Source organism: Hibiscus syriacus, unplaced genomic scaffold, assembly GCF_006381635.1.
Source record: "Hibiscus syriacus cultivar Baekdansim isolate YM2019G1 unplaced genomic scaffold, ASM638163v2 tig00110890_pilon, whole genome shotgun sequence".
In the NCBI taxonomy this organism is placed as follows: domain Eukaryota; kingdom Viridiplantae; phylum Streptophyta; class Magnoliopsida; order Malvales; family Malvaceae; genus Hibiscus; species Hibiscus syriacus.
In genome coordinates this window covers 2,510,008-2,582,096 of record NW_024062900.1, presented here as the reverse complement: position 1 = coordinate 2,582,096, position 72,089 = coordinate 2,510,008, and the positions used below count along the sequence as shown (strand labels likewise).

The following is a 72,089-nucleotide window of genomic DNA, read 5'->3' as shown; positions in this document are numbered from 1 at the left end:
AATCGCAGGCACTATTCGGATCATAGCCATAAGAAAATGGGCTAGTCTTCACCCATAAAGGCCTTGGAGTGAGGTACCGACTCTTGATTAAATGGGCTAGCAAGTTGGAAATGGGCATTTGAAAAACATTGAGGGTCGTATTTTCCCAAGACATCTTTTGCAGCAAGTCCCGGATTACCTGTTACTTCTCGTCATTTCCCACCTCTATCTCTTTTTTTAGTGTTAGAGATATCTCGAGAGTTGAATCCTTTATCTCTGCCTCATATACATCGCTTTCCTTGATTTTTACTCTTTTTCCTTTTACACCCTCTTTCGTATGTACATCACTCGTTTCGACTCCATCTACTCCAATCTGGGGGTTGACTCTCAACTTTTTGAGTGAAACTGACTGATTGTTAAAATCCACCTCTATAACATGAGCCAAAAGATCTCAGACTTGTCGTTTGAAGTTACTACAATTCTCGATGGATCGTCCTTGAGCTTCGGCATTATAATCACAAGAAATTTTCTCATTAAAACAACTCGGATAAGGGGCAGTAAAGGCTTAGCCAGACGTAGAGCAATCAGTTGGGCTTGGAGCAACATGGGATATAACTGGTTGTACGAAAGATCTTTTGACCACACTTTCTCCTTGCCATTATTATGACCATTTTGAAGACCTTGTGACTGATCATTGAGATGTTTGTTTTAAAGGTTTAACTTTTGACTAGAATCTTGGGAGAGACATTGGTTTGCATATCTCCCTTCATCCATAAGTTTTGAGCTTCTGGGAGCTTAGGTTTTCCATTTTCAAAGCATAACAACCCTTCCGTGATGAGGCTTTGAACTTTTAATATCAAGATTGCACAAGTTTTCATAGAGTGGCTAAACTCTCCAGAATGATAGTCGCATGAATTTTTTACACCTTTTCAGTCTGGATGCAGATAAGTATTAGGCCTCGGAGGAATAGGCGTTAGGAGTCTAATTTCAAAGAGAAAGGGTAACAAGTCTGAATATGAGATTGGAATCGTAATGAGATGTATCCTCTTTTTTTTCTTTCTATTCTTTTTGAACTTATTTAGTGACACTTGAACTTCCTTTATGCCTCTCTTCTTTAAGTCAGTCTCAAAATTCGTGTTAGAAGTTTCACCCTTAATTTCTGCTTTTTCTAGTATGAACTCTATCACATTTTCTTGAATCGTACCCAATTTGTTGAGTTAAATTGGATTACCACACTCCCTAATAGGTTCTTGACCACTTGATGTCATCGCATTGGCTGAACCACTAACATTCATATTCTCACTCGAGGTCTTCATTTTTTCTTGCATAATAGGGTCCTTTAATGATTTCTCCCCATATATTAATGTAACCATCATGCTCATCAACTTGGACATATGTTCCCTGGATTTAACTTGGAACTTTCTTTCTTCATCTATTATTTCTTATTGGGTCATTACGAGTTGCTCCTGGATTCTCTCGATCCTACTAACACATGCTAATATTTCATTCAATGCTTTCAATCTCTCCAAAAACACGCCCCAAGAACTTTAATTGGCTCTAAAAAAATCTGATATAGTATCCTTTTATTAATATTTTACTTTATTAATGAATATGAAAAAAGATGATTATTAATAAATAAAATCTAATGCAAAAAGTAAATGCGCTGTAGATGCAATGCAATGCAAGGTATTGATTCTGGAATGATTCCTCAGAACAACTTTTTTATTAGAAACGAATTTCAGTTACAAGGCTTTAACATATTACATATAAATCTGAGTTATCTCTCCTAATTGCTAGCCCAGTAAATCTAAAATTCTATGAGTTTCTTTAGTCTCGGGCTCTAATCCTTCGCTCACAACATCATCTTCAAGTGATAGATCAACCAAATACTGAGCCACTGTTTGAGCATATTGTAGGTAGCTCGCGATGAGGTCATCCCTTTGCTTAACTCTCCACTGAGCCTATTCCCAATGATGGCTCCATTTTATAACTCCTTCGTAGGGGACTAATGGAAGTTCACTTGAACAAGTCCTCGAGTTCATCACACGTTTCTTCAAGTTTTCAACTTCAACACGGTTTAAACTGTTTTCGCAACTTCAGTATCATTGCCAAACTGTCTCTAAGCTCAGGACTGTACCCTTCAATTTCTCATTCTGGGCTTGACTTGCTTGCAGCTGTTGTTCCAGAGTACTATTTTCTCTCGAGAGTAGCTTTGTCTGATATTTTCTCTATTTAAGTTCTTCACAGCTGTCCCCAACTTCTCTTTTTAATCCTGCCACTTTCTACCTCCATTCAACATGAGACTTACTTGAGCTAGTGGCCACCTGATCCCTGACCATTCGTTGGTAATATAACTGGAGATCGTTGAAGTCCAATCTGAGTTGTTTCTCTACTTTTTCGATCAGGTCAACTCAACTCTTTTGGATATCGATTTTTAAGCTCCTCTGGTATAAATCATCCTCAAATCTCTGTAACGTCTCCTTCCATTGTTTCCTCTAGACCTCAAAATCAAGTCTGGCTTGCTCTAACGGAGAAGGGACCACTCTAATATGTTATTCCATAGGCTGAGTATTTTTCGAGTTGACCGCCGGGATATTATCATTGACTCTATTTATTCTCCACTCCTCGTACTCTCGTGACAACCTTAATTCGAAAGTAAAGAGATTTACCCTATGGGTGTGCTTCCAAGCATTGACGACCCTTTTAACTTTATTCTTGTATTGTTCTTCTCGAAATGCAAACTCAGACCCGGATAAATCCCAAGTTGTCGAAATTAACTGCCTCGATCCAAACTATCGGGAAACCAATAATATAGCATACCCTATATAACCCCAAATACTTGGCAACTAGACCCAATCTCTGTCTCCATACCTATACAATATGTTTGAGGAGACGTTTCATGAAGCACGCCACATAATATCACTGTCTCGGATGTCTTTGAAGATAACCATTCACTTCTCCTCGGTGAAACCTCTAGGCCACTCTAGATAAATAAAATCTTTCAATAGTGAAAAACCTTCTAAGAAGACTCAATCGGGTGCCATCTCGACGTGTTTGAAGTGACTGAGGATCTAGACTAGCAACAGCGGTGCACATCCTATAAAGCGTTATTCTCCTTATCATCTGCAAGAGTTTAGGTAATGGAAGGTTTCTATCAAGATGCCAGAAAGGGATCCACATGTCTATCCAGTCTCTCGAACAAGTCAACCACTAATACATCAATATGCCTCAGAACCCTCGGGAAAAGGACCAGCCTGTAAATAACTAGAGTAAACAAATCAATTTTGTTTCTTCTGTTGGGATTACGGTCAATCACTTCCCTTAGAGCGGTCCAAGTAATGCACTTGTTGTCTCCCTTCTTTTTTATGCCGCTCGCAATCCACTCTTCGCTCATGCTAGTTATTAGAAGTAGTTTCTTCTTAAAGGAATGAGTATTTGATGGCTTAGTGTATACAGTGTCTACTTAGAACCTCAAACAACGAATTAAGGCGTGGTACTCCTCTATGGTAGGCGTTAGGTCCACTCAGCCAAAGGTAAAACAGCTATAAGTGGGGTTCCAGAACTGCGCCACATCTCTAAACAAATTTTGGTCAATCGAAACATCTAGGAGATATAAGATATCACCATAGAGTTGATAAAACAACTTCTTATCAGACACTCCCCACTTTCCCCAAATCTCTTTTAACTCGCTCAGGTCATTCTGGCGAATATTGATGTGAGTATACCTAATCATATCAGACACGTACCCTGGCTGCAAACTATCTCCATTCATTAGTTGGGACTACTCGGACCGCCTCAATATGTATGCATTGTTTTCAACCTATTTTTGAATCCTTTGTTCCATATTACTAGCCTTCTATATGGACATCATTCAAGGATTAACACCATGGAATGAATAGTGCAATGTAATATGAGAACAAAATGACAAGAGAAAATTGGTCTGTAATTATAAATTAATCAAACATAATACAATTTATTGATAAAACCTACCCCACATGTTGGCTACCCAATCATGCTTTAATAGATCTTACCCAAACAGGATTTCTACCCACATGCTTTGTTTAAAGATAAACTTATTTTCATGCCATCTAGTTCGCATTCTTATTCGAAAAATTAAACATAATCTCATGATCTCTAATTCACATACATTTATTCAGGAATTAAAATTATGCTACAAAAATTAAAAGATTCAATCAAGCTTTTCCTTGTGTATTCTCCTCACGGGATCCTATGATATGGGTAAGGCTCTATATGGGTTCTAAGTTTACTATATGTTTGGTTCTAAAGATAGTGGTCCTTGAATTGTCGTTGCTGATGCCTTTTAGGTTATTGAACCCTCAATCTTGGCCCGTCATAGGCTTTTGGATCGGACACACCTCCTTATGTTCGTACCGAGGTGAAAACCATCATGAGGACAATAAGGCGTGAGCCCCAGGAGCAATTCACTATCTCGTACGGAGGTGAAAACCACACGAAGGAGTAGCTTCTCACTCCTACTTAAATATGACGGAGTAGGGTTTTAGCTTATATTATGCAAATGCAGTTGTGCAGTGTATGAGGAAAAGCGAAAATAAAACAAACAACACCAAACAGAAAATTCAAAACTCTGAGTAATTATTTACTTTGAAAACATTAGCAAACATATCAGAACAACTACTTAGTGGTTAATTAAATTATAAGCACTCAATTAAACTAGACAGGGGATCAAAAACCAAATTAGAACGGACGTGTAATTTTTATTGCGAAGAATTAGTTGACTAATGGCCTGACTCTCTAAAAATCTCCCCAGCGGAGTCGCCAACCTGTCAAAACAGTATTTTTTCTCGAATGGGGGAAAAAAGGGGCCTCGTTTCGAAAATAATTTTTGGATAATCGGTTAGTGACAAAACGTGGTTCGATTAGTCACCACCAATCTTTGATTAGGCTGTCATTGAGCACCCAAAAACATATTTGTCATTTTAATAAAATATTAACTTTAATTAAAATGATAAACTTACAGTCTACGTTACAAAAATTTGAGTTCGGGAGTCAGTTATATGTGGGGAAGGATTAGCACCCCTACAACGCCCTAAATTGGTACCTAGTCGATTAATTGATTGTCTTTGCAATAAAATTTACAAGTTTGATTCTATTTTAATTTAAGATCTCCTAAAAATGATATTCTTTGAATTTTTTTGATGAAACATAATAATATTTAATTATTTCCTATCGAGAAGAATCGATCTCTCATACATTGAAGAAATCGATTATTACTCCAATCGAAATAAAGAAATATTAAAATTCATTATAAAGTTCACTATTAATTCAAAATAACAACACTCAAAATAATAATTTTAAGGGTGAAAATGATAATATCTAATATTTCCAATCAAGAATAAATGATCTTTTGCGCATTAAAACAATCCTTTATTACCCCAATCGAAATAAAGAAATATTACTATTTCGTCTTAAAATTACATAGCGGTTCGAATGAAAACGGTAATATCTAATGATTTCCAATCAAGAATGAATGACATGTCATACCTTAAAGCAATCATTTATCACTCACACCAAAAGGAAAAGATATTAGTATTCTCGATGACGATTCTAGTGTTATTATTTGGAAAATTTATCGGAAAACACATGCAAAATAAAACAAATAAAAAACATAAAAAACAAGTAATTAATTGCTTACTTTACCGATATTTAATGAGAACAAGGATGTTCAATTATTTAAATATCTGGAGATGAGACCTTAGATTCGATCTAATAGTCTTTATCGATGAATTTAATTAAAAGAACATTGCATTTTCCCAATTCCTGAATTTTAAAAATGAAATCGATTTAATTCTTGTTACTAAATGGGATAAACTTTCATTTTAAAATTATCGAAAGTAAATTTCTTATACGTTAAGGAAGTCACCTTATAACAATAATAAAATGATCGTATATTTCCCTTAGTCAATTTATTTCGAAACGAGTCAATGGATGCTTATGAGGCTATCATACAAAATTAATTAGGACTAAAATGAACTAATATGCAAACAACAAGCAAAAAGAAAAAGAAAAATAAAAGTATGATTAAAACATAAATAATCGAACTATCATGCAAGAATTAAAAAAAATATAGAAGGGATTAAAATGAACATTTGCAATACTAAGTGCTAAAATAAAAATAAATAAAACATGAGGTTAAATCGAAATAAATTAAAATTACATGACCGAATTAAAATAAATGAAAACATGTATTCAGGTTCGAAATACAAACGTGTAGAAATATAGGGGGCTATACATGGAATATCTCTAAATATAAATATCATGCATAAAAGGGTAAATTACATAAACAATCCCTATAGGGACTATCATGCAAAAAAAACTAAAATTATAGGGACTAAATTGAGATTATACCAAATATTTCAAAGTCTGAATATAAAAATGGGGAAATCACAAAAATGGTCCCCCATAGACTATTATGCAAAAATACTGTAAACATTGGGGACTTATGCGGATTTACCCCAAAACTTCTCCTATAAATACAACCTTTTGTATTTTTTTATTTGCAACTGTGTTTTTTAAAAGGGAGAGAGTTCTCTTAAATGCCTTCAGCCGACCCATTATCGGCCGTCCTAAATCAACACCGGTCGTCACTCCGGCCACCACACACGGTGGTCGGACCTCCAAATCTCACCCAAAACAACCTTCTCACCTCGATCTAACACCCTAGCACTAGATCTGGACCTAAAAACCCACCCAAACGTCCAAAACAAGGCTCGACCACTCAACTATTCACTCACTCTGACAACCTCTGATAAGAAAGAACATGCCCCAATTCGACCCCCCTCTCTCAGGTAACCACTCAACCCTCACGACTCTCGATTTTGGTTTCACATGCAATACAATTTATATTTTTTTACTAATTTTTTCTAATTTCAATCACAAAAAGGAAAACCAAAATATACCTCAAAAAGTTTATTTTTTATTACTTTTTTTTATCTATAGTCCCCTACCATTACATTTTCGTTCGTATTTATATAGCCCGCATTTTACATATATTACTTGTCTTTTTCTTTTTTTTACTACTTGCTTTTTCTTGAAACAACATGAGTAAAGTAAAAATAATTGATATCATTGAGTTTACCTTGTGGATTGAGCTAGAATCCAGTTGAAGACAGTTGTGGTGGCGGTAGGCTTGATCTAGACCGTGGATGGGTCCAGATCGAACAGTTCTCCAAAGAGACGGTGGCTGAGAGTTTTGTAAACCATAATGGTGACTAATCAGGGTCGTTGGATCTCTCCCAGATCTAACGGCTGGGATGATGTGGTGTTGGGCAAATAGGGTAAAACCCTAAATTATCTTAGGCTTCAAAACATGTCTCAGGTCGGGTCGAACCGGGGATTGATCTGTCTCTGGGCTCCTAGTTTTGGGTCTTGATGGGCTCTGAATTTTAAGTTGTTGTTGGGCATCGGGTTTGGGTCAGATGACCTTTTGTAATTGGGCCCAACTTGGACTATTTTAATTGGATCAGAAAAATAAAAATATTAATTAATTAATAATTAATAATAATAATAATATCGATAGAACGAAAAACGAGTGTCGACAATTGGATTTGATGGGTAGTCTCGACCTATTTTATCATTGCACACTTCCTTCATTAATACTTCATCTACATAAAAATATCACAGTTTCAACACCAAATTTGTATCATGTTAGATACAAAATTATTTATTTTTGGTTAAATAATTTTGAACATTATGTCAGTTAAAAAAGTTTTTCCCAACCTTGGTAGAGACAACACTATTCGATTTAGTCAATAGAAATGTTTTGGGTTAGTACTCGCATAAAGCTTCTCTGATTTTTGTCCAATAAAGGAGGAAACTTGATGACCTCAAAACCACATTCATTTTAATAGACAAAGGCATCTTTGTCTTGGTAAGAATAATGGAAGGGATTTTATCCCACCATACGAAAAAGAAAATAAAAAATTTGTTAACTAAGTAGAGGTATCTTATACTCTTTGGAAGTTTGTCGAACTATGAGGTAACTCTTATCCGGTACGATATAAAATCTTTTAAAATTAGACAAGTGTGAGTTCTCAATGGAACTAGGGACATTGGAAATAACCCTATAATATTCAAAGTAATTTGAGTACCAAAATCAAAATGAATGTCTCTTGTGGGTGTGTTGGAGCAATAATGATAAAGGTAAACAAATACGAATGCTATAATCACACAAATGAAAAATGGTTAACATGTTTATTAATTTTGTATCTTGGTTGTCTATGTTGATTTTTTATAAGTATGAGATTTTAAGCATAATTGTTTTGTATGTACTTTTTAATCTCATATATATTGAAAATGCATTATGATGAATATGATTTTTAAACTTAAATGCTATCATCAAATGTTTAGTTCATCATAATGATTTTTGGTAAAGTTATATTTTTATGCTTTAAATGATTGTTTTTAAAATATCTTGAACTTAATTTGAATGTTTATGCATGTACTTTCACTTACAAATGTATCTCTCTAACAATTAATATTCATTTCAAAATGCATAACATTTGTAGTGCTTTATGCATATGAGTTGTAATGTTTTCATTTCTAAATATCTTGACTAGAATTTATTGAATTTCATGTGTTTTAACACATTTGTTAATCCTTGTCGAAATTCAATATCTTTTAAAGTGTTAAGTTTTGCGTCAAGATTTTTCATGGAATGTTTTTATTCAAGGGAGCTTTAATTTTTAAAATGATTTTATGTTAAAATTTTAACTTACTCTCAATCCTTATTTTGAACCAATAAAGTGAATTATTTTTATATAAAAAAAGGGAATAAGTATAGGTTTGAAAATTTTAATTTCTCAATGAAAAGGGGGAGCTTAAAATATTTTCAAATATTTTCTCTTTCTTAAGAAATGCTTTACTAAGGGGGAGTTTTGGCAAAAAGATATTTTTTTAAAGTTTTGTTATATCAAAAAGGGAAGATTGTCTAACCTATATTTTGGTATAACAAATAAGGGCAAAATGTTTTTGAGCTTGATGATTTTTTCAAAATATTTAAAAAATAATTCAAAATCATTAAACAAGAATTTGAACAGAAAACATTTTTTGGGTAAGTAGTATCGATATTATTCTTACAATATCGATACTATATGAACAAAACCAATATCGTTCATGTGGTATTGATATCGAAGGTAATATAAATATCAATACTCTCATGGTAGTTTTGATACTACGTATTGTGTTTAGAATTGTTCAAATTCTAGTATGCAAAATTGGAATCGATACTTTAAGGTGTATTAATACTACTTTGCATAGTAGTATATATATCGCAAACCCTAGAATTAATATTGGTTAAGTCCAATCATCATTAATGACTAGTTTATTTAAATATTATAAAAGAATAACTAATACTCCAAACTAAATTATTGATACTCCTTGTGCTAGGATGTTTTGTTTTGTAGAAATTGATTCTTTAATGGATCCAAATCATCCCCAACTGCTAGAAACGATTACAAGTTCATTCAAACTTATAAAAACAACACAATGCTACAACACCTATCCAAGAAAAAGAGATCAAGAGAAATGTAAAATCTCGAATCCCAGGTTGGGAAATTGAATAGTTTAAGGACTTAAATGGAAAATTGTTTGTGTAGGACTGTTTAGCAAAGAAATTAAAGATGGAAGGGGGGAAAAGGTCTTTTAACAAGTAAATGAATTTAAAATTCATTTTGAGTGTTTTATACACACGTGAAAAGGAATTTTTAGAGAATACATATCCAGAGACTTCTCTTGTTCTTCATCATTCCTTTCTTCTTCTTCCCCGTGAGCTTCTTTGTTAAGGTGAGAATTCTTTAGTAGGTTAATCTTTGCATTTTAGCTATGGTTTTGATTCTTGATGGTTTAGGACAACTTAAGGAAAGTTTAAAGTGGTTTAAAACTCAAAGATGGATGAGTTAGGAGAGATTGAATATAAGAGGTTTCTAAGTGATTTTGGGAATAAGATGAAATAAATGTATTCTAAAGATGGAATTGACTTGCCATCAGTTAGAATAAGAAGTATTAATAGTTAGAAATGAGTTTAGAGCATATTTAAAATTTAGTAAGAATCTTAGTTTAAAGAATTATGGTAAGATATTGAAGATAATGATGTGTTAGAGGGATTAAAGATGGTTAATGTGAATATAGTTGATTTTAATGGTGTGAAAGAAGTTATAAAAGTGAAGTTTAGGTGAAGTGTTGGAAATTTTTGGGTTAAAGGATTGATTTACGGGCAAGGAGTATTGGTATTGTTCTATCCAGTACTGATACTTCAAAGAGAAATGGGTGATATGGTAGGGTATCGATACTGTATGAATAGTATCAATATCATAATCCAAAAGATGATAAATTATTCAAGGAGTATCAATACCTAAGTGGTAGTATCGATACCAAGGGTACCAATACCATTAAGCAGGTATCGAAACCATTTTATGAATAGAATTCTAGAACCAGAAAAGGGTATCGATACTCAAGCACAATATCGATACCATAGTAAAGGAAGTATTCGTACTATACCTTTGGCACTGAAACTACTCAAAGTGAAAAATGAGAATTAAGCACCTCCTTTGGTTTAGGATATTGATGATCGATTCTTAATGTTTAGAATTATGATATTAGCATCGAATTTATATTTGTGTAGTATCGAACATAAGCAAATTTCAGAACCATCGAAGGGTTAAGATTGATGGAAAGATAAATAAAGAATTGTAGGAGTTGATTGGACTAAGTGAGGCTAAGGTGAGTGCATATTACTATGAAATATAATTATAAGGAAATAAGACTTGCGATGAGTCTATTTCCAATGTTTAATTGCATAATTTCAGGAATACAAACATCTTATTGATATGGTTTCTATGTGTACATGATGTACAATCATATATTTATATGTTACATGCATTGACATAAATGAATTATGTATTATATGTTAACTATATGTTTCATGATTTATGTGGACATGTGAGAAATTGATATAAGCTAAGTGAAAATGATATATGTGAATACATGCTTATGGGATAAGCTATGGGAAAGGGTATATATGGTAAAGGCCATGTTATGTAATATGATAGCTGAGGGTATAATTGGCATGCCAAGAGTTAAGGGTTTTATGTTGCCCTTCGGGACATATATGTGATCCTTTTTAACATATATGAGGTCCTTCGAGACATATATTTGGTTCTTTGGAACATATATGTGGTTCTTAAGAACAATTATATTTGGTCCTGAGGGACAATTCTATGTGGTTATTCGGGATATATATGTAGTCCTTCAGGATATTCTATGTTATTATTGGTTAAATGCATGATAAAGTATGTTTTTGTTTAATTGATATATTATAATTCCTATACATGATGAAGTTGTGTGAATGAATGTTTGATTATCTTGTTATGCATATATGCCTCACTAAGTCTCTGACTTAGCGTGTGAGTGTTTCACACGTAGGATCAATGCAGTTAAAAGGGCATGAGTAGGCAGCTGTGATGGCATAACTCCTTTAGATATCATATTAGGAACAATTTAAACAGTAGGTTCTTTTTTTTATATTAAACACTGTTTGCGTGTAAATAAAGGTTTAAGTTGTATATGCTTTTATCATTTTGTAAACCTTTTTTATTGGATTTCTGTAAATTATTCAGTATATTTAATATAAGTTAAAGTTTCCACTATTTTTTATAAGTATACAGTAGGTTCTTTTTTTTTATATTAAACACTGTGCGTGTAAATAAAGGTTTAAGTTGTATATGCTTTTATCATTTTGTAAACCTTTTTTATTGGATTTCTGTAAATTATTCAGTATATTTAATATAAGTTAAAGTTTCCACTATTTTTTATAAGTATATTGATTTGAAAAGTCAATGTGACATCTTGGACTCATATCTGAGTTGAGTACGAGTTGGGGTATTACATTTAATGGTATCAGAGCTATGGTTTAGCTAATTCTAGGCATAAACCAAGGCCAAAAGTGTTTTAAAAAGTTTACATGCCAATAGAATAGTGAACATCTCTGATATGATATAGTAATGAGTATGATGTCTTTCTAATAGAGTTATATGATTACATCTTATTAGATGTCTAATCGTGAAAGCTCCCAAAGTGAAGCGAGAGATGATAGGCATGAGGGTAGTAGCAATTCACCAGTACTGGCCAGGCAGGGTGAAGAGTAGACAACTCATGGAGTGTCTGTACAAGATCAAGATATGTTCTTCAGCAGGTTGGACGTTATTATGATGCATTTCCAACCTCCTACTCCATCAACTCATTGAATGAATGTGGCAAAAAAGTTGAAAGGATTGGGAGCTCCCAAATTTAAAGGTGAAGCCGAGGAAGGTCATGTGGCGGTGGATCTCTGGCTTAATAATGTGAAGATCATGTTAGATAGTCTCCACTGCTCAGAAGTGGAGAAGTTAGACGGAGCGGTTTTTTTTGCTAAGGGGCAAGCTAGAATATGGTGGACGAATGTCACCATGAGGAATGACAAGTGACCAAGTGACATGGTCCTTCTTCTTGGAAGAGTTCAAGCACAAGTATATTGGAGATGAATTTATCAGGCAAATGAAGCAAGAGTTTATGAGCCTGAAGTAGTTAAATCGCACCGTATATGAATATGAGTGCAAGTTTAATAAATTGAGTTTTTTTGTTGTTGAACTTATTCCAATAGAAAAATATGCATGTGAATGGTTTGTGGAGGGCTTGCACCCTAGATTGAAGGAGATGTTAATTGTATTGAATATGTCCTCATTCCAAGAGGGGTTAATCATGCTAAAGCTCTTGAGAGAGCTCAGAATGAAATATTTGGAGAATAAAAAGTTCAGACATCCAATAGAGTTGGTGTTTCTTTAAGCTCGACACCATCAAAAAGGGGCAGAGATTCTGAGTTCAGATCTCAGGCCAGGTCTGACTTAGTTGCGTCCTCTACTAGATGATCAAGTCAGATGAGAACCAGACAGACTCAATCAGTAAGATATGGTGCTGGGAGATCAAATCAGGGTCAATCCAGAGAGTGTCAACATTGTGGAAAGAATCATTCTGGAGTGTGTTGAATTATCTCCGGAGTCTGTTTCGATGTGAGGACACCAGACATTTCATCCGTGAATGTCTAATGATGGTCGGTGAATTGATACAGTCTGAACTATCTGCTTTGGCATCTCAAAGAGGACGAGGAAGTGGTATAGGGATAAATTAAACTGAGTCTTCTACTCAACAGAAAGTGCGTTCGACTACTCGGGTATATAATCTAAAGACCAATGAAGACCGTGATGATTCTGAGATTATTATAGGTACTTTCCAATTATATGATAAACATGTTTTGGTATTGATTGATCTGGGTTCTACTTATTCATATATTACTAGTAAATTGGTGAGAGAGTTGAGAATTCAGCTAGAGGCCACTAGTAGTGATGTGATAGTGAAAAATCCATTAGGGAACAGTGCTAGGGTAAATTGAATATGTCGAGGGTGTCCAATAAGGATCCAGAGAATTGAATTCCCTGCTAATCTGATGGAATTACTCTTTGAGGAATTTGAAGTGATACTGGGAAAGAAATGGTTATATCATTATCATGCCAATGTGGATTGTAGACTAAAGAGAGTAACATTGATCAGTTCAGAAGGATTAGAAGTTATAATGTTCAGTGAAAGATGGAATCCGTTTGTAAATGTAATATCAGTTATGTCGGCAAAGAAGTTATTGTTACATGGATGTCAGGGTTTCATTGCTAATGTGATAGATACTAGAGCCAAAGAGAAAGGTTTAGAATAGATTCCCATAGTCAGAGAGTTCCCCCAATGACTTTCCTGTGGAATTGCCATGATTAACTCCAAACAAAGAGGTATAATTTCAAATTGAAGTAATGCCAATAACAACGTCTATTACAATGCAGCTTACAGAATGGCTCCGAAATAGTTGTAGGAGTTAAAGATTCAGTTAAAATAATTGTTGGATAAAGGATTTATAAGAACAAGTGTCTCACCTTGGGGATCTCCAGTGTTCTTCATTAAGAAGAAGAATGATGGTTCAATGTGTCTTTGCATTGATTATCGACAGCTCAACAAGGTGACCATAAAAAATAAGTATCCCCTCCCCAGAATTGATGATTTGTTTGATCAGTTAAAGGGAGCTTTGGTATTTTTTAATATTGATTTGCGTTATGGTTATCATCAACTGAAGATTCAGGAGAAATATAATCTGAAAATAGCTTTTAGAACAATATATGGTCACTATGAATTCATTGTTATGCCGTTTGGGGTAACGAATGCACCTGCTGCTTTTATGATTCTTATGAATAGAATATTCCAACCTTATCTAGATCAGTTTTTAGTTGTATTTATTGATGATATACTAATGTACTCAAAATCTAATGAGGAGTATAGTGCATATCTGAGAGTAGTTTTGCAAACTCTACGAGATAAGAAACTATATGAAAAACTGTCTAAATTCAAATTTTAGTTGAATGAAGTGGAATTCCTTGGGCATGTGATTCCTACAGAGGGGATTCGGGTTTATTCTTAAAAGATAAAAGCCATTTTAGAATGGAAAATTCCCAAGTGTATGAAGTGCGAAATTTTTTTGGGCTTGCGGGCTATTATCGAAGGTTCGTAAAGAACTTTTCGATGATAGCTTTGACTTTGACCAAGTTAATGAGGAAAAATGAACCATTTGTTTGGACTCTTCAATGTTAAGGAAGTTTTGAAGCGTTAAAAAGAATGTTGACAGAAGCTCCAGTATTTGTCCAACTTGAATCTGGACAGAACTACGTGGTTTACAGTGACATGTCCCAAAATGGATTAAGATTTGTATTGATGCAAGAGGGTAAAGTGGCAGCATATGCATCTAGATAATTGAAACCACATGAGAAGAACTATCCAATGCAAGATTTTGAGTTGGTTGTAGTAGTGTTCGCGCTCAAGATTTGGTGTCACTACTTATATGGGGAACGTTACTATCTCTATACAAATCATAAGAGCTTGAAGTATCTGATTACTCAAAAAGAATTAAACTTGAGGCAGAGAAGATGGGTTGAATTCCTAAAGGACTCTGAAAGTGATAATTGATTTCCATCATGGAAAAGCGAATGTGGTAGCTGATGCCTTAAGTCGAAAGACTTTTGCAACCTTACGAGCTCTAAATGCAAGGTTGTCATTGGATAGAGATGTTGCAGTATGTGCAGAATTGAATATTAAGACAACATGGTTGGATTGAATTAAGGAATTGCAAAACAAAGATGAAAAATGTTTAAAGAGGTTGGAACAAGTAAAGAATGAAGAAATTAAAGATTATGAGATTAAGTCTGATGGGAATCTGTATTACCGAGAGAGATTGGTAATTCTATATGATGAGGAATTGAAGAATGATTTGTTAATAGAAACTCATTATAGTCGATTGATGATCCACCCGGGTGGAAACAAGATATACATGGATCTCAAGAGTAAGTATTGGTGGCCAGGAATAAAAAGAAGTGTCACCAAATTTATGTCTAAATGTTTGACATGTCAACAATTCAAAGCTGAGCATCAGGTTCTTTCAGGATTATTACAAACACTTTCCATTCCTCAGTGGAAGTGGGAGAATATGACGATGGAATTTTCTATGGGGTTACCTCTGACCCCAAAAAAAAGAGATTTGATCTAGATAATAGTTTATCGATTGACCAAGTCAGCACACTTTATTCCAGTCCTAACTAATTTCTCTATGGAAAAGTATGTTGAACTGTACATTAAAGAAATTATTAAATTGCATGGAGTATCGATTTCAATAGTTTCTGATTGAGATTCTCGATTCACATCGAGATTTTGGAAATCTTTACATGGAGCATTGGGAACTTGAATGAGCTTCAGTACAACCTTTCACCCTCAGACGGATGGACAGTCTGAGAGGACTATTCAAATATTGGAAGACATGTTGAGAGCATGTGTAATCGAGTTCAAATGGTCGTGGGAGAAGTATTTACCACTTACTGAATTTGCTTAGAATAATAGTTATCAGTCAAGCATTAAAATTGCACCCTATGAGGCTTTATATGGAAAACAATGGCGTACGCCACTAAACTGGTATGAACTTAAAGATCAAAGTGTTCTTGGTCCAAATTTGATTCAGAATGTGGAAGATAAAGTTCGGGAAATTCAACATAATCTCAAAGTAGCATTCGACAAACAGAAATCATATTATGATCATAAAAAGAAAGAAATTGAATTCAAAGTTGGAGATAAAGTTTTCCTAAAAGTATCTCCCTGAAGAAAGTATTAAGGTTTGGATGGAAAGGAAAGTTCAGTCCTAGATTCACTGGGTCATACGAGATTATTAAGAGAGTAGGACCAGTGGCTTATCAGTTAGCTTTACCATCGGAAATGGAGAAGGTTCATAACGTTTTCCATGTTTCCATGCTTCGGAGATATAGATATGATCCCTCTCATATTGTTACAGCGGAAGAAATAGAAGTCCAACCAAATTTGACCTATGAGGAAGAACTTGTGCAAATATTGTCATATGAAGTCAAGCACTTAAGAAATAAAATAGTTACATTGGTCAAGGTTTTATGGATGAATCACAAGGTAGAGAAAGCAACATGGGAACGTGAATAATATATACGTAATTAATACCCCTATCTCTTTGTGCAATGAAAATTTGATGATGATTTTTTTAGGGGGAGATTTGTAACATTCCAAACACTGGGTTAGTGACCAAATTATAAGATTTTAAGATTTAGTGACCAAATTAGATAAATTAAAAAGTTTAAGGACTTAATTAGAAAATTGTTTGTGCAAAACTATTTAGCAAAGAAATGAAAGATAGAAGGCTAAAAATGTCTTTTAGTTAGTAATTGAATTTAAAAATAATTGAGTGTTTTATATACACGTCAGAAAGAATTATTAAAGAAAACATATCCAGAGACTTCTCTTGGTCTTTATCCTTCCTTTTTTATCCTTCCCCGTGAGCTCCTTTGTTAAGGTGAGAATTCTTTAGTTGGTTAATCTTTGCATTTTAGCTATGGTATTGATTCTTGATGGGTTAGGAAAGTTTAAAGTGGTTTAAAACTCAAAGATGGATGAGTTAGGAAAGATTGAATATAAGAGGTTTCTAAGTGATATTGGAAATAAGAGGAAATAAATGCATTCTAAAGTTGGAATTGACTTTTCATCAGTTAGAATAAGAAGTTTTAAATGTTAAAAATGAGTTTAGAGCATGTTGAAAATTTAGTAAGATTCTTATTTTAAAGAATTATGGTGAGATATTAAAGATAAAGATGTGTTAGAGGGATTAAAGATGGTTAAAGTGAATATAGTTGAGCTTAATGGTATGAAAGAAGTTCTAAAAGTGAAGTTTAGGTGAAGTGTTGGAAATTTTTGGGTTAAAAGAGTGATTTATAGGCAAGGAGAATCAGTACTAATTCATCCAGTACTGATACTTCAAAGAGAAATGGGCGATATTTAGGGTAAGGTATCGATATTGTATGAACATTATCGATACCATAAGCCAAAAGATGATAAGTTATTCAAGGAGTATCGACACCTAAGTGGTTGTATCAATACCAAGGGTACCGATACCATTAAGCAGGTATCGATACCATTTTAGGAATAGAATTCCAGAACTGGGAAAGGGTATTGATACACAACCACAATATTGATACCACAGTAAAGGAAGTATCGGTATTGTACCTTCGGTGCATATTCTACAAAGCGCTTTAGTGCATTTTATACGAGCTGTGGTGACAGCATTTGTGCAACACCTCAATGCACTCACATACCTTAAGTTCTCAATAATGTAACATGGGCTATTAAAAGATATAATATGAATTAATATTGTATAACATGAAATGTTATTATCAATTAAATACATAATAATGTATGTTTTTGTTTAATTGATATATGATAATTCCTATACATGATGAAGTTGTGTGAATGCATGTTTGATTATCTTGTTATGCATATTTGCCTCACTAAGTCTGTGGGTTAGCGTGTGAGTGTTTCACATATAGGATCAATGAAGTTAGAAGGGCAACAGTAGGCAGCTGGGATGGCATAAGTCCTTAATATATCATATCAGAAACAACGTAAATAGTAGGTTTTTTTTGTTATATTAAATAGTGTTGGCATGTAATTAAAGGTTTAAGTTGTATATGCTCTGATCATTTTGTAAACATTTTGTATTGAATTTCTATAAATTATTCAGTCTATTTAATATAAGTTAAATTTTCCACTATTTTTTATAAGTACATCGATTTGAAAAGTCAAAGTGACATCTCATACTCGTATTCGGGTCAGGTACGGGTTGAGGTGTTACAATAAGCTTGTATGAGGCCTTTACCAATGTTTGAATGGACTTGAGCTTGGTTAAATACCAAATAGTATGAAAAAGGGGGTGATTTTGGGATGATCTTGAAATGAGAGGACATGGGGACCAATTACACTAATTTTATTTTCAAAAGTTGAATCTCATTAATTGGGAATAAGATCACGTCTGATGCCTTCTCTTTTTCCTCCCTCTCCTTTGTCTTTTCCTTCCCACTCCACCTTCATTCCATTTAAGAGTTTGTATCAAAGGTTAGAAGTCCAAGAATATATTTATTTGATCTTAGAAAGCAAGTTTTCATCCTCTATAGGTTTCCCATGAATTAGTATTCTATTTTGTTTCTTATGTTTAGGGAAAGAGATTAAGGGAAGCTCCAAGACAGAAGATAAAGGGAATTTCTTTCTTGGGTGAGTTGAGGACGTTTTCTAGAAAACTAGAGCTAAGGTAACACATTTCTAACTGATCTTTACCGCATGTAGTTCCTTAGATGTGCATGGTTTATTTGTTGAGTTAATGAAGCATGTTCTCATATGTCATGGTAGATTTCATTTGTGATCTTTTCAAACATGAAATATGACCCCTTTTAACCCTTAATAATTCACATAAGACCCTAATAATGCTTGATGGCCTTAGGAGGTCATATAGGTAGAGTTTAGGCTCATTTTCATGCTCAAAATAGAGTATTCTCACCATGAGTTTCGGTACTAGAAGAACTGTACCAATATTGTTCTTTAAATGATTTAAAATAAGGCATTTGGGGTCAAGGGTATCGATACCAACCCATAGAGTATCGATACTATCCTTGGGAAGAATCGATACTCGAGTAGGGGTATCTATACCAAGTTTTAAAGTTACATCCCAATATGCCATTTTGGTATCCATACTTAGGGAAGTATCGATACCCTAGAGAGAGTATCGATACTCTAGTTAAGGTTATTATTACGAACCTTAATTTCTTAAACATTGAACCTAAAATTAGTATCAATATTGAGGGAAGTATCGATACTCTAGTGGGTAAGTACTAATACTCCCAGTAAGAGTATCGATACCCTCGTCATGTCTTAGTTAAGGAATCTTAATAATTCAATCATACGGGTCAGGAAGTCTAGAGTCATCCAAACTTATGAAATAAGACTATAAGTATAAACATCATAAATGATTATAATTAAAACATAGAAACATAATAAACTAGAAAGCCTAGCAAACGACTAGAACACCCAAGCTACTTTAACAAGTGATCGTCGTTTTTTTCTTTAGAATTATTTGCACACATCAGATAGTGCTAAATTACTATACTTGTTGATTAGGCTCAAATACCTCAAGACTAGACAGAATATATTGGTTGGGTATATGCCTCCGATGTAGAAAATTTTGGATCTCACCCTGATACCTGAGGAATATTCGGTAGGCTAAGGTGTCATCTCAAGATAAAAAAAAAATCCTCCGATCACATCCATAGTCCTACCTCAAGCATGTATTAAATACTTTTGTATGGTCATACTTTCACATGTCAACATGTTCATGTAATTAATGCAAGTAGTATAGAATATTTATTAGTAAAGCACTGAGCCTGTGAGCTTAGTGTTCGAAATTTGTTTCCGTTCACATGTCAACAGAGGATTGACGAGGAACGTATCACGTAGATTCATTCCAGATCAATCATTTATTAGAGTATGTCTTGAGTCTGTTAGAGGGCATGTACATTGTAGACCTTTTATCATTTCAAGTCATAAATCCATTTAAACTTTTTGATTATTGGAGATTTACCATTGGGTACTCCTGTATTTTATAAACCGAATTATTATGTTTTACCTTATGATAATCATGGATGGTTTACTTACTATTCATTTCACATGATTTTAAGGAAAATGTTTGAGTCAATCATTTTAGTGGTCCGTGTAATACTTTAGTCTGTGTAATACTTTAGTCCTTTGATCTTCAGGTCAGACTAGATTAGGGTATTAGAAAAAAAGTCTTTTCACTTTTTATTTTCCTTTTTATCTTGTATATAGTTATTATAGCTTAATTGCAAATTTATTGGATTCGTTCTTGTGAGCCTAATTCTTATAAACACCTATCTTGTGAGGTTTTCTTGATTACATCTTTAATCCTTTGTAAAAGGGGGGTGGTTTAATCTTAGCCTTTGAAAAGATAGAGTTTTCAAAAGGTTAGTCTTGAGCCTAGAAAAAGAAAGAACAAATTAGTGAACTTATTAGAAATCTTTAGTGAGGAGATAAGGTAGTGGATGTAGACTTCATTAAGGAAGTTGAATCACTCTATATCTTTGTGTCGATTTGTCTATCTCTTTACTTACACTCTCAATTTTTTTAAAAAAGGCCAATTCACTCATCTTGACATATTTTCGATTGATTATTAGAGCCTATCCTAACAAACATTAAAAATGGGTAATGTTTAGCTACTTTATAGGCATTACGTTATTCTAAAAACAAGTATTACCACGAGGGGAAACTTAAAACTTGGGAAAATTGATAAATTTTATCCAATCACATTGTAAGGAGTATGTGTTTGTGCATGCTTGTGTTAAAGCTCTCTCACCTTCAATTCAGGTCCGTTTGAAGCTTCTAATTACTACAATGGTTAAAACCAACTTTGATGCAAGTTTTTCTCATGAAAATATAAGAGTATGGTCAGAGATTATTATTATAAATATTGAGGGTCACATTTTAGGGGTTTTAAGAAGAAAGATTCAACATGTTACCTTTGTTTTTCGAACAGAAGCTATTGTTGTTATCCATACGATCCAGTTATCAAAAGATTTGGGTTTTACTCGTGTGTCTTTTAAGGGTGAGTCAAAGGTGGGTGCTTTGATTTTGGATGGGATACGTCTGTTGGAATGTAATTGAATAAAGGTGATTTTGTTATTTGTTCAGGTTGTTAGCATAAAAATGAAATTTGTTTAAACTGTGATTTGGGTTATATAAGTCGTACTCATGTATTTTGTTGAGGACTTTTTCAATAATTCTTCCATGAATAAAAGTTTAGAAATATTATCATTCCCTTACTTTTAATTTTTTCTATATTCTATTGGACGTTCTTCATTTTATGCCATCAATGGCCCCTTTCTCACAACGTCGGGTAGCCACTTTGCATTCACCAAATTTTCATTATATCCCCAGAACTAGAAATTATGCCACTCATCTTTTGAAAATTTTTGGATTGAGGAGGCTCCCCGATGAATGTTGTTTCAGATGATGAAGGATAGCGTTGGATCGATCTTGTAATACCCCAAATATCAGGTCAGGGACTTAATTGAAAATAATTAAAAATTTAAGATTTATTAAATAAGTGGTAAAATATTATAAAATGATTTTGAATAGTGTTTAGACTAATTTGTAACAATAGATAAATTTAAAGGGCACTTTGGTCTTTTAAGAAGGAAAATGAATTTTTAACATATTCATTTATTAGGTATTTTAAAGGAGGAAAAGAGGAAAGTTAGTCATTTCTCTTCTTCTTCACTCACGTGGATAGTGCCCTCCTCTCTAGCATAAGGTAAACTTTCATTAGTTAGTTCTTCCTTTAAATTATGGGTTGCTTTGGTAACATTAAGTGATATGTAAGCTTAAGGAAGGATTAAAGAGGTTAAAACTAAGTGGTGGATGTTTTATAGGAGATTTAAAGAAATGGATTTTTGAATGATATGTTGATATATGTGTTTTTATTGAGGTTTATTAGTAAAATTGACTTGTCAAAGGATTGATCAAGAAATTAGAAGCATGAGATATGATTAAAAACATGATTAGAAAAACGGTATGATTCTTGAGTTGAGATATTCCATGAAGATGTTAGATGTTAAAGGTGGCAAAATGGAGTAATGTTAATTGGGTTAAGTAAAGAAGAGTTATGATACGATCCAAACTAGCTCCAACTTTCTCCATGACTTGATCACACCATGGATGTTTTTCATTGTTGTTTCTAAGGGAGTTCTTCCTTACCCTATCTTATATTATATCATTCATACATTATATTCTATCATAAGCTTGCATTCACATGTTAGTATAAATTATCATAATAATTCAATCCTATGCCTAGTTGATCATGTCCTTCATATCATTCAAATATATGCTATGATTACATATCATTTCTTAGGATATTATTATTACATGTTTCCATTTATCATTTAATATGAATACCATGTTAAATGATATTCATGCATACAACATATATCCACAATGTTATTTCAAGCATGTTAAGTATAATATATTAGTCTTGCATTCATTTAAGCATGATTATCACATATACATCAAGGCAGCATAATTATCATTCATTTTATCAACTCCTATGCATTCATTTTAGCACTTAGCCTTTATGCATTAGTTCATACATATTATAAGATGATATATCTAGCTCATGACCTTCAATCATAGCTCACATTACCATATTCATGCATGTCAGCAAGGTATTTAGCTCATATCAGCTCAATGCCATGGACTTACCTTGTTTACTTGCACATGTAGGTACATTGGATCATGGCACACGTTGGGGTAGCTTGGTGGATTATTTGGACATCAAATTCAGCTCACAAGGAACATGGCAGCTCATGGAACACTAAGGTGGCACACGTTGGGGTAGCTTGGTGGATTATTTGGACATCAAATTCAGCTCACAAGGAACATGGCAGCTCATGGAACACTAAGGAAAGCTCAATTCAGCTGGAGGAGCTCAAGGCTAGCTAAACTCAGCTAGTTGGACTATTTGGAGATAAGTTGTCAAAAATGATATTAATGGTAGCTGAATGTAGCTGAACAGGCTGTTATGGATCTCACAAGGACTCGGCTAGGAAGCTTGTTCATAAACAGCCACATGCTTGCTAAGATAGCTCCACATTCAAGCTAGCTAGGAGGAGACACATGCACGCCCAAGATGGAGCACATGACCAGCCATCATCCCTTGCACAAGGCTACATCGCAAGGCTCCCTAGATCACCCATGTTCATTCAAGTAGGCTTCCATGTGCATCATTCAAGCATGTGTACTCATGTGATATCAAATTGGTGCCAACACACTAAGGGATGCTTCCTATTCGGCCAAAGACTCTTTCCTCTTCATTTTGGCGACCAAATAACTTCCAAATGCATTCAAATCATCCTTAGGGCCGAACCAACACATAACCATTCGGCCAAGAGCATGTATTTTCATTAAAGTCTTGTTTTTTCATTAAAAATCATGTCATTTTAGGAAGGTACAAGGGCTGGCCGGACCAACATGTACCTATTCGGCCAAGTCCCTTCAAAAACTATAAATAGGCCATTATATTTCATTTGTAAGCAGACCTTTTTTATTAATATAAGTGAGATTATTCTCTTCCTTAAGTCCTGGTGACTTTTATCGACTTATCAAGTATTTTAATACTTATGGCGTTAACCCCTTTCTTTTCACCTTGATACTTCTGGTTCCTAGTTCATATAACTAGTGGGTCAAAGTACTTAATACCACCCCTTGAAGAAGCAATATAAAGTCTGGGTCTTTTCTCTCTATAGCATTGGTTATTCTTTGAGAATTCTTCAAGATACTATCCTCACTACCACCCCTTGGTTTCATAATCCATAACCATAACCTTATCAACCATCTTCCGCTTCCATCTCTCATTTTAAATAGCCCACCTATTCACCATACGCCTACCACCCTTAACCCTCTCTTTTTGATCCATTCACTTGTACATGTTGTTTTGCTTCCTTCCTATATCCACAATCAATTGTTAAGGTACAAGTGCCAATGCATCAAGTGGTAATCAGAGCTTGGGTGGAAGAAAGCAACGTGCACCAACAACAAAAAGAAAAATACAAAAAGAAGTGCAAGTGAAGTGCAAGTAAAAGAAAATAAAAAAAATCAGAAAAGAAAAAGTCAAGCAATCCAAAAGAAGAAAAGTCAAGCACTCCAAAACAAGAAAAATCAAAGAAAAGAAAGAAATAAAGTTGAAGCACTCATCAACAATTCTCATCACCAAGCCATTCAAGTAAGGCTTTTAAATTGATTGTGGTGATATAAGGTTGTGAAGTGACTTGTGTAAGTAACCCCTTTTGTTTCTCTTCTTTCTATTTTCTAAGACACCCTTTCAATTATATTTTACTTTCTATTCCTACTAACCCTTTTTGTAGCTGACGTCAGACAAGTAAAAATTTACTTGATACAGTTTTGAGTAAAGTCCTCTAGAACTTTGGACAAGAGAATCGAGAGGAAAAGGCTAGAGCATGTGTGAGATCAGAAGAGGACAAATAAAAGCCATTAAAGTCCTAGAGTGCAAACATGAGCGGATTGAGTGACATTCAAGTTTTCCTTGGAGTGACTCGTGAGGCTTTGTGAGAGTATATTCTGGTAAGGTCCTACACACATTTCGTTTTTCCTTATTTGCTAACATGTCTCTTCCATCCAACAAACTTGTAGTCAAAAGGGCTTTGAACATTCAAAGTCAAGAAGATGAACAAAGAGAGAATATCTTCCATATAAGATGGCACGTGGGAGATAAAGTTTGTGTGGTGATCATTGATGGAGGAAGTTGTACAAACGTAGCAAGTACTCACATGGTGGAAAAGTTGGGTCTCAAGACTTCCAAGCATCCTCATCCTTACAAACTTCAATGGCTCAACGATATGGGTGAAGCCAAGGTAACCAAACAAGTCATTGTACCTTTCTCCATTGGAAGATACAGTGATGATGTCCTTTGTGAAATGGTGCTCATGAGTACAAGCCACCTTATACTAGGACGTCCTTGGCAGTTTGACAAGAAGGCTACCCATGACGGATTTTCTAACAAGTACTCTTTCCAGCATCAAGGAAAGAAAATCATACAGGCACCCTTGCTTCCCAGTCAAGTTCATGAATGTCAAGTGACCCTTAAGTCACGCATAGATGAATGGGATAAAATGAAGGCCATGAAGAAAAGTATTGAAGATATAAGGAGAAATGAGCAAATTGAAAATGGCATATTTGAAAAGGATGAGTGTAGAGAAGAGAAGCAGAGTGGAGGACAAATTTTACCTAACAAATCTTCTTCTACTATTTCTTTTTCCTTGTAGGATATTCCAAGAGACATATTTTTCAAGCCAAAAGAATATGCCAATTGAAATGCCACAAGTTGTGATCATTGAGACTCCAAGTACATTACAACTATTGAAGAGATTTCATCAACCACTGGCATTTTTCATCATCAAGCAACCAACACCCATTAAACATCCTCCATGGTTTGATATTTCCATTCATATTGTTAATAGTTTTTCATTTACTAACTTTGATTTGGTTTGCAGTAACTTGTTTCATCCTTATGGTGAAATACTATCAACCTTAAAGGCAATCATTCGGAGAGGTACAAAGGTGAAAGGACATGATCATTTAAATCAGCACCAAGGAGCCATTCAAAGAACAATTATTTTCACCAAGAGACGTGATGACTCCAACTAGGAGACAAACCTTTTCACCAACAAGCATAGTGAATTAAAAGGAGGAATTGAAGAGATAAAGGTCCTTTCCAAGCATTGTGATTATTCAAAGAATAAAGTAAAAGGATCAAGTTGGTTCGTTAAGGGACATGTCTTTTCCATTCAAAGGACACGTGATGGTTCCCAAACATTGTGTCCTCCCATCAAAGGACGTGAAGTTACCAGATTTGAAGCCAAGAGGTTGAACATTTCGTGTGAATCATATATTGGAGAAAAACATAAGGATTCAATCCTTCCTACATCAAGAAGGTCTTCAATGAGAAACTACTTCAATTTGAGGACAAATCGCCTAAAAGAAGGGAATGATGATACGATCCAAACTAGCTCCAACTTTCTCCATGACTTGATCACACCATGGATGTTTTTCATTGTTTTTCTAAGGGATTTCTTCCTTACCCTATCTTATATTATATCATTCATACATTCTATTCTATCATAAGCATGCATTCACAAGTTAGTATAAATTATCATAATAATTCCATCATATGCCTAGTTGATCATGTCCTTCATATCATTCAAATATATGCTATGATTACATATCATTTCTTAGGATATTATTATTACATGTTTCCATTTATCATTTATTATGAATACCATGTTAAATGATATTCATGCATACAAAATATATCCACAATGTTATTTCAAGCATGTTAAGTATAATATAATAGTTTTGCATTCATTTAAGCATGATTATCACATATACATCAAGGCAGCATAATTATCATTCATTTTATCAGCTCATATGCATTCATTTTAGAACTTAGGCTTTATACATTAGTTCATACATATTATAAGATGATATATTTAGCTCATGACCTTCAATCATAGCTCACATTACCATAGTCATGCATGTCAGCAAGGTATTTAGCTCATATCAGCTCAATGCCATGGACTTACCATGTTTCCTTGCACATGTAGGTACATTGGATCATGGAACACGTTGGGGTAGCTTGGTGGATTATTTGGACATCAAATGCAGCTCACAAGGAACATGGAAGCTCATGGAACACTAAGGAAAGCTCAATTCAGCTGGAGGAGCTCAAGGCTAGCTAAACTCAGCTAGTTGGACTATTTGGAGCTGAGTTGTCCAAAATGATATCAATGGTAGCTGAATGTAGCTAAACATGCTGTTATGGAGCTCACAAGGACTCAGCTAGGAAGCTTGTTCACAAACAGCCCCATGCTTGCTAAGCTAGCTCCAGATTCAAGCTAGCTAGGAGGAGACACATGCACGTCCAAGATGGAGCACATGACCAGCCATCATCCCCTGCACAAGGCTACACCGCAAGGCTCCCTAGATCACCCATGTGCATTCAAGTAGGCTGCCATGTGCATCATTCAAGTATGTGCACTCATGTGACATCAAATTGGCGCCAAAACACCAAGGGGATGCTTCCTATTCGGCCAAAGACTCTTTCCTCTTCATTTTGGCGCCTAAATAACTTCCAAATGCATTAAAATCATCCTTAGGGCCGAACCAACACATAACCATTTGGCCAAGAGCATGTATTTTCATTAAAGTCTTGTTTTTCATTAATAATCATGTCATTTTATGAAGGTACAAGGGCTGGTCGAACCAACATGTACCTATTCGGCCAAGTCCCTTCAAAAACTATAAATAGGCCATTATATTTTATTTGTAAACAGACCTTTTTGATTAATATACGTGAGATTATTCTCTTCCTTAAGTCCTGGTAACTTTTATCGACTTATCAAGTATTTTAATACTTGTGGCGTTAACCCCTTTCTTTTCACCTTGATACTTCTGGTTCCTAGTTCATATAACTAGTGGGTCAAAGTACTTAATACCACCCCTTGAAGAAGCAATATAAAGTCTGGGTCTTTGCTCTCTATAGCGTTGGTTCTTCTTTGAGACTTCTTCAAGATACTATCCTCACTACCATCCCTTTGTTTCATAAGACATAATCATAACCTTATCAACCATCTCCCGCTTCCATCTCTCATTTTAAATAGCCTACCTATTAACCATACACCTACCACCCTTAACCCTCTCTTTTTTGAGCCATTCACTTATGCAGGTTATTTTGCTTCCTTCCTAGATCCACAATCAATTGTTAAGGTACAAGTTCCATTGCATCAAGTTAAATAGTATTGTTGGAGGTAAAAGTATAAGATTGGAGGGGAAATTAAGTGAAAATCGAGCAGAAAAATGGTAAATCTTGGCAATGATATCGGTCCTTATTGAACAGTACCGATACTATAGGTGTAAATAGGTAGAAATTGGACGAACAGTATCAGTACCGATGCAAGTGATATCAATACTGATGGGGTATCGATACTAACAAAAGGAAGTATCGATACCATGGATCTAGAATTTCAAAATGGTATCGATACTGAAAAGGAGTATTTGTACCATAGTATAGTGGTATCGATACTGAGAGAAGGGTATCGATACCAGGCAACACAGAATATAGAAATGGTATCGATACTGAAAGGGAGTATCGGTACCATAGTATATAGAAGTATCGATACTAGGGTAGTAGTATCGATACTATTGAGCTTGGAACGACAAAATAGGTTGAAATTGTTATAGAAATTGAAATAAAGATACTTTGAATATTATTAAAGTATAATGTTAAGGAGTGTACGAACATTGGTATGTTATGTGTACTTAATGGATACTTGTGTAGATCATAACCAAGCTCCTGAATCTAGCAAAAAAAAGGTAAAGATAAAGTTGTTGATTAGCCAGACGTCTCTACTCCTTATTATCGGGGATTACCAGGTGAGTACATTTATTGTATGTAATTGAGATGAAGATGATCAGCAATGAATCAAGTTATAATGTTTTAATTTAATTGATGTTTTACAGTAGTTAATATGTTTTTATTTCATGTATGGAAAGGATATTGTGAATGAGGTTTATACTATGAAATGCTCTAAAACGAATGAATAAAAAAATTCATATGGGTGCATTATTGGCATGAAAGGATGCCATAATTGAAATGCATATGGGTGCATTATTGGCATGAAAGGATGTCATAATCAAAATGCATATGGGTACATTATTGGCATGAAAGGATGCCATAATTGAAATGCATATGGATAGATTATTGGTATGAAAGGATGCTATAATTGAACATGCATATTGGTTCATTATAAGTATGAATGGATGCTATCAATGGAAATAAAGAATAATGACTAAAAGTTAAAGAGATAAACAAAAATATAAAGAAAAATAGGTATGCTAGGCATACTAAAAATAATTATGATAACTAATAATGGAATACGGTTTAATTGAGGAGGATTATAGAATTCTTAAAGAATATATAATTTAGTGTGAACTAAATTATATGATAAACTTATGTATACATAAAAGTTACTTTACAATATTATGTCTCACTAAGTAAATACTTAACGTGTATGGTTTCTATGCGTAGGTAAAAGCGAAGAAAAATCAAGTAAGGAGTGCATCCCCAGCAGCAGATATCATCAATTAATGTTGACTCGTCAGCAACATGAGGACAATAGTAATCATTTTGAAATTTATTTGGCATGTAATTAAACATAACAAAATATTTTGTAATGTGTTTTCAGTGAATATTTAATTATTGTGTTAACTCAGGTGGATTTAAGATTGAAACAAAATTTTATGGGTTTTCAAATAAGTAAACATTTTTAAAGTGATGTGACATTTATATTTCGTGTATGGAAAGGTATACGAGATATAGGTGTTATATTTATTGGTATCAGAGCTATATGTTTAGCTGATGAAAACCTTTCTATTTTAAAAATAGAAAAAGGATTGCATGCCATTAAGATTGCCAATGTTACTGATATGGTGACATTAGAGGGTGATTGATGACACTCCTTACTAATTGTATTATTATTATTATTATGTATGTTTTAATAGATGTCAGAATCCTCGAACTCGTAAAGAGCAGGGAACAAGAAATGCAAGAAGGAATAGGTACTGAAAGTTATGAGGATAATAGTGTACAACCTATCCCCTCTGAAAATGCAAGTGCACCTGCACCTCAAGGGGTTTTGATGCTTGATTTTGGAACTTTCATGCAAGCCCTTGATTCTATACTAACTCGATTTTAACCTCCCCCTGCTCCTCTAGCACCAAGAATATTGATCACAAAAGAGATGAAGAGCTTAGGAACTCTAGAGTTCCGGGGAGAAGAGGGTGAGGGTCCTATGGAGGCCGATTTATGGTTAAATAATGTTATAATAATGCTCGAAAGTCTTCAATGCTTGGATCCAGAAAAGTTGGGAGGAGTTGTATCTTTACTTAGAGGATCAGCTCAAGTATGGTGGTTAAATACTACAATGTATGCACCCCCGGAGCAAGTGACCTGGCAATTGTTCCTGGAAGAATTCAAGAACAAGTATGTGGGGGAACAGTTCAGACGGGAAATGCTGTTAAAGTTCCTTAATCTGAAGCAAATTGATCAAGCTGTACATGAGTTTCAGGCTGAGTACAACAAGTTGAGCTATTTTGCTACTGAAGTAGTTCCAAATGATAAAGCAAGACATGATTGGTTTACAGAGGATTTAAGACCAAATTTGAAAGAGATGATGTTGGTTCTGAACTTTCTGAGTTTACAATAAGTCATAAACTGAGCCAAAGCTATTGAAAGAGCTCAGGAGCAGACATTAGCTACAGAGAATAGTTTACAGATGGGTCAACTCCTCATCAGGTTAAAAGAGGCAAGCGCTTGAGTTCTAGATATTCTGATAGAGATAGTTCTGTAATAATTTCACAAAAAAATAGACAATCTCAGTCTTTTATTATTAGCTCGGGTAGAGTATCTAGGGACAGGACTCTATGTCAAACCTATGGAAAATTGCACCGTGGAGTATGTAGATCCAATGTGGCGATACTAGTCACTTTGCCCAAAATTACCCTAAGAAATCTGGGCATAATTCGACACATTTTGAAAAATTAGTGGTAGCCTAAATTAGAAGCAGAGGAAGGGTAGATCCAGGGGACAATCAGATTCAATGCAGAGACAAAAGACTCAGGGAATCAATAGAATTTACAACACTAAGACCAATGAGGATTGAGATGACCCTGAAATCATAAATGACCCTAAAATCATAACAGGTATTTTCCATCTTTTTTATGAGCATGTATTTGTTTTAGTTGATCCTAGTTCTACACACTCATACATCAGTACAAAATTGGTTAGAATTAGAGGAATTCCTTTAGAAACAATTGTTAGTGAGATGATAGAGGTAAACCCTGTGGGTCATAGTGCGAGAGTAACTAGAATATGTAGAAAATGCCCTATAAAGATCGAAGAGATGGTGTTTCCAGCAAACTTGATGGAGTTACCCTTCGATTAATTTGAAATCATTTTAGGAATGTATTGGTTGTCTTCACATTATGGATGGGTCAATTTTTTTAAGAAACACTTATTTCTAAAGGAAGTTAAATGTTCAGAAATCGTAGTGATCGGTGAAAGAGCAAAATCACCATCAAATGTGATATCAGCCATGACTGCAAGGAAAATGATGTCAAAAGGATGTATAGCTTTTCTAGCCAATGTGATAGATACTCGAATTCTGGAGGTCAGAGTAAATGATATTCCCACAGTTAGAGAATTTTCGGATGTTTTTCCTGAGGAGTTACTGGGATTACCTCTAGATCATGAGGTAGAATTAAGGATTGAGATTTATCCAGGTAATGAACCTATTTCTATGGCTCCATATAGGATGGCTCCGACTGAATTGAGAGAATTAAAAGCCTAACTGCAAGAGTTACTCGATAAGGGATTTATAAGACCCAATGTTTCTCATTGGGGAGCACCTGTGTTGTTTGTGAAAAAGAATAACGAGTTTATGTGATTATGTATCGATTACCTCCAGTTGAATAAGGTAACAATAAAGAACAAGTTTCCTCTTTCGAGGATTGATGATCTGTTTGACCAATTGAAAGGAGCAGCAGTGTAACACCCATCTCCCATATATACCCTTCCGTACACGAGATATAGATGTACATTATTCTTAAAATAGATCTTCCTTTGAAAATCCCGAAAATATTTTTTCTTTCTTTCACTCTTGAAAACATAACATTTTAATATAAAACAAAACATTGATTGAAAATTGTTATAAGTTCTACTTAATTAAAGTTAAAAGCATTTTAATATTCTGATTACATGCCAACTAAGTTTTCCCAAAATAAACTAGATTGTCTTGGTGTCACATATGAGTCCACCTTAGTTGATGATCACCACATCTACAGAAGCACTCCTTACTCGGTTAATCTTTACTTTTACCTACGCGTGAGAAACAACACACGTTAAGCATTTACTTAGTGAAATATAATATAATAAAGAGCCTTAAACGATACATAAGTATCTTATAGTTATTTGACTTCCAATTTAAGTTATATCATCCATAGGAATTAGTTAAGTCATTTGTATTATAACCAAACCTTGGTCATATTATCCTCATAATCATTTTTAGTATGTCCAACATATTTCTCTTTAGCTCATTGACTTTAATTATGTCTCTTTTCACTTATTAACACATCCATTTATGCATTTTAATTATGGCATCCTTTCATTCCTTAATGCATCTTTTCATGCCTTAATGCATCCTTTCATGGATTTTAAAATTTTGGCATCCTTTCATGCCTTAATGCATTCTTTCATGCATTTTAAAATTTTGGCATCCTTTCATGCCTTAATGCATCCTTTCATGCATTTTAAATTATGGCATCCTTTCATGCCTTAATGGATCCTTTCATGCATTTTAAATTATGGCATCATTTCATGTATTAATGCATCCTTTCATGCATTTTTAATTATGGCATCCTTTCATCCCTTAATGCATCCTTTTATGCATTCTAAATTATGGATTCGATTTTGAGCAGTTCATACTCTAAAACTCATTCATAATATTATTTCCATACATATAAAGATATCATAATCAATATTATAAAACATATATAAATTTATAGCATTCTAAATTGAATGTTCTTTATCTCGCATACTTATACTAAAGTACTCACCTGGCTTGCCTCGTTTTGTATCAAATCTGTAAAGTTGATTACTCCGGAACTTGGCCTTTTCCTTTTACTTTACTTGATTCAGGAGCTTAATTTTGATCTATACAACATCCATTAAATACGTGTTCAATATCAATTATTAGTGTATCTCCTAACAATTACACTTAAATATTACTCAAAAGCACCTATCAACTTTTCCCAACAATATCAGCCTATTTTAAAATTTCTGGCTCCTCAGTATCGATACCCCTATCATGGTATCGATACTACCATATTATGGTACCGATACCCTATTATGGTATCAATACCATTTTTGTATTCTATTTTGAAATGGTATCGATACCTTCCCTTTGGTATCAATACTCCCCCTTCGGCATCGATACCGATTGAATCAGTATCGATACTACTTAGCAAATTCCTCCTATTTTAGCCTATAGTATCGGTACTGTTCTATCAGTACCGATACACGTACCTTGGATTTCTAGTTTTCAACCTGATTATCATCCAAATGGGGTTAAATTTTGTTATACTAACACCATATAATACTATCAAACTCTTCTTTAACTGTCCATACTAATATTCCTTCATCTAACCTCTTAAAACATCTAATATCTTTCAAGAACATTAAATTCTAAGAATCACACCATTTTTCCTAGTATGTTCTTAATCCTATGCAATGCTTCTAATCTCTATTTACCTCTTTGACAAGTCAAATCTACCAGAAAACATTAACAAATACTCATATATTAACATATCATTCAAAACCCATTTTCTAAAATCTCCATTATTTCCTCCATTTCATAGTTTTAATCTTGTTTAATCCTTCTTTAAGCTTCTCTCATACTCAAATCTTCAATAACCAACCTAAAATGAAAGGGTAAACCATCAAATTAAAACCTCACCTTTAGCTAAGGTTGAGAGCTTCTTACGTGAAAGAGGAAGAAGAGGAGAGTTGACCTTGATTGATCCCCTTTTTCCTTATTTCTTTACTTAATATACTATGTAAAATGAATTTTAAAATCATTTTATTCCAAATACCCAAAAATGCCTTTTTTAATCTTTCTTTACTACAATTTAGTCTAAATTACTATTCCCAACTCATTCTTATCTTTATCAATTAATCAAATAGATTCTCAAATTTTAAATCCTTTCAATAAAGTTCTCAATTAAATTTTTGGGGCATTACAAGCGGTGTTTTCTAAAATAGATCTAAGGTCGGGGTACCATCAACTAAAGAACAAAGAGGATGATATTTCAAAGAGAGCTTTTCGGATTCAGTATGGGCACTATGAATTTGTAGTGATGCCATTTGATTTGACTAATGCACCTGCGGCATTCATGGACTTGATGAACCGAGTATTCCAATCGTACTTGGATCAATTTTTGGTTGTATTTATAGATGATGTTTTGGTATAGTCCAAGATAAGAAAGGAACATGATGTTCATCTTCGAGTAGTTCTTCAGACACTTCATGAGAAGAAGTTGTATGCCAAATTGTCAAAGTGAGAATCCTTGGTCACATAGTTTTCGCTGAAGGCATAAGAGTAGATCTTAGAAAGATCCAAGCTATAGTGGATTGGTAACCCCCATGAATGTTTCTGAAGTTAGGAGTTTCTTAGGACTTGTTGGTTATTATAGACGGTTTGTGAAGAACTTCTCAATGTTAGCTTTACCGCTAACTAAGTTGTTATGAAAGGATATGCCATTTTGTTTGGACAGAGAAATGTCAAGAAAGCTTTGAAAGGCTTAAGAGAATAGTAATTGAAGCCCCCATTCTATGCAATATGAGTCAGGAAAAGACTATGTTGTTTTCAGTGGTGCATCCCATAATGGATTGGGGTGTGTGCTGATGCAAGATGGAAAATTTATGGCTTATGCCTCAAGACAGTTGAAGAATCATGAGAAAAATTATCCGACTCACGATTTAGAATTACCAACCATTCTGTTTGTATTGAAAATCTGACGTCATTATCTGTATAGGGAAAGGTGCCTTATTTATATAGATCGAAAGAGTCTAAAGTACTTGTTAACTCAGAAAGAACTAAACTTGAGGCAAAGAGGATGGATCGAGCTTTTAAAGAATTATGATCTAATTATCTATTATCATCCCAGAAACGCGAATGTGGTAGCCGATACACTGAGCCGAAAGATTATTGCCTCTCTACGGGCTGTGGATGCTCATATGTCCTTAAAGGAAGATGGTGCCTTGATTGCTGAGATTAAGTTAAAGCCGATGTTTTTGGATCGGATAAAAGAGCTACAAGGTCAATATGAGAAATGCTTGGTGAGAATGGCACAAGTCGAAAAGAATAAGACCAAAGACTACGAAATAAAAGTGGATGGATGTTTATATTATCGGGGAAGGCTTTGTATTCCTGATAATTATGAATTGAAGGAAGATGTTCTTTATGAAGCACATTATTACCCTTTGACAATGCATCCAGGCGAGAATAAGTTGTATCATGATTTAAAAAGTCGTTATTGGTGGCCTTGTATGAAAAGAGCAGTATCGGAATTTGTGGCAAAATGTTTGACATGTCAACAAGTAAAAGCTGAACATCAAGTATCCTCCGAATTACTTTAACCGATATCCATCCATTCCTGAGTGGAAGTGGGAGCGAATTACCATGGATTTTGTTTCTGGGCTACCTTTATAGCCAGACAGAAAAGCCTCCTTATGGGTAATTGTAAATCGATTGACCAAAACAGCTTATTTTATTCTAGTTCAAGTATATTACTCGATGGATAAGTTTGCGGAGTTGTATATAAAAGAGATAATCAGACTGCATGGAGTGCCTATTTCAATAGTGTTCGATCGAGACCCAAGGTTTACTTCAAGATTCCGGAAGTCGTTGGATGAGGCATTGAGTACTCGATTGAACTTCAAGACAACTTTTCATCTGCAGACAGATGGGCAGTCATAACGATCTATCCAGATACTTGAGGATTTGCTAAGAGCATGTGTGATTGAGTTTAAAGGATAATGGAAAGGTATTTGCCTTTAGCAGAATTTGCATATAATAATAGTTACCAATCGAGTATTAAGATGGCGTCGTATGAAGCTTTATATGTGATAAAGTGCATAACACCATTAAATTAGTTTGAATTAAAAGACCGAGACCTAGTTGGGCCAGAGTTGATTAAAGAAATGGAGGATAAAGTAAAAATTATTCAGGGAAATCTCAAGATAGCCTCTGATCGGCAGAAATCATATGTTTATTTGAAATGAAAAGAAAACAAATTTCAAGTGGGAGATAAAGTGTTCCTAAAGGTGTCGCCTTGGAATAAAGTTTTGAGATTTGGGCGCAAAGGAAAACTGAGTCCGAGACTCATTGGACCTTATGAGATATTAAAAAGGGTTGGACCAGTAGCCTATCAATTAGCTTTGCCTCTGGATACGGATAGGATCCACAATGTGTTTCACGTATCGATGCTCAGAAGATACCGATCAGATCTATCTCACATTATCACACCAAAAAAGATAGATATCTTATCAGACTTAACTTATAAAGAAAAACCAGTGTAGATCCAATGTAGATCCTGGCTAGAGAAATCAAGGAATTGCACAACAAAAAGATTCCTTTAGTTAAAGCACTCTGGCAAAATCATACGGTTGAAGAAGCTACTTGGGAAATAGAAAAGGACATGAGAATGCAATTTCCATACCTTTTCGTTCTAGGTATTTATTTAAATTCGAGGATGGTTTTTCTTAAGAGGAAAATTATAATACCCCAAATATCAAGTCAGAGACTTAATTGAAAATAATTGAAAATTTAAGATTTATAAAATCAGTGGTAAAGGATGAGGAAATGATTTGGAATAGTGTTTACACTAATTTGTAACAAAAGATAAAATAAGAGGGCACTTTGGTCTTTTAAGAAGGAAAATGAATATTTAACATATTCCCTTATTACGGATTTTAAAGGGAAATAGGAAAGTTAGCCATTTCTCTTTTTCTTCTTCTTCACTCACGTGGATAGTGCTCTCCTCTCTAGCATAAGGTAAACTTTCATTAGTTAGTTCTTTCTTTAAATTATGGGTTGCTTTGGTAACATTAAGTGATATGTAAGCTTAAGGAATGATTAAAGAAGGTTAAAACTAAGTGGTGGATGTTTTATAGGAGATTTAAAGAAATGGTTTTTTGAATGATATATTGATATATGTGTCTTTATTGAGGTTTATTAGTAAAATTGACTTGTTTAGAAGCATGAGATATGATTAAAAACATGTTTAGAAAAATGGTATGATTCTTGAGTTGGATGTTCCATGAAGATGTTAGATGTTAAAGGTGGCAAAATAAAGTAAAGTTAGTTGGGTTAAGTAAAGAGGAGTTAAATAATATTGTTGGAGGTAAAAGTATAAGATTGGAGGGGAAAATTAAGTGAAAACTGAGCTGAAAAATGATAAATTTGGGCAATGGTATTGGTACATATAGAACAGTACCGATACTATAGGTGTAAATAGGTAGAAATTGGATGAACAGTATCGGTACCAATACAAGTGGTATCAATACTGATGGGGTATCCATACTAACAAAAGGAAGTATCGATATCATAGATTCAGAATGTCAAAATGGTATCTATCCTGAAAAAGAGTATCGGTACCATAGTATAGTGGTACCGATACTGAGAGAAAGGTATCGATATCAGGCAACACAAAATATAAAAATGGTATCGATACTGGAAGGGGGTATCGATACCATAGTATATAGAAGTATCGGTACCAGGGTAGTAGTACCGATACTATTGAGCTTGGAACGGCAAAATAGGTTGAAATTGTTATAGAAATTGAAATAATGATACTTTGAATATTATTAAAGTATAATGTTAAGTAGTATACTAACATCCGTATGTTATGTTTACTTAATGGATACTTGTGTAGATCGTAACCAAGCTCCTGAATCTAGCAAGAAAAAGGGGAAATATAAAGTTGATGATTAGCCAGACATCTCTATACCTTATTAGCGGGGATTACCAGGTGAGTACATTTATTGTATGTAATTGAGATGAAGATGATTCACAATGAGTCAAGTTAGATTGTTTTAATTTAATGTATGTTTTACAGTAGTTAATATTTTTTTATTTCATGTATGGAAAGGATATTTTGAATGAGTTTTAGAGTATGAACTGCTCCAAAATGAATGAATAAAATAATGCATATGGGTGCATTATTTGCATGAAAGGATGCCATAACTGAAATGCATATGAGTGCATTATTGGCATGAAAGGATGCCATAATTGAAATGCATATGGGTGCATTATTGGCATGAAAGGATGCCATAATTGAAATGCATATGGGTGCATTAATGGCATGAAAGGATGCCATAATTGAAATGCATATGGGTGCATTATTGGCATGAAAGGATGATATAATTGAAAATGTATAATGGTGCATTATAGGTATGAATGGATGCTATCAATGGAAATAAAGAATAATGTCTAAAGAGTTAAAGAGATAAAGAAAAATATAAAGAAAAATAGGTATTCTAGGCATACTAAAAATAATTATGATAACTGAGAATGGAATACAGTTTAACTAAGGAGGATTATAGTCTTAAAGAATATATAATTTAGTGTGAACTAAATTATATGACATACTTATGTATACATAAAAGTTACATTACAATATTATATCTCACTAAGTAAATACTTAACGTGTGTGGTTTCCACGCGTAGGTAAAAGCGAAGGCAAATCAAGTATGGAGTGCAGCCGTAGCAACATATATCATCAATTAAAGTTGACTCGTCAATAACATGAGAACAATAGTAATCATTTTGAAACTTATCTGGCATGTAATTAAACTTAACAAAATATCTTGTAATGTGTTTTCAATGAATATTTAATTATTGTGTTAACTCAGGTGGATTTAAGATTGAAACAAAATTTTATGGGTTTTCAAATGAGTAAACATTTTTAAAGTGATGTGACATATGTATTTCGTATACGGAAAGGTGTATGGGATATGGGTGTTACAGATCCTCCCTAGCTATCGTGATGGCCATCTAGGCCTCGATTCTTAAGCTTCATTTGTTTTTTCGCTTGCTTTCCCTGGTGTTTGATTGAAGTTTCACCGTGTTTGCAGGGAGAGAAAAGGCCGATTGTTTTTCTATGGTTTCTTTCTTTTGTTGAGAAGATTCGTATAGTGAATTGACTTTTTCTTTCAATAAAATTCAACCGACATTTTATAGTAAAAGAACAACTAATAAACATTCACGTGTATTATAATAATTCAAGTATCATATTAAATACTTTAATAAATATTAGTTATTTTTATCAAAATATAAATGTGATATCATCCCTTGTATTATTAATGTGAAATACTTTTTTCTTTCAAAGATTTATTTTTCATTTTACCATCTCTGAATCCCGGATTTAGTTCTTCAAAGCACGGAAATGAAACATTTTCCAAGAAAGCAGAGAGCTTCTCTCTCCCAGACTCCACTTTCATTTTCCAAAGGGCATTTTTTTTATTTCTTTCGTTCTATCACTATCTTTTTCATTTTTTGTTTGCTCTGTTGTGTTCATCGCGATTGCAAAAATAATGATGGTTTTATTACGAGTTGTGAAATATCAGTTTTAGATTGTACCTTTAAATAAACTATGCATTGCTTGATTGACCCCAAGTTTTTCAATGTTTGAATGTCTGCCTTCTTCTGGTTCTTGAAGCTTCGACAGCTAATATTTTCATTGTAGACTTATTCAATTTTGTTCTTTTTAGTTGGTAAAGTCTTGCTAGGCCCTGATATTGAATAAGTTACATGAACCTTGAAATGCCTGTTGTTTGACTATACAACTGAACTCGTACTTAAATTAAGAATCTATGGAAAGATATTATAATTTAAGGTTAAAGAAAGGCGTATCAAAAAATGTTATAGAAAACCATAATATTTACGATTGTGGTGAAACCTAAAATGTTAACTTTTTATTAAAAAAAATTCAGTTGAATAAAAAATATTACATTTTTTATAATTTTTTCAGTTGACAACTGAAAATGTTACTTTATTCATGACATTTAAAAAAAATAACATTTTAGGTTGCGTCTAACCGAAAATGTTATGTTTTTTATAACATTTTCGACTGTGCCTATTTCCTGCTGTTCTTTAGCCTTAAATTAGGTTTTCGTACGAAAAAACTACCGTGACAAATTCCTATCTTACATTTGACCATAATTTTATGAATAGGTATGGACATAGGGATGTTGAGCTACAGCCGCACCCTTAAAAATTTTAAATTTTCTTATAGTTTAATTTTTTTTTTAATTTTTTTACTCATTTATAATCTAATTTCGTATCCCTAAAATTTTTAATTTGTATTCTTAAAATTTTGTAGTTCAGTGTCCATGAATTTCTATTTCTAAATTGACACAAAATCTCATTTGATCCCTGTTTATGAGCTATCTCCCAGCGATTTTAGGATATTCTAGGTAAAAGTCTTAATCTTGGTCGGACTTTTACAAAATGGATTTCCCTTTATTTTCTATTGGCTGACTGCCAATTGTTTCCAGTTTATTTTTTAAAAGCTGAGGTTGTTTTATCTATATGTGGGTCTTTTGTTAATCAAATTATGCATGTATGTCATGGTTCGTTCTTGAAGAATTGAATTTGCTTTTATTTTCATTTAATTTGGGTCAAACGATTGATATTTTCCTATATATCCTTTCAAACTTTGTATGTCGAATTCTGCCTGCTTGGTGACTATTTTTGGTTCCATTGTCGGGTATAATTTACAAAGGACATGAAAAAAAATTCGCTGCTCTGATATTGCTTCCCATGTTATTTGAGCTTATCTAAGCATATCTCTTGATGCTATAGAACATAGTTCGATCGATATCGAATCGGTGTAGTTTGAAGCTCTAGCCCAGCATATATCACTTTGGTATTATATCTGAATAAATGGAGGTCGAGAATTGGGGAAAAATTGGTCAGCAATGCTTCCGCCCGGTGTCTCAATCCCTGATGATTCTTTAGAGCTTGATTACCCTATAGCAATGGAGTATTAGGGTCCACCAGTCTGTCATGAAGTACTATCAGAGTCATGAAGTACTATCAGAGTCCCGAAGGTCAGTTGCTAATACCGCTTCTCCAGTGATTGAGCCAATCCCCTTGGCAGTGTCCTATATTGCTGGATGTTAACGAAGGGAAGAGAGTTCCAGTTGTAACATTCCGTAGCAGCTAATTGTGAAAAGATATCCACTGAAGCCCCAAGAGATGGCTGAATTACACCCAACAAAGTTGAAGACTAAAAAATACTGGTGTCTATTGCAGGGTATGTTGGTATTCACTTGCCTTTTCTAAACGAACAAGGTTGTTGGAGTATATTGTGCGTGCCTTCTTGTGAAATCGAATAAGGATCAGATTGATGGTACAATGAAGAAGCATCCCCCATACGACAATGGAGACTTGGACTTCTACCAATTGTTCACTATACCTGATCATTTCTATGTTCCCTAGTTTATGTCCAAAATTTATTTGTTCCCCTTAATAACTTGTATTCCCTATTAAGGCGCTATGAAAAAAATTAAGTTAAAAAAGAAGGAAAACATCAAATAACAGAGGCTAAAAATCATGAATGTTTTTAACTTGCTGACAGGCTCTTCATGAGAAGAAGCTCGACATCCTCAATTGACAGTCTTATCCTCTCAGCAATATCTTTTAATGGAATAGTTCGTAAAAAATGTCACACGACACATTTCTTCATAGTGGACCAAATTCCCTGTGTTGAAAGCTTGGCGGATACAATGAAGCCACTCCACCTTGGTCCCCCACTGACTCTTTACCTGTAAAAGAAGTCATATATCATAATCTCAAACATAACAAAATAACAACATTAACGCAAAGAAATTCACAAGGAAAAAACCAACAATAAGAGCAGCCTTTTAAATCAGCCCTACACAATGAAAAATAAGCATGTATGCATGTAATGGCCATAAGCGTAAAACAAAATACGAAAGCGAAAAGAAGCTTTTATCAGCCAGCACCTTTTAGTCACTACTTAGCTCGCTTGAACCACCACATATATTTAACCTGAGCATTATGCACTAGACCTATGAACTGTATCTTTGTGCAAGTAGAAGCAAATTTTTAAGTCGAGCACTACATCAATCATCACCGTAACATTTTGAGGAGCTCTCTGCTGGAAAAAAGTGCTTTAAATTCTTCATCTAACCAAAGCTTGATTAACAGCCCAAACTATAACAGAATTAAGCCCCCAACACAGATCAGAACTGAATCAGATTTTAAACGAAAACAGACAGAAATATGCCTCAATGAACCATTGCTGGCATTAATTGGGACAAATAACAGTATCATGCACTAAAAGTTATCTTAGACATGCTAAACTCATTAATAAAAGAGAACATAACAAGCTCATCAGAGTATCATCCATCAAAAAGTTTACTTATAAAAGCACAACTCATAAAAAAATGTACTAAACAGAGTCAAATAGCTGCTGTGACATGAAACTATTTTCCAGTAAAAAACATCAGATGCAATACATAGTGAAATTAAGCAACATGATAAAGATGTACTCACAATTGGATGAGCAAGGAGTTCTCCAAAGTTGTAGATGTTATCTCCCAATAGAGCATAAAGGGACAGATCAAATGCCAAATCACAAATCAGAGTGTAAAATAAATAGAATGAAAATGAAGTCAATGGAGAACTCTATCCAAGGCCAAATAAAAGGTGCAATAGCTCTTTAGCTTATTATTTTCAATCAATTTTATAACTGGAGTGGAAGGGGGAGGAAAACAAAATATTTTAGTAGCTATCTCACAATTAGAATTATCTTCCAAACGGAGGTATGTCCTTTTTATGCATTTTTTGTTGTCAAATGTATAACTGACAACTAAATTCGGCCAAACAAATGCCTGCTTAACCATGTTAACAAGTCAAGAAAGTTGCAACACTGTACAGATATTATTAAAATATTTCATAAGTTAACTCCTCCAAGTAACAACTATTGCAACAACTATTAGAATATAGAAATTATAAAGCAACTAAGAATTCATATCTGTCTCTGCACCATACTGTACTCGAGCCATATTCGACCCCCCTAAACAATTATGTGAATAGAGTGCATATATGGTAAGAAAATCAGGTTTCTGAAATACATATCATCATTCCCGACCAATTGCAAGAAGATCAGGAGGAAGTGAAGCAGGATCAAGTTCCCAGCAATCTCTCAAAAGATCAGGTACATCATCACTAGAAAGCATCCGAGCAGGAATCTGATGTGAAAACAATCTAATATCATCATTTTCGAGCCATCTAATTGCCTGACATCCAATCTCCAGTCTCTTAAATATCGTTTTGAATCCATCAACCTTCTCAAGATATGCCATGCTCAACCCATCAATGTCACTATAGGTTGTTAAAAGCATGACTATGTCATAGCAGTGTTTATCTCTGACTGAAAGATTTCTTGCTCCTAAACCCAACTTAGCTTCATTATAAACAGCCCAAACGAGCCCTTCCTCGGATAAATCCTATAAAATTCCTTTGCTTCCCTTTCAGATTCTACCATGTGCGAAAAGATATCCGAACTGTTAATGGAACTCTTCCTGCCAACCTTAAATCTCCCACAGCATACATGAAATCCCATTCTTTCCCAACCCATCAATCTGTCATCCCCATTATTCTGAAAATCCAACCAACTCATCGTCACTTCAAATGGATTTACTGAAAATACTTCCTCAATCAACCCATATTTCCTAGGCATAACATCATCATCATATATAGCCCACACTTGCCCTTTCTTAAAATACTTTTCTGATCTATCTATATCAAAATCGTAGAAATCTGAGTCTTCCACAATCACAATTTCCATGTCCCTACTCTTATAACCACGGCACTTCTCAATGTCCAAATTCACTCTCTTCCTAGATGTCCCTTGCTTTTTTATCTCTGAATTTTGATTCTTCTTCACACCCTCTTGAGCCTTAGCTTCCAAATCTACAATTCTTTTCTTAGTTGAGTATGTAATAATCCCCATATTCACACTTGCCTGTGAAGGTCCTTGATTGTCAATCTCAAAACTTGTATTCTTCCTTGATGCCTTCGGTTTCTCATTCTTTGAAAGACTATCTTGTTTAGGCTCATGTCCCTCTCTTACTTTCTCCTTGTCACCCACATCTTTCACCTTTTCTTTTCTATTTGTGTTTTCCTTTCTTTGATTCACCTTTCGCTTCATTTCCAACTGCACTTCCGCAAGTGTCATTGTCTCCTCTACAACTTTTACCCTCTTTGACTTTGATCTCTCAGCGATCTCATCTCCCACCTTTGCAGCTACAGGCCTTGCCAATATCTGCCCAACAGTTCTTGTCCTCCTTGAACCCCTGCTCCTTAATCTCCCCACACCAACATTTGCTTCTTCCTCAGCATCACCACTCTCTTTCTCCTTCAAATTCTCACCACTAGCTTTCTTCCTTAAGCCTACACTTACAATTTTCTCACCGTTACCCTTTGACCCCTCCAACCCATCATTGCCGGGCCCATCCATTTTCTCCGCCATCTTCCTCTTCAACCTCTCACCTACTGTAGAGGCCAACACTTCTTTTTCTTCCGTACTTTCATCATGACCATCACCACCTTCTCCATCGACCTCCACAACTAAAAAGCTCTTCTTACAGCTTGGGCAAACCAAATTATAACCCAAATACTTCCTTTCAAATTTATGCAACAACCTACATCGCGAACACGCAGTCCAAAATGTCTCAACAACACCACCATTCCCTTCCAGTCCAACATGAAGTTTCTTGCACTCCTTTCGATCACCTTGTTCAAGCTTGAATTTTGAAATTTGCATCTTCGTATAAAGAATTGGCTCTTCTATGCACTGCTCTTTAGTAACCTGAACTTTTTCAATCACCCCTTCAAGAAAACTAATAGAAGCCTTTTTCTCTGAGTACTGCTGAGAAACTACAACAGCAACATGTGCAGGCTTGAGAGGATTAATCTTGGTCTCAAAGTCAGTGATAAAGTTAGGATACAACCAGCCTGAATTTACGAGAAACAGGTGATATAAGATGTTAGATGACATAGCCCACATCTAGCACATGGGGTAAAATTTTCATTTGCTACTATATAGGCATGAGCCACTAAAACAATTAGAAAGCCAACTTTTCAAAATGAAGCTCAGCAAGTAAATCACACTTCAGATTAGTTATTCATCCATAACCTCGCCCCTAACACTTTAAATTCTACAATTAAGAGAATTTTTATCCTGACATAAACATGAAAAAGCTTTAGATGCTAATTTCCTTTTTCATATACTTTATCCTGCGTGCACCTCATCTAAACGTGAAGATTTCCACTAGTATTTTTACTACAACAATTATAAGACCAAAAACATTACAATGAAAGATAACCAGCAAAACCCAACCGAATATACTTTCTCCAATAATCTTCGAGTTATCAAACATCAAAGATTTAAACATTTCTTGTTTATTTCGTTCCAAATGTAAAACTGAAAAATAGTAAGATAAAATAAATTGAAATGAAACGGTAGAGTAATATTAAACCCTAATCAATCCCCGAAATGAAATACGGATTCTACTATAAAACCCTAGGGGGGGAAGGAAAAGAAAAAAGAAAGAAATCAAGTCCATTCAAAAACCCTATCTCCCCAAATCTTAAAACCGCGATATAGAAGATATCTACAGATTCCAAAGCCAAACAATAAGGAGTAGAGTGAAAGACCTGAAAGGAGGAGAGAGAAACGAACTGCTCGATCATGACAGGGAGCTGATGCCAGAGCTTCTTCTGAAACAGATCTGCAAGAGAATTTTACCAGTCCGACAGCTCTGGATGTTCATTTCGAATAGACTCTAGTTGTTGCAAGGCCTTCATGGATCCCAAATACACTCCACGGAGTCGAAATGGAGAGGGCGAAGGAGAAGCTGTATAAGTTCAACTTCGGGTTTCTGCGTCCCTGTGCGTGAGTTCTGCAAAGGAAAACAAGAAACTCAACTGACAAAAGAAAAGGGAAAAACGGACCCCAAGAAACGGATAATTATATTTCGGGTCGGATCGTTCAAGGATTCGACTAATAATGGGCTTTTCCGGGAATCACTATTAGGAGTATTCAAATTTCAATTTTAATTGAATTAATCAATCGTATTAAAGTTTTTTAATTAATAGCTAGGTTAATTTTAAGCTGGTTCAATTATTAATTAATATTTTTCAAACTTTAATTATCAGTTATTTTAATTTAAAACTGATAAATTAATTAAAAATATTAAATATATTATATATATATATTATTTGTATACTATTTAATCTTAGTCTAATTTGTTTACTTCAATTAATTTGGTTAAATATTAAATATTTATTATATTATATTATATTATATATTAAATAAAAATTATAAGAAAATTTAAATATTTTTAAAACCAGTCAAATTAATTGAACTTTGTTCAATTTGATTTTTTTTTAAATGTTTTAATTCGTTTAACAACAAAACGATTAATAGAACCGACGGATTAAGTCTCTGCTTATCGTGTATCTGACACACAAATTATCTGCCCCTTCGTTACTTTTTGTCGCTATGGTTTATTTAAAATTTTCATTTTTTACAAGTATTATTTTTTAGCATTTGTATTTATTATATATTTGTAAGAGTATAATTATTTTTATTGAATATAATATGTATATTTAACATTAATATAAATAAAACTCCAAACTTTCTTTACTTTAAGTTTAAATGTTTTGTTGTGTCGAACGGTTATTTTTATCTATAAATTTATATCAAATAACTAAAGTTTAATATAAAAATAAGTGTTTAAACTATACATAAAGTTAAATTTATATACTAAAAGAATTCTTTTGTTAAAAATAGATGTTTAACATTCTGATATTGTATTTTTAAGTGTGTGAACTATAGCGATTGTTGAATAACACATATTTATATTTTTTAAAATTTATTTTAAAGAAAACTTAAAAATATTATTATTTTCAAAATAACTGTATTTTTATCCTAAAATACTAAAAATAATCCAAATCCCTAAAAAAAATTAATTTCAAACTCGCTGGTGATCTCCGATAAACTTCATCCTTTTAAAATTATTATTATGTTTGTGTTGTAAGCATGGGTTCCATCTCATGCTTTGCAAGCATGGATTGATAACGAGCTTAAACCTTATGGTAGGTCTGGATTTGTTAAGTTGCAAGCTTCTGGGAGGGACCGATAAAACCCTCTGAAATTGATTTTCAGTGACCACCCACCACATATTCAGCGGATAAATCCCCTATTTGGTTTCCAGTATAAACGTGAAATTTAGTTTGATGTGAAATTTAGTTTATTGAAATTTGTAACTTTGATGTGATAAAATTCTATTAAAAATATATATTTTAAAATTTGTCAGTTCAACGTGATGAGTTTAGATAAAAATTTATTATTTCAATAAATTCATCATGTGGGCTTGTCGAATTTGGTTTAGACCGTATATCCTCAATTAATTTTGAAGATGACTTAATGGACGATTTTTTTATCAGTATAGCCTATTGGGTCAATTTCGCTTAAAAACAACATTAGAACATTAAACTAAAATAATGATTTTAGTATCTTATTCAAGAACATTTACACTCATCGCATACTCAAGATTAAGGTTGTTAAAATTTATTGATCTAGTTAACCTGATTTGTTGATTGTCGATCTAAACCCTAAAAAATAGGTAGTTCACTAAAAAAGTATTTGACCCGTTCAGATACTCGAACCATGATTTTTTTCTGGGTAGTTAGATCAAATTTGGGTCGAAATTTTTTTATAACTGGATACTCGGTCGAATAGTTTTAATATATAATTTAATATATATATATATATATATTAAATTATATTTTTTATTTTAAGTTCGTAATATTTTTACTTTAAATCTAAATTCATATTTCTAAATTATTTAAAGGTTGCTGTTATGTACTTCTAAATTTTAATTTTTAAAAAAATATTTTTACAAATTTACTAATATAAGGTTCGAAGAAAAAAATCATGATTAATATTCATATTTTAATTGTTTTAAAACTAACTTCAAATGTTGTTATATGCTTCAAATATTTTAAATGTATTTGCATTTTATATTCAACTTTTTAACATATTTAAAACATGTCAAGTATATGATAAATGAAATAAAATATCATATCAATATAAACAAGGTAAATTCTTCGCAAGTTTTGCTAATAATATATAGAATATCCATGTAACATATTATGCTAACATCACACTCCAACTTGACATTTTTTATACAATTCAAAATATAAACTGCACTAAACTTTAAATTCAATCCTTTTCTATTTTTCTAAATTGTTAATCTGATGTCGATTTTGATTGATGTGTATAAACACTTTAAATACATATCACAAAAATTTAAAAACACATATTGGAATCTATCTAATCATGTACACATAGAAAGAAATGTCTTTAAATCCCCTTAACCTAAGTTTCCCTTAGATCTAATTTCCGAATGCATTCTCTATATTTTGAAATTTGTCGTTTTAGTCACTTAGTGCCTAAATCATGTATTTTGATCCAATCAACATTTCAAAGCTTGTACAACATTCACCCATTCATTTCCGGCATGTATTTAACATTTAAACATCAGTTCCTTTTAAAATTCAAAGTTGCTAAAATGGTCCCATAACTTTGAAAGTTGCAGAAATGGCTACTAAACTTGTTTAAGCATATATTTTTCCTTTACACACCTTAATCAAGCATGTAGAACTATTATCCCTCATTTAAAATCTCAAATTCCAGTCCCTAATAAAACCCTTGTTGAGTTAATCGTTTGACGGAATTGGCCAAGAGGGTGGTGAATTGGCAATTAAAAATTTGGTGGAAGCTTTTGTAGAAAATTGAAAGTAATTGCACAGCGATTTAGAGTGGTTCGACTTTCTCAATCAAAGTCTACGTCCACTACCTTAGCTATCCACACTAAGGATTTTCCAACAAATTCACTAATTTGTTCTTTCTTTTGAGGCCAAAGAGATAACCTTACAACACCCTCAAGAATATACCCTAATTCTTGAGAACACTCTTTCCCAAAGAGAATATTACAAATTTGCAAACTTACAAGGAAAACCTCACAAGGTAAGATGTTTGCACAATTCTAGAACAAGAAAAGAACACTCACAAATAATTTACAAATGACCACAAATGGTGTTCTTTGAAAGCAAGATGAATATTGAAAGGAAAATTGGCTTGATTTGCACAAACTTGGTGTTTGATGCTTTCTCTCTTGTTTCTCTATAATTTCTTGTTGATCAAGGGCTTCAGAACTTGTTTAAATATAGCTTGAATCACTTATGAACGTTGGGGATGATTAGTGAAGATCATATAGCCGTTTTAGTGTGAAAACAATTAATAAAACAGCTTGGAGCGTGGGGGGAATCGGTTCCCCCTCATAGGGAATCGGTTCCCTAAGTGTAAAATTCAAATATTTCGACCGTTGAACAGGGGGAATCGGTACCCCCTATGGGGGAATCGGTTCCCTCCGAGCATTCTGGAAATCTCGGAGCCAAACCATTCAGGGGGAATCGGTACCCCCTGGGGGGGGGTGTTTTAAGATTAAAACTTAATTTTACACTTAAGTAAGGATTAAAAATGAGTTTGAAATATTTGGAGTAATGTTTTGATATTCGAATAATTATATCAAATATACTTAGAAAATCATTTGGAAAATCTTAAAATTCATTTAACTTAATTTGTTATATCGAAATATCAAAATGTTTTCAACAACCCTAAAATTAAATTTTAGGGATTTTAGCTCAAACAAAGAATATAACTTGATTCATGCTTCAAAAATCGTAACACAACCTTTAATCCTTCAAAATCCAATCTTGTTTCATTTGAGTCCATAAACCCTAAAAATATTTAACCTCAAAATTAAAGAGCATGTAAACTTGATTTCTTAAATTAATGGTATCAGATTATAGAGAATTTTATAAAGAACAAATTTGTAGTTCTTGAAAATGTCAAAAAAATCGAAGATTGGGGCTCGAAATTACTTTAGAAGATTTTTCCAATTTTTCTTTTCTTTCTCCTTGGATGGAACTCTTACTGTAAATATGAATAAATTTCTTCATATTTTTTACTTAATATATTCAAATAAAATGATATACTTTAATAGTGTATTTACCATTATAACCTTTAGTTATTTGAATTCTTATTTATCTACCTCAAGCTTGTCACCACTATTGGGAACATATTATATTTTGGAATGGAGAAATTAAAACTGTATATTTGTAGTAAAGTTTAATTACCAACATGTCCTTTTGGTGAAATTACTGAAATACCCTTAGAAGTTCACTAAAATTATCATCAAATCATTTTAATCCAATGGTCACAATTGAACATGAAAATAATTTTAAATACCATGGTTAATATTCATCCTAATATTAGGAAAAATAAATTTTTGCCCTTGCTCTACCATCTAGTAAAATTTCTTGAAATATTTATTCGATCTGATTCTTCATTTTTTTCAAACTTTAACACTTAGCTTATATCATAAATTTCATACCAAAAATCTATATAAAATCAAAATCTCATTCTTAGGTGAACTATTCATTTGTGAAATAAAAATTCTTTTTGAGTGTAATAACTTAATTTTGTCTGCGAGGTTTTTGAATCAAAATTTAAGGCGAATGCATATTTGAAGAAACATTCAAAAACTCAAGTTATTTCAAGCTCTGGTACATTTGTTAATTTGCTTTGGGTCGATAATGCCACAAGTCAATGGATGATTGTATGGGTGATGAGAAAGTTGAAAAAACTCGAATGATTTTGGGTAATTTCGCAATCAAAAGCAAAGGGTCTCAATGGACGGTGTTGATGTTCCAAATTAATTGAATTATGGATTAACCCATGTGTTTATTCCTCCTCTATATTAATTGAAACAAGAATAAACAAACAAATTAAAATCTAGATTCTAATATTTAGTTCACTCTCCAAATACATGTTCAAATGTCCATTTTACAACAAAATACCCACCATATTAACTCAAGCCTAATACAAGATATATCATTTTTGACCCATTACCATTTACATTAAACCCTTGCAACTTACCCATTAAACCATTTCTATAACATTAAGCCTAACAAACCACTTAATCCAAACAGACCCATAAACCAAGCATTACAGGTGTATCAAATCCATTTCATCTGGCCCAATCGGCCGAAATTTGGGATCCTCCATCATCCAATCTAATTGGGAACCATGGACTAAATTTGTCATGGATTAGGGTCTATAAACCCTAATCTCACCAATCCTATCCAGTCCACCTTAAGCTAGCCATACTTCCACATCAATAAGCTTTCAGAAGCTTCAACCTTCCATTCGAACTGTGTAATTCCAGGTGTCCCCAAACACAAAGATAAAACATTCTAATCCGATACGACACACATTCGATCGATTAGAATGTCACACGAGACTACCGGAGCGGCTACCCCAAAATTTTTCCTTTTTTAAAATAACCATAAAATGTTATTGGATAGTCATCCAAATTCCATAAATTAAGAAACATAACAATTATACATTTACAATACATGGGAGCTCCCAAAATAGTATATCAAAACAATATAATCAAATATCATGGTAATTTACAACTTAAATACATGAATAAGACTCAAGATATACTTGGACTACTCGGTTGTCTGGAACTTCTCTGATCAACCAACTCCACAAATGCTCAACCTAAAGACATGCAAATAAAAACATATTTCTGAATACTGAGCTCACAAGCCCAGTGCCACACTGACAATGAGATCATACTAAAGTGTTCACCAATGTACATGCTATCGAGTACGAAAACATAAAGTGAGCATGCATGCATACCCACATTGCTCTAGAGTAGACATCATGGTATAGTTAAGGGATTACTGTATCTCAGAGCTGATGCACCCCCTCTAGTCTACATAGGATTAGGATCCAGAATCACTACATTAGCTCCAACATCCAAATAACCCACCCCTTGCGATTGTCGAGGCCTTGTGCCATAGTTTAGTCTCAAGTGCCTTACGCACTACCTATGGATATTCGGACAATCTATACTTCGAGGTTATCATCATTAAATAAAGTAACTAAGGTGTCCTTATTGTTTTCCCGAGTGACAAAAATGCTAGTTTTATGTTCTCCTATTTAATAGTGTTTCTAGATGTAATTGATCATTAATGAGTGTTCTCGCTTGAAATCTTATTCGTGGTTATTAAGGCATTCTTAGGTCCCTTAATTATCCATCTAAATACATTTGGGTTTCTTAACTAAAAATGTTTGTGGATATGGGTACTCACCCTTGAGTATCGATACTATGGAGTTAAAATAGACTAAAATTTGAGATGTGGTATTGATACTACTGGGCCAATATCGATACTCTCACGCTTGGGTACCGATACCAATTTTTTCTTCGATGTTTCTAAAATTTCCTTAGTATTGATTCCCCGATGGAAGTATCGATACACTATCCCTTGGTATCGACACTCCCCTGTGTATCGGTACCAAAATGGCCTACTACCATCAGTCAGGGCTGCTCAGTATTGAGACTGTCCTGTGGGTCTCGATATTGGGCTAACAATATCAATACCCCTTAATGGGGTATCAATACTTTCCTTCCCAAACCCCTTTGTTTTTAGTGAACTAAAGAATAATAACGATATTATTCTTCAAATACCGATACTCAAGGCCATAAGTGCCTTATTTAGGCACAAATTTTACTCTCTAAACTCCTCTAAGGGCCCTATTGAGGTTCCCAAGTGTTCTTTGAAGTATTATGTCAGTTATTAGGGGTCATAAAAGGTCTTTAAACATGCTAATAACGTCAAATACACAAATCTTCCATTAAAGCTCATTCATACTCAATAACTTCAACTTCATAGCTAGATGCATCCTAATGACTCATAAATGATATGAGAAAGTTATAAATGTATTACCTTAACTTCCTAGTTGACGAGAACTCTCCAAAATTAATCAATGGTCAACTTCTCATTCCCTTTTGCCTTGGAACCTTCTCTCACTTCTTTCACTAATCAAAACAAGGTAAATGAATTACTAACTCATTCTAGGAGCTTGGATTGAAGTTAAGAACACTTTCTAACACTTAAATCTATTAATACATTATGGAACATTGGATTTCATAAACTCCCACTAAAACCCACTTATGGCTACAATGACTCAAACCTTTTGTTTGATGGCTTAAATTTAAGCTTAGGATGAGTAGGTTTTGATTTTTACCTTAGAATTCTAATGTAGGATTGCAAAAACTAAAAAGCTTGAACATTTTCTATGGCATGGAGAGGAAGAATGTGCAAAATGGAAGAGAAGAAGAAGACAAGCATTTGTGGAGAAAAGAGGTGGATGCACAAATGGTGATATCACCCAAATTAATGGGTATTCAACCTTTGTTTCAAAATTTGGTCTAATATCACTTTCAGTCCTCCTACTTTCTTACTAAGTTTAAAACACCCTCTTTAACTTATGTTGGGCCAAAGTTAAGCCCAAACCCAACAACTCTTGGACTAAGGCTTCCTTACAACTAATGGGTTTATTTTAATTTATTCCTAGGATAGCTCGAAACTTCTAACTCAAAATTTGGGGCATTACAAATCTCCCCTTCAATTATAAAATTTCGTCCTCGAATTTTACCAAAATAGAAGAGATATGGATACTGGAGTTGCATACTTTCCTCGGTCTCCCAAATTTCTTCCTTAACTTTGTGGTTTGTCTATATAATCTTTACTAAGGGGACTCACTTATTCATCAACTCCTTACCTCTCGTGCTAAGACTCTTATATGTTTTTCTTCATTGGTCATATCTTGGCTCACCTCGATTTACTCTAAAGGTATGATGTGAGAAGGGTTGAAATGATACCTTCTAAGCATGGATACATGGAGCACATTGTGGATGCACAACAACTCATGGTAGGGCCAACTAACAAGCTATTGGTCTGACTCTCTCAAGAATCTCATAAGGTCCAATAAAACATGAAGTAAACTTTCCTTTGCACCTAAGCTAAAGTACTTTATTCCATGGAGATACCTTAATGAATACTTTATCTCCCACGACAAAGTCGATATCCTTGTGCTTCAAGTCTACACACAATATTTCCATATCAAAAGCTTCCTTTAACTGACCTTGAATTAACTAAACTTTCTATCTGATTTCTCTAATCAAATCTGGGCAATTATCTTCCCTTTGTTAAGCTCGATCCAACAAAGCAGAGTCCTACACTTGCACCCATACAAAGCCTTGTATGAAGCCATCTGGATGCTAGACTGGTAGCTATTAGTGTAGGCGAACTCAACTAGAAGTAAGTAGTCCTCCCAACTACCTTTGAAGTTCATCATGATGCACCTAAGCATGTCTTTTAGAATATGAATAGTATGCTCAGACTGGCCGTCAGTTTGAGGATATAATGCGATACTAAAGTGAAGCTTGGTGCCTAAGGATTCGTGAAGAGTTTTCCAGAACTAAGATGTGAAATGATGGTGTTTATCAGAAATGACTGATGATGAAACTCCATATAGTCTCACTATCTCACATATATAGAGTTGCGCTAACCTCTCTAAGGTATAATCCATCTTAACCGAAATAAAATGAGTCGATTTGGTTAACCGGACCTCTATGATCCAAACTACATTGTGCCTTTGCCTAGCCATTGGTAACCCCGTCATGAAACCCATAGTCACCCTATCTCATTTCCACTACGGTATCTGAATCAACTGAAGTAACCCTAAAGAAACCTAGTGTTCTACCTTTACTTATTGACCTACTAAACACTTTGCAACGAACTTAGACACTTCCTTCTTCATCCCTAGCCACCAATACAATGATCAAAGTTCTTGGTACATCTTATTGCTACCTGGATAAACTAAAAGTGGGCTATAATAGGCTTCTTGTAGGATCCTTTTCCCAACTATTCCTCCTACTTTCATACTAAGTTTAAAACACCCTCTTTAACTTATGTTGGGCCAAAGTTAAGCCCAAACCCAACAACTCTTGGACTAAGGCTTCCTTACAACTAATGGGTTTATTTTAATTTATTCCTATGATAGCTCGAAACTTCTAACTCAAAATTTAGGGCATTACAAATCTCCCATTCAATTACAAAATTTCGTCCTCGAATTTTACCTAAATAGAAGAGATATGGATACTGGAGTTGCATACTTTCCTCGGTCTCCCAAATTTCTTCCTTAACTTTGTGGTTTGTCTATATAATCTTTACTAAGGGGACTCACTTATTCATCAACTCCTTACCTCTCGTGCTAAGACTCTTATATGTTTTTCTTCATTGGTCATATCTTGGCTCACCTCGATTTACTCTAAAGGTATGATGTGAGAAGGGTTGAAATGATACCTTCTAAGCATGGATACATGGAGCACATTGTGGATGCACAACAACTCCGGGTAGGGCCAACTAACAAGCTATTGGTCTGACTCTCTCAAGAATCTCATAAGGTCCAATAAAAACATGAAGTAAACTTTCCTTTGCGCCTAAGCTAAAGTACTTTATTCCATGGAGATACCTTAATGAATACTTTATCTCCCACGACAAAGTCGATATCCTTGTGCTTCAAGTCTACACACAATATTTCCATATCAAAAGCTTCCTTTAACTGACCTTGAATTAACTAAACTTTCTATCTGATTTCTCTAATCAAATCTGGGCAATTATCTTCCCTTTGTTAAGCTCGATCCAACAAAGCGGAGTCCTACACTTGCACCCATACAAAGCCTTGTATGAAGCCATCTGGATGCTAGACTGGTAGCTATTAGTGTAGGCGAACTCAACTAGAAGTAAGTAGTCCTCCCAACTACCTTTGAAGTTCATCATGATGCACCTAAGCATGTCTTTTAGAATATGAATAGTATGCTCAGACTGGCCGTCAGTTTGAGGATATAATGCGATACTAAAGTGAAGCTTGGTGCCTAAGGATTCGTGAAGAGTTTTCCAGAACCAAGATGTGAAACGATGGTCTTTATCAGAAATGACTGATGATGAAACTCCATATAGTCTCACTATCTCACATATATAGAGTTGCGCTAACCTCTCTAAGGTATAATCCATCTTAACCGAAATAAAATGAGTCGATTTGGTTAACCGGACCTCTATGATCCAAACTACATTGTGCCTTTGCCTAGCCATTGGTAACCCCGTCATGAAACCCATAGTCACCCTATCTCATTTCCACTACGGTATCTGAATCAACTGAAGTAACCTTAAAGAAACCTAGTGTTCTACCTTTACTTATTGACCTACTAAACACTTTGCAACGAACTTAGACACTTCCTTCTTCATCCCTAGCCACCAATACAATGATCAAAGTTCTTGGTACATCTTATTGCTACCTGGATAAACTAAAAGTGGGCTATAATAGGCTTCTTGTAGGATCCTTTTCCCAACTATTCCTCCTACTTTCTTACTAAGTTTTAAACACCCTCTTTAACTTATGTTGGGCCAAAGTTAAGCCCAAACCCAACAACTCTTGGACTAAGGCTTCCTTACAACTAATGGGTTTATTTTAATTTATTCCTATGATAGCTCGAAACTTCTAACTCAAAATTTGGGGCATTACAAATCTCCCATTCAATTACAAAATTTCGTCCTCGAATTTTACCTAAATAGAAGAGATATGGATACTGGAGTTGCATACTTTCCTCGGTCTCCCAAATTTCTTCCTTAACTTTGTGGTTTCTCTATATAATCTTTACTAAGGGGACTCACTTGTTCATCAACTCCTTACCTCTCGTGCTAAGACTCTTATATGTTTTTCTTCATAGGTCATATCTTGGCTCACCTCGATTTACTCTAAAGGTATGATGTGAGAAGGGTTGAAATGATACCTTCTAAGCATGGATACATGGAGCACATTGTGGATGCACAACAACTCCGGGTAGGGCCAACTAGCAAGCTATTGGTCTGACTCTCTCAAGAATCTCATAAGGTCCAATAAAACATGAAGTAAACTTTCCTTTGCGCCTAAGCTAAAGTACTTTATTCCATGGAGATACCTTAATGAATACTTTATCTCCCACGACAATATCCTTGTGCTTCAAGTCTACACACAATCTTTCCCTATCAAAAGTTTCCTTTAACCGACCTTGAATTAACTAAACTTTCTATTTGATTTCTCTAATCAAATCTGGGCCAACTATCTTCCCTTTGTTAAGCTCGATCCAACAAAGCGGAGTCCTACACTTGCACCCATACAAATCCTTGTATGAAGCCATCTGGATGCTAGACTGGTAGCTATTAGTGTAGGCAAACTCAACTAGAAGTAAGTAGTCCTCCCAACTACCTTTGAAGTTCATCATGATGCACCTAAGCATGTCTTTTAGAATATGAATAGTATGCTCGGACTGGCTGTCGGTCTGAGGATATAATGCAATACTAAAGTGAAGCTTGGTGCCTAAGGATTCGTGAAGAGTTTTCCAGAACCAAGAAGTGAAATGATGGTCTTTATCAGAAATGATTGATGATGAAACTCTATATAGTCTCACTATCTCACATATATAGAGTTGCGCTAACCTCTCTAAGGTATAATAAATCTTAACAGAAAGAAAATGAGTCGATTTGGTCAATCGGTCCTCTATGATCCAAACTACATTTCGCCTTTGCCTAGTCATTGGTAACCCCGTCATGAAACCCATAGTCACCCTATCTCGTTTCCACTACGGTATCTGAATCAACTGAAGTAACCCTAAAGAAACCTAGTGTTCTACCTTTACTTATTGACATACTAAACACTTTGCAACGAACTTAGACACTTCCTTCTTCATCCCTGGCCACTAATACAATGATCAAAGTTCTTGGTACATCTTATTGCTACCTGGATAAACTAAAAGTGGGCTATAATAGGCTTCTTGTAGGATCCTTTTTCCCAACTATCCATCAAAAGAAAAACACATATGACCTCTAAAGAAAAGCATATCTCCCTTGTGCAACTCAAAATTCAGGGCCTTGCCTCTTGGACTCGCTCCACGCGAGCCCTAAGGTGGCTATCAGAACTCTAAACCTTCTTACATCATTCACTAGCTCGAGCTCTAATCGTAACTTAACTAACAATCTACCATCACTAGAGAAACTCATACGTGCTAACAACACCGTCAGTTTTGACATCAACTTTCTACTCAACGCGTTGATAATTACATTCGCTTTCCTTGCGCGATAGTCAATCACATAGTCATAATCCTTTAACAATTCAACTCATCTACACTATCTCAAATTCAATTATTTCTACATTAGTAGGTATTTGAGGCTTTTATGATCAGTAAAGATGTGACATTTCTCACTGAAAAGATAGTGTCTCCAAATCTTGAGCGTAAACACTATGACTGCTAACTGTAAATCGTGGGTAGGGTAGTTTCACTCATGAGTCTTGAGTGACTAGATGCATAAGATACAACATTTCCTTCTTGCATAAGAACACACCCAAGACCATTTAATAAAGTATCATTAAATATGGTGAAGTCCTTCCTAACTTGGGTTCGGTTAAAACGAGAGCTTGGGTCAATATGGTTTTTTATTGTTCAAAGCTTTGTTGTCTCTTTTTGTGCCACATGAATAAAACCCCTTTTTGAAGTAACTTGTTCATCATGACAGCTATCATTGAAAAACCCTTTACAAACCTACGATAGTACCCAACAAGACCCAAGAAACTACATACCTCAATCATATTCTTCGGAGGTTCCCTCCCTAACACGACTTGAATATTTTGGGATCAATCGAATACCATCCACTGCTACCGTATGTACCAAAATTGCACATTCGAAAACCAAAAATACATTTCCCAAACTTGTCAAACAACTAACAATCATGAAGGATCTGGAAAACTATAAGAAGGTGTCGATCTTGCTCATTGAGTATATTTCAAAGTTTAGGGACCATCTTAAGACTTAGGGAACATTTTGGGTTTTTTATTAATATAATTTTACAAATTTTTCTTGTTTTAAATCTTAAGGGATAGATCTTTGCAAACTAGTAGGTAAACTTTCAAAAGGGATGGATCCATTTTTCAAGGGATTGATCCTTTTTTCACAAATGGATCAATCCTTTTCCAAAGAGCTCGATCATTTTTCTAAGAAATGTACAAAATACATATGAACATGCAATAACAAGCCATCAAACTTCTAAACAAACAATCCTATGATCTATGAATATGCTTGGACACACTTGAACTACTTAGAACATTTCAAAACACATATATAGTATGCTTCATGACATCATTTAACATTACATACAAGAATTTAGCATCAAAATTCAAATATTACAAAATGGTTAACTTAAACACAAGTCACATATTTATTTTCTGCATTATTTATCATCTCGTGCAACTTAAAAGCCTAACGTATTATATTCACTCAATGTCACTTGTTTAAACACTCCAATATTTATTTAAGGCATATATAAAATCATTTGGTCACTTAAGGCACACTTGTACAATTGAACACTTAAGAAGAAAAAACATTATTAATATATAATGCTTTATTAAGGATCTAAAGTTCTAAAATTATTATCATAGGTCGCTTAAGAATTAACAAACAAATGAGAATATATTTTATCATATATTCCCAACTAAGGATCCCATGTTACCTCAAAATAAAACCAAAGTTCAAATAACTTACAATGTCCCCTTGCTTTGATCACCATCAAGTGCCTTGTCTTTCAAGCTCCCAAATGAGCAAGAAAAAATCTCGAAAAAAAAGCTCAAAAAAATAAGTGTGAGCTACAATACTCAGTGAATAGATAAACATTCAAGTATGATGCACATTTCAAGTCTAAAGGAAAGCATACCTAAATGCTATGCATACCTCACATGTTCTTACCTCAATGAACATACCATAATGTCATTGCATGATGTATACATATTATACCTCAAATGCACACAAACATAAGATTATAGACATGCTTCAATTCAACATATTCATTATTGTAAATCATACACACTTATGCACAATTACCTTTATGGCAATTCACACGCACTGCACAATTGTTTCTAATTTAAGATCAGCGGCCTTTTTTTCTGAATACAACAAATTAATTGGATAAATGAACTCTATACATATTCCTTTTATTTGTAGTCTTACTTAGGTCCAAAACCACAATGTTTAGAGCTATGCTAAAGGCACCAAACTTACCACATAATTTTATCAGAGCCAAGGTCAACACACCAACCTTACCACGTATATTCCCTATCACACACTTAGAAAACATAGAGTACACTTTCCTAGGCACGTCTTTGATGTCCAAATGTCCTATTAAGAACAATTGCCAAATAATCCATGTTCATCAAGAGTAGTACACACAAGATGCATAGTTTTACTTATTCATTTCTGATTCATAAATTATAACACAAATCATGTTGGTTGCCATGCTCAACATGAATTAGACAAAGAATTTTCTCACTCATCCATAGACAACAAATTTTCACTCATCCCATAACATGAATTCATATATACATAATCAAAGTAGGTTTCTAAAATAGCCATGCATCAAGTGTAACATATGCAATTCATAATTAATTGTTCACATTTCATATATCATATACACATTTGCAATTCACATTCCAGAAATCACATTCCTTAAATGCATCATAATTCATAAACATTATGTCTTAATATATACACATTCACATTAACCACTTAACTCTAATGCATCATAACTCACAGTCAAGATATTATAGTTCACATGCTCACACTAATCCTATTTTTTCAATACCTCAAAAATCATGTCACAAAATACACCCTCACTATAATCACATACTTTAATCAACACATCATAAATTCACATTATCAATTAACAACAACAAGTATACCTACTTATAACCTTTGCTTTAGATTTTACACATACTAAATTTCATTCAACATTGAATGCATTCATCACAAGTGAATGGACACCTATTCACCTTGATGGTTCAACTATACAATTCAACCCCAAATGCTTGTTAACTCACTGCATAACATTGCCACACTATTTTCCCTCATCATACACTCACCAAGGACCTTAGAAAACATATTATTGAGTCATTAAGGCTTCCAAAAAAAGAGTATAAAATCATGCTTCTAAAACATAATGAAAATGAATCAAAAGATAGAAATCTTACTGTTGGTGTGATCTAAGCCTTCTAACTCGATGTCATTATTTTCCCTCAATTAAAGATGATTAAGAACAATCAAAATCAGCATCTAAACACATTCAAATCCTACAAAAACAATAATAATTGAGACAACTCCTGGATTTTTTAAAAACACCAAAATCAAGCTTGTTTTAAAAAAATCGATATCTAAACCATTTGATATTAAAAAATTACTTTTATTATCATAATCATCATTAAAACTTTTATGAAATTAGGAGTGAAAAAAAAACAAAGTGATATCAACACATAAAATAAGATACACAGAGGAGATTAACATTGTTCGACCTTGTCTACCTCTACAAACGAGATGAACAATAATCCATTATAAATGTAGATAATACAAAGAGTACAAATACATTATATCACATGTACCCCAAAACCTGATATAGATATCAAAATCTGGTATATATCAAAACACTTTTCCAACATCCCTAAAAAATCATCTATGTAACATAAACCCCAAAAGATACAAAGATCCTAAAAAGGATTACATCTCTCTAAAATAATATTCTCTTGTATTACCCTAAAGGCTAAAACATAATCTCTATTTATAGAGTCAAATACTTGGTCACCAAGAATTATTATTCAATACAAATTCTTGCATAAAATAAATATTTATTTTATTAAATAAACCTAATTATCAAGTAATCTTTAAACACAAGAATTACAATAAAATTCAACTTAATTACCAAATATAATTTGGGTCAAAATATAAAAAATCTCCCCATTGAACTAAATTTCATCAAAAATTGGTCTTCAAATCTTCATCAGCTTCGTTCTTTATGTAAGTTGCATATCCATTGAAGTATTTTTGTCAAGTCCTCGACAATTTCTATTACTACACATATCCATCAAAGTATCAGTAGATCAATCGAGAATTACTTCCCTGGAACTAAAAACTCATTGTAGTAAATTCATCTTGCATGTCTCAAAAAATCGTTACCAAAATCAACAATAATAATTTACTTTTTTTAATTCCACAAAAAATCGATATCAACATAAAATAAGACATATAAAGGAAACGAGATTTAACATGGTTCAACCTTGCCTACCTCTACAGAAAAGATGAATAGTAATCCACTATAAACATAGAAAACATGAAGAGTAAAAATACTTGACATCACATGTATCTCAAAACTCAATATAGATACCAAAACCCGAAATATATCAAAACACTCTACCAACATCCCTATAAAATCATCTATGTAAAATAAACTCAAATGTTGCGAAGATCCCAAAAAGAACTACATCTCTTTAAAATAATTCTCTCAAAACATAAAGAGTAAAAATATTTGATATCACATGTATCTCAAAACTCAATATAGATACCAAAACTCGGTATATATCAAAACACTCTACCAACTTCCCTATAAAATCATCTCTGTAAAATAAACTCAAATGTTGCGGAGATCCCAAAAAGAATTATATCTCTTTAAAATAATTCTCTCTCGCGTTACCCTAAAGTCTAAAGCATAATCTTTATTTATAGAGTCAAATACTTGGTCACTAAGAATTCTTATTCCATAAAAATTCTTGCATTAACTAATTATTTATTTTATTAAATAAACCTAATTACCAAGTAATCTTTAACACTAAAATAAAAATAAAATCTAACTTAATTACCAATTATAATTTGGGTCAAAATATAACATACTAAATTTTAGGGTAAACTCTACCAATAATCACTTAACTGTTTATACCTTTTAGTTTTACCATCGATCATTCTATTTAAGCATTTCAATCAAACCACTTTTTGTTAATGGTTGATAAAAGTATTTGGGTCAAAGTATTAATGTTCACATTTGGTCCTCATAATTCACACATTCAATCAATTTGATCATAATTCTAATGTAATTAAATAAATTTAATTCTCCAATTAGGTTATGATACATGTAAGCACCTAATTACAGTTTTTCAATTTTAATTAATTTAATTCTTTCCTCCAATCAGAAGGTGAAACGCGTTGTAATACCCTAATCTGATACGACATAGAGTTAGCCTATTATAATATCACATAGGACCACCGGAGTGGCTAACCCAAAAATATTCTTTAAAAACCTCTATAAATCATTAATTTAAAACCATTCAATATAAAGTAAATAAATGTAAATAAATAAAGTTTACGTCAGGGAGCTCCATAAATAAATATATCAAAATAATACACGTCCTCTAAGAATAAGACTCAATACGTACTTTATTGAATGAACTGTCTGGAACGTCTGTTGCACGATGGGCTCCTCGAATGCTCCCCCAAAAGACCTGCGCATAAAAATAAATTCCAAACGCTGAGCTTACTAGCCCAGTGCCACACTAACAACTACACCATACTAAAAGTGTTCATTAAATGCTCATGCTATCGAGTGCAATGAAGAAAGTGAGTATACATGTTTACTTCACATTACTTTAGGGTAGACATCATGGTGTTGTTGGAGGGTTACAAATCTTAAGGCATACACCCCTCTGGTCTACTTAGGGTGATGTCTTAAATTCGTTACATTGAACAAAACACCCAACTAACCCACCACTCGAAAGTACTCCGTCCCTAGTTAGTCTTAAAATGCCTCGCGCACTTGATTAAGGATATCAGGACATTCAATACTTCGAAGCTATCATCATCTGCTATAGTAACTCGGGTGTCCTGATTGTTTTCCTAGCATCAACCTATGTTAGTTTTATGTCGTCCTAATTGATATTGTTTATAGATGTAATTGTATTTTATCATTGGTTCTCACTTGTAGTTTTATTTTATGGTGTTGTAGTGTTATTAGGTCCCTCAATATTATCTCTAAGTTCATTGGGTTCATTTCCCAATAATGTATAAGGGTACCGATACTCGCCCTTGGGTATCGATACTATACTATTATTACAAGCTGATAAGGGTGGGTAGTATCGATTATGATAGACTAATATCGATACTCCTGAGTTAGGGTATCGATACTTTATGGGGTATTGATACCAAATTTTACTTTGATGTTTTGAAAGTACCTCGGTATCGATACCTCTATTGGGAGTATTGATACTCTACCCTCGGTATCGGTACTCCCATGAGTATCGATTCCAAAATAGCCTATTGGAATTTGCTAAGTTTTCTAGGTATCGATACCACCCCGTGGGTATCGAAACCATACCAGCAGTATCGATACTTCTCTTCCTAAAATCTCTTACTTTTAAACTAGCTAATTAACAATATCAGTACTATTCTACTAGTACCGATACTCGAACCTAGAAATGCCCTATTTGTGCATGAAATTAACTCACAAAACCACCCTAAATATCCTACTAAGGTTTTCAAGCATTCTTAATGTTTCATGTATGTAATAAAGGATCATAATAAGTCTTTAAACATGCTAAAAAACCAATTACACGAATCTACCGTGAATGCTTGTTTATGTTTTTTCAACACAATACTCTCTAGCTAGATGCATTCTAACGACTCACAAAAGGTATGACAGATTTGGAAATGTGTTGCATTAGTTTCCTAGTTTTTGAAAACTCTCTTAAATAAACCGAGGGGCAATTTCTCAATTCATTTATCCTTAGAGCTTTCTCCCACCTCTTTCACTATTCAAGGTCAAGGTAGATGAGTTACTAACTCATTTAAAGGTTAAAAAAGATTAGAAATATGATTTCAAACTTCTAAAAATATATTTGGATTACAAAGAAAACCCAAAACCCACTCTAAACCCTCACCTAAGGCTTTTCATGGTAAAAATCTTAAAATAGGAGGCTTGGATTAAATCTTGGGATATTGGGATTTCGTTTCTTACCTTAGAAATTTTTAAATGTGATTAAGAGCCTACAAGTTCCCACCTTTACACTTAGCTTGGGAGAGGAAGAACTATGAAAAATAAAGAGGATGAAGTAGGGATAAAGAAGGCTAAAAATAAGGGATAAAGGGGAGTGGTTCAACTAAATTACATCACTTAGACATTAAAATGATCCCCTTTTTCTCCCAATTACGCCAAATACAAGCCCAAATCTAAACTTAATTGGTATAAGGTTTTCTAGAGGTCTAATGGGTCGATATAAATCACCTCAGTTTAGCCTTAAATTATGAACCCATGTTTTGAGGTGTTACAACTCTCCCCTCCTAAAAATAAATTTCATTATTGAAATTTACCTGGTTAGAAGAGATGTTCACATTGAAATTGCATATCCTCTTCAAGTTCCCACGTTTCTTCGTGTACACCATGATTCCTCCATAGAATCTTTACTAGGGTAATCTTCTTGCTCCTTATTTCCTTCACATCTTATGACAGTATCCTTGTTTTTTTTAAATAGGGTACTTTGTATTAATAACAAGACAAAGTACACCACCTCAAGTACCTCGTTAAAAAACCTTCCTAGCCCTAAATAAAGGAAAAAGAGTATAACTTGAGGCGGTAAAAAGAGATTTGAAAATCACATACAACAAGCCAATCCATAAACAAGAAAAACTATACAGACCACATTCAGAGCTAATACCACTAAAGACCTAACCCCCGATTGAAATATAACAGAAAGAACAACTATTATAGGACTATAACAAACACTTCCACAGAGGATTGAACCCGCCCAGCAACAAAGAAATAAAACAGCAACCCTGCAGAGGAAAATAATGAAACACGCACAACAACAGCTAACAGAGAACTACACTGCTCCTTACTTTCTTGCATCGCCCAGGTGTACAAAGAACATCATGATGCCGTGAACTCCAAAGTTAAACATTGGCGGCAAAGAATGAAATAAACAATTCATTAACATCACGCCAGCCTACTATGGTTTCAACCTCCCCATTCGAATCTAAAATTCCAGTAAAGCAAATTAACGTAACATAACCTATAATGAATGACCGAGTGAGCTGGAAGGAAGGACCGAGTGCAAAACCAAGAGGTAGAAGACCCAAAATAGACAGCAAAATCGCATACAGCGAACCAAAAAATATACAAACCCAGCTAGTATTAGAAACAGAGCTCCCGCTCCAGTGACAAGCAACAAATAACGACCACCACAGAAGATGATAGATTCCGGACTTCGAACAAAATCTTGAGCATAAGGAATCAGTTGCAGCCATAATAAATTAGCCCAAATCGCAACCTGAATCAAAGCAGCATTAAAAATCTGATCCACCGAGAAAGAAGACCCATTAAATCTGGTTTTGTTCTTGCACAACCATATTTTCCAAATCAGACCAAAGAAACCAAGGAACCATAAATCTCGGACTTGCCTTCTTATATTCTGCGAGAACCATACCTCGAATAACTCCCTAACGTTCAAAGGAAAAATAATGCTCAATCTCTATAAGCTGCACCATCGCTGCCAAACTTTCCAAACAACGTTGCAATGGCACAACGCATGATTAATTGATTCCGAATCACTATTACAAAACGAACAGAGGGGAATAGTTGAACCGAATATTCCGCGTTTTGCCAATTCAACTATGACCGACACAAGCCAACTTAGAACAGAACACTTTCGGATAATATCGGCCATCCTTAGAGCTAGATCAAAATAGTCTATCCGGCGCTGAGACTGCACTAGCAGCCCTATTCAGGACCAACAAAAAATCAGTCTAGAGATATTTTTCCCAATCAAAAAGAGCTCTCCTCAACGCAATTCTCCATTCCCAAACTCCGTTAGCCCAAAAACCAAAGTCGTATATCTTCTCTGACTTCAAAGAGGCTAACCCAAAAATTCTAGGAAAGGAGACTTTGAGAGAAACCACCTCAGTCCAGTAATCAGACCAGAAATCTATCTTAGAACCATCGCCCATAACACACCTCAATTCAGAAAGAAAAGCAACCTCATTGGAACCTACACGGTTGACAATGTTACGCCACATCCAGGAAGAATTTCGTACATTAACAGCTTTAGGAATAAGCAAGTTCTGATCATAATTGTACTTAGCAACCACTACCTTTTTCCATAAGTTGTTAGTATCATCGTTGAAACGCCAAATCCATTTGTTAAGCAAGGCACGGTTTCTACTTTTAACATCGAAAATGCCCAACCCACCATGAGATTTTGGTCCACAAATATTTTCCCACTTAATCCAATGAATGCCTCTAGCTGACTTAGGATTCCAAAGAAAATTGGCAACACATTTATTTAACCACTCTGCTGTAGCAGAAGGAATAGGAAAAATAGACATAAAGTGGACAGGTAAATTCACCAAAACATATTTAATCAACGTAAGTCTACCCCCAAACGAAAGCATTTTGCCTTTCCAAGAATCTAGACGAGAACTAACTTTGTCCACAATAGGTTTCCAAAGAGACTTGGAATTCCTTTTAAAACCAAGAGGAAGACCCAAATAGGTCGAAGAAAGATCTTTCCAACCACAAGAAATAGAATCTGCCCACCTTCTTACTCTCTCTTCTTCCACATTGATCCCAAAAATCTTCGTCTTGTTGAGATTAAGCTTAAATCCAGCCGCCACATCGAAAATTTTAAGGACACGATAAAGATTTTTTAACTGACATTCTCTACCTTCCGAAAAGACGAGAAGATCATCCGCAAATTGAATATGTGATATGACAGTGCTTCTAGAACCAACTCGAATTCCTGCACATAGATCTAGTTCCATCGCTTTCTTAAGCATACCACTAAGAGCCTCACCGACAGTATTGAATAGAAACGGCGATAATGGACAACCTTGCCTAAGATCCCTCTTAATAGAAAAATAAATGGAGGGACTACCATTTACAAGCACAGCAATCGAAGGGGTCAAAATACAAAAATATACCCATTTTCTCCATCTTCTACCAAAACCCATTTTCTTCAAGATAAAATTCAGAAATTGCCAATCTACTGAGTCATAAGCTTTGCTAAAATCTGCCTTGAATAGGATAGCTTCTTTCTTGATTTTAAGCAGCTCGTCAATTACTTCATTCACAATCAGAGTTCAATCGACCATATGTTTTCCAGCCATAAAAGCAAACTGGTTTTCCCCAATCACTTCATTCATACAGCTTGACAACCTCTTTGCCAATACGCGGGACACGATTTTATACATGCTGCCGACCAAGGAAATAGGTCTAAAATCTTCATGTAGCATTGCATAAGCTTTCTTTGGAATAAGCGTAATAAAATATTTATTAAATAGAGGATCAACAACTCTACCCCAATAAAAATCAGCCATAAATTTCATCACATCTTCTTTGATTACCAACCAAAATTTCTTAAAAAAATCCAAACTGAACTCATCCGGACCCGGAGCTCTTGACCCATCGGACGACTTGATTGAAAGCCATACTTCCTCTTCAGTAAAAGGACTTTCGATAATCCTTATTGACGCAGCATTTAATCTCTTCAAAGGAATATCAAATTTCTTAATTGGGAGAGTACTCACTTTATTAAATCCACTACGAAAATATTGCATGAAAGCTTGTTGAATATCTAATTGGTTTTTGAAAACCGAATTATCCACCTTCAATTTCGAAATATGATTAATTTTACCTCTTGACACTGCTGTTAATTGAAAAAACTTTGTATTTTTATCACCTTCCTTGAACCACTTGAGTCTTGACTTCTACAACCACTCACGTTCTTCCCTCCTCGAGACTGACCACAATCTAGCCTTTGACGACACAATATCAGCTTGGACTAAGTTATCATTGGGATTTGATATACATATTTTATCTAAAGAATCAATTTTACTTCCAAGTGCTTCGACTGAATCTGAATTATTATTACGAACAGCTCCTACCCACTCCTTAGTCGCATACTTAACCAACGACAAAGTTTGGAACAAGCTTTTTCCCTTGTTAGCTACGCAAACACCCTTTATATTTTCCGATAGACATGGATCATCAGCCCAATGGTTGAACCATTTGAAAGGCCTGAAAAAATTCTTTGAATTCCTGTCTTTAAGTAAAACAGGATTATGATCCGAAAGACTTCTGGGAAGAGTGAATTGCATCAAATGCGAAAACTCACAAGCAATTTCTGTTGAAATAAGGATTCTATCAAGCCTTCTTGCAGCAACATTATCAGCTCCCCTAAACCACGTAAACACACTACCCGAAATAGGAACTTCTATCAAACTCCATCTGGAAATGAAATTTTCGAAAATGCTGCACAACAGAATAAAACTGAGTTCCTAGTCTTTCAGAATCAGATCTAACTATGTTGAATTCTCCTCCCACAATAACGGGTGCATTCAGATTTGCTATAACATCATTTAATTGCACGAAAAAATCCAACTTTTCCCCCTGAATGTTCAGACCATAGACGTTGATGAGACCAATCTCCAAATTATTATGAACTAGTAATCCTTTTAAAGCCACAATTCTCTTCAGAACGATTTGCCTACCTAAAGTAAACACACTATAATCCCACATCGACACAAACCCCCCTGACGCCCCTTCAGCAGATGCAAAAACAAGATACCTGATGTACCTCCCTAAAAGCTTTCGTTCTACAGAACCCGACACATCCGCCATTTTAGTTTCCTGTAGCATGACTCCACTTGCTTTATTCGAATCAATAACTCGACTAATATCTCTTAATTTAATACTTCTCCCTAATCCTCTGACATTCCAAGTTAGAACAGAAAAACCCCTTCCCATAAAGAAATAAACACACACAAACAAATCCTACATGAGGAAAGCTTTACAACTTACCCGAATGCTCAATCGACACCAATCTCTCAATAATCTCCTGTCTCGAAGCTGAAAATTCCACCCCAGAGCCTCACTAACTGCTAAAGATGCTTCGGCTTCATTTACAGACCCCGAAAACCAGACAGAGATATCTCCAGCCCGGCTGCCAGATCCAATCATCAAGCTACTAGGTTTATGCGGCTTTACCCGATGATTGACACACGACTTTTTCTTTTTAGCTTGCTTAACTTTCTTCGAAGCTTTTCCAGAAATCCGAGAAGCCCTCTTATTTGTAAGAGTAGATACCATCTCAATTGAATTAGATAAATTATGCTTCACCGTCGGAGTATTGACTAACCCACCACCACGTGTTTCAATAGGAATGACCTCCTCCAATACTTGAAAAGAAGAAACCTCTTCTAATGGCACGTCATACAACCTAGAATTATTTGATATAGAATGGGACATCCTTTGCTGTTCTATATCTCTATTAATCTCCAACAGCCCAAAACTATCATCGGCAGACTTGGAAATAGGCCCATCATTAGGAATCGGGACTTCAAGAAGCCCCACCCCTCCAGCTGGAACGTAACTCATATTGGGTTCCACATGCAACATGCTCACTGCCACCTTCCCACTATCATTCGCAGCCTATGGCTCAACGAATCAATCGGCGTCGCCCCCATAGTACCTTTCTCAGGACCATTATCTAACACACGTGCCTTCACGAAACCGGGCACCTCCACCACTTCATCGGCCACTGAAAGCCTCTCTCCTCCCTCGGACAAGGTTCCATCCAAAAATACTCGAGCCTCTTCAAACGCTTCTGTGGAAATTTTAATAAGAAAAACGCTATCATTTATCAAAATAGGGACTTTCTCTGGAAAATCCGACTGGAACTGCACCTCCAGCAGAATTCTAGCTACATTAAAACTGTCACGATTGGAAGTAGCTTCATCTATCCTTAGGACTTTGCCCCAAAAGCTTCCTAAATCCAAAAATAATTTCTCACACCAAACTGAGAGAGGAACATCCTTGAGACACAGCCAAACTTTCCTTTTCATTTTGAACTCAAAACCTTCCAGATGCTCCAGATCATCGAACCAAAGACGAACCCATTCTTCTCTATTTAACCAGCAAGCATGCCGTTCTCTTACATTTCTAAATTGAATAACCACCAGTAAATCAAACCACGAACAGATCTTCACATCAAAATCTTCTGCTTTGAATGTTGTTTTAACAATATCTTCATTGTACATATTTTTAATTTTACCGACCAAGCAGCAACTTCTCCACGATGACTCCGACTTAGGAATGTAAATGTTTCTACTTGAAACATCACTAGAAGGGTAAGAACGAGAAACTCCCTCATCTGCTAGAAAGACATGTACCATACTCTCAAGCCTAATACAGTTCGATTGTTGAAAACAATCTTCACTAACGCGAAGCTTTCCATCATTATTCTGTGCACCCCCAAAAGCTTCCTTAAAAGATCTAGAATCCCTCAAAGATGGCTTCCATACCTTATTGGATTGACTTCCAGCCTCTACCCTCTTGAACTTGACCTCTAGTCTAACTTTGTCATGGAAAACTCTAATCTTGAATCCATCTATGACTCTTCCATTTGCCCAACGAACCGTTGTGTTAGCTTCTGAATACTTATCGAACCTCACAAAGGCAAAAGTAGAACCAACTGATTTTCTTCTGACGTTACTATACGCGATGTAGACATCAGTCACCACTCCATACATCTGAAACGTTTCCTTAAAAGAAAACTTAGAAATCCTTTTGCTGACGTTGTTGACAAAGATAGAAAAACACTTAGAAACTTGCTCTGCTCTCTCTATTTGTACTATATACATATGTTGAAGAAATTTCCAAATTGTACCATGATTTGGATTAATAAGAATTTATACAAAATATCGATCTCCTCTACAGTATCCTTGTTGGTTCTTTCTCATTAGTCATGTATTGAATCACCACGATTTGTTCTAACAATATGATGTGGGAAGGGTCTGAATGATACCTCCTAAGCATGGTTATGTGAAACATAATGTAGATACGTTCAAATTCTATGCGTAAGGCCAAACAAATAAGCTGGGCCTAATCCTCTCGAGTACTTCATACAGTCCTATGAAACGTGGGGTCAACTTTTCTTTACGCACAAACTGGAGTACATTCATCCATAGAGACACCTTGAGGAACACCTTGTCTCTCACAACAAACTCGATATCCTTACGTTTCAAGTTTGCATACGACCTTTTCCTATCGGAGCCTTTCTTCAACCAACTCTAAATCAACCAAATTTTCTCTTCGGTTTCTCTCATCAAATCTAGGCCCACAATATTTCCTTCACTAAGTCATGTCCAACAAAGCAGAGTTTTACACTTACATCTATATAATACCTCGTATGGAGCCATTTTTATACTAGATTGGTAGTTATTGTTGTAAGCGAACTCTACTAGTGGCAAATGGTCATCCCAACTACCCTCAAGGTCTATGATGATGCACCTAAGCATGCCTTCTAGAATATGAATAACACGCTCAAACTGATTGTCTGTCTAATGATAGAAGGCGGTGCTAAAGTGTAACTTGGTGCCTAGAAATTCCTGAAGAGCTTTTCAAAACTGGTAAGTGAATCAAGGGTCTCTGTCTAAAATGATTGATATCAGA

At 34.4% G+C, this 72,089-nt stretch overlaps 1 pseudogene; it reads right to left on the bottom strand.

Annotated features, from left to right (window-relative positions):
* Positions 1 to 42,672: 42,672 nt before the first annotated feature.
* LOC120144446 lies at positions 42,673 to 66,064 on the bottom strand (annotated as a pseudogene).
* Between the last annotated feature and the right edge of the window lie 6,025 nt (positions 66,065 to 72,089).